This window comes from Arvicola amphibius, chromosome 3, assembly GCF_903992535.2.
Source record: "Arvicola amphibius chromosome 3, mArvAmp1.2, whole genome shotgun sequence".
NCBI lineage: Eukaryota > Metazoa > Chordata > Mammalia > Rodentia > Cricetidae > Arvicola > Arvicola amphibius.
In genome coordinates, this window is record NC_052049.1 from 62978201 (window position 1) to 63050289 (window position 72089).

At 41.9% G+C, this 72089-nt stretch overlaps 1 protein-coding gene across 8 annotated transcripts in view; it reads right to left on the reverse strand.

Moving 5' to 3' along the window:
- Positions 1–71493: 71493 nt before the first annotated feature.
- Positions 71494–72089, reverse strand: part of Mef2c (myocyte enhancer factor 2C) — a 144618-nt gene continuing 144022 nt past the window's right edge. For all 8 annotated transcript variants that reach the window (XM_038323782.1, XM_038323787.1, XM_038323784.1 and 5 more), the window contains one exon: positions 71494–72089. This exon is cut by the window's right edge. The gene's annotated coding sequence lies outside the window, so the exon portion shown is untranslated.

The following is a 72089-nucleotide window of genomic DNA, read 5'->3' on the forward strand; positions in this document are numbered from 1 at the left end:
TAATCCTAGCATTCGAGAGGCAGAGGCAGACAGAGCTCTGAGTTCGAGGCCAGCCAGGTCTACAGAGAAAATTCCAGAACAGACACCAAAGCTACATAGAGAAAGCCTGTCTCAAAAACAGCAACAACACCAACAAAAACTGTTTATTTTATTGATGTTTTGCTTGCATGTATATCTCTGTGAGAGTGTCAGATCTCCAGGAACTAGAGTTATAGCATATGAGTGCTGGGAATTGAACCCAAGTCTTCTAGGAAAGCAGTCAGTGCTCTTAACCACTAAGCCATCTTTCCAGTTCCCTGGGTGCTGCTTCTTAACACAATAACCAACTGCTTGTTTTCAAAGAGCCATAGAGCCACTAGGTAGAATATAAACCTAAATTAACATTTCAATGGATTGAGTTTCCCATTTTTTCTCTTGAATTTTTGTTTTAATTTTTAAAAATATTTTATTGTATTGGTGTTTTGCTTGCTAAATCTGTGTATCATGTATGTGCTTGGTTCTTTGGGAGACTAGAAGAGGTCTCCTGGAACATCTGTGAGATCCCATGGTTGTTAGTCACAATGTGGGCACTGGGAATTGAACCTCTAGAAGATCAGCCAGAGTTCTAAACTGCTGAGCCATCTCTCCAGTCGCTCTGCAGTTAATTTGAAGGCCTATTCTGTAAAAGTGTGAGAAGTCAGTCTTTGCTGTCTCTAAACGAAGTATTTTCTGCATGAAAATAGAATCAATGGCTTAAACTTTCCATGTAGTTGTTTGAGTACAGGTTAGGTACTCAGGAAGACAAGTTGTTAAATCATAGGAGTACCACTTAGCAGTATATCTTTATCATACTTTCTAGTGTCCTAAGGTAACCAACGAAGCTTTCAAAACTGGTCCTAGGGGCTTGGGATACAGTTCAGTGGACAAAGCATTTGTCACACAACTGTGGGGACAGGAGTTCACATCAGTCCTTCTGAGCCTGTATAAAGGCTGGTCGGGCATAAAGGCCTGCCTGTAATCTCAGAGCTTGGGAAAAAGACTCTCCAAGCAATCTGCTTAGCTAGACCAGCTGAATATGTGAGCTCTGTGTTGACCTACAGATGCTGCTCAATATGAGGTGAAAAGTGTCAGAGGAAGGAACCCAGTGTCAGACTCAGGCCTCACGTGCACCCTTACGCACCTGTACCCACACCTAAGAATGTGCACACTAGGCTCTGGAGCAATAGCTTTTTGGTAGGGCACTGTGCCGAGTGTGTGAAAAGGTCCCAAGTTTGTTTTCAGCGCTACTGAAGGAAAACACTAATTTAGTAAAGGAGGATAGATCTGAAGGATGATGCTGGCCTTCATTTATTTCTCTGGACAGAAGTTAAATTTGTAAGCATTTCAGTCACTTTTCATGAGCAGTGTCCTTCAGTGAATTTGATATTTTAATCAAAGTGAAATAAAGCAGAAAATTAAATCCAAAATATTTTGTTTTAAATGTGTTTATATAAGTGTTTTAGAATCTTATTTTATTTTTTTGTTTGTTTTGTTTATTTTTTTGGTTTTGAGACAGATTTCTTTGTGTATTCCTGGCAGTCCTAGAACTTGCTCTGTAGACCAGACTGGCCTAGAACTCAGATCCTCCTGTTTCTGCCTCCTGAGTGCCACCATCACCTGACTTGTTTGTAGATTTTTAGGATGCGGTTCCAAGTTGTCCAGTTAATTGAACTGTCCTCATCCTATAGCCACTGACTGTTCCTCATTTGTAGCAAGGGATCTCAGAACATGTTCTACAAATAGATTAGAAAGTTTGCTTAAGAGTTATTTCCAAGGAACTATTTTCGCTAGGAAATACAGTCTCAGCAGGTGGGCAGCTTCATGAGACTTCTCTGTTGGAGGATCACTTCTCTCCAAGTCAACCCTTAGCCAATATGGCAAGAGCTATTTCAGGAAGAGCAGGCTTTTTATTAAAATTAAATTCATTTATCAACAGAAACATGCACTGTTCGTCATTGCTGTTCCAGATACAAAATATTTGCCACTCTGCATGACAAGTAGGTTCCACACCCTTAAAAGTTTATGTTTATTCTGCACACTGTTTTAGGAAGGACCGTTGGAAGAACAGTCAGGAAATAAAAGACAATGCTGATTTTAGCTGGGTGTGCTGGTCCACAGCTGGGGCACCAGCACCGAGACTCAGCCCCAGGACAACTGCAAGCTTAGGTCCTTCCTGAATGAATCCCAAACTAACCTGGGGGACTTTGTTTCAAAAACAGCAGTGGCTGCTGGTTTGAGAAGAATATCATAGGTAACTGAAGTGAAATAAAATTAAGCAGCATGCTATTACCCGGGTGTTGGTGGCATACGCCTTTAATCACAGCAATCAGGAGGCAGAGGCAGATCCCTAAATTCAGAGCCAGCCTTGTCTACACAGTAAGTTTCAGAACAGCCAGTACTACACAGATAAACCCTATAGTGAGAACTTGGATTGGTATTTTTTAAAAAATTGAAAAAAAGAAACCAGACAGATAGAGAGAGAGAGAGAGAGAGAGAGAGAGAGAGAGAGAGAGAGAAAGAAAGAGATAAACAGCATGCTATATAAAAAGCACATAAGGAACACACTTTTCACAATGGAATACACACACACACACACACACACACACACACACACATATATATTCCAGCTAGCTCGCAATAGCTAGATAAATTCATATCCATATATTTAATATAAACAAACTTTCTTTAAGTTCATACATCCTATGTTATTCACTGGCTCATGAGTGAGCAGAAAAAATAGTGTCACATCTGCAAAACAACAAATTACCCATAAAAGTAAAATTTTGCATGCATAATAAATAGGTGATTTTTAAATTATAGATGTGCTTACAAGTTAATCATGAAAGATAATTAACAAACAGGATCAGTGAAACATACTTTCAAAGTTCACTTAAGAATGTGTGTATACGGACAGCCATGATGGCATAAGCCCTGAACTCCAGCACTCAGATGGCAGAGGCAGGTGGATTTCTCTAAGTTCAAGGCCATCCTGGTACACACAGTAAATTCAGGTTAGGCTACATAGTGAGACACTATCTTTAAAAAAAAAGAAAAAGAAAAAAAACAAAAAAATCTACAAATATACCATTCACTCATCATCCCTAAATTGTATACAATTTTGTATGCATTTCTCATACAAAAAAATACATAAAGCTAAGTAGTCCAATAAGTATAAATATAAATCCTTAGAATAAAACAAAATTTATATAAATGTGCATTCCTAGTTTATACATGGTTTATTTAGAATCATTTCTTTTTTTCTGTCTGACAAAAATGTGGTAAATAATACAAAACCCTAAAGCAATTTATTATGGTAATAGTAAATATCAATTTGCATTCAAAAGAGAATGCCATCTTCCAAAAACGGCTGAAGAAAGCCCATCTTGTTATTAATGCGTCTTTGCACATTTGTATATGTGCCTTCATAAATACCCCACTGTATTAGAAAGTCATGCCCTCTTGAAGGTATCTAAGTCAGCAGAAATGATTTTTAAAAGGCATACAATTAGTTTGTAATAATGACAGGTACATGTAGACTCAAGAATTAATGAAAAGCATCTTAAACACACAGGCTGTTAGTGTTATCGGTTTGATTTTGCAGGAAATGTATGTTGTTTTCTTTCAAATGGAATAATAAAAAATACTTTCTAGAGTATATCAGTAATACTTAAAATAAGATATTCATAACTTTCAAATCCTGCTTTTACTAGTCATTATTTGTCATTAAACATAACTGTATATTTGAGAGCTTTCCAATAATAGCCTTTAATTAAACCAAGGACTGACTCTTAAAGGCTTTCTGTTGCCCTTTGAAGTTCTTAATTATTACTTGTATCGAGCCTTTTATGGTACACTTAAGGTTAAGTAATTTAAATATATCTTGAAAAGAAATATGAAGACTTTTGCCTTTTTTAATTAAATATCTGAATTTCAGGATTTGAAAATAATAACATATGTTTCGATTTTTTTTCATGGCCGAATGGTAAAATGCTTGCAATATTAAACAACAACAAAAAAAAAATGGTGGCTTTTTATGGTACTAATCGCTAAGCAGATGCATGTAAATGAGCTATTTTCTATGCATGGCTTCCAAAAGTGCTAATTAAATAGTTGGTATTCAAGGCTATGCTCGCTCATTGTTTAGTGACACACAAATCCAGCGATGTGTGCCAGCAGACATTTTAAGTTGAATGTTTTCTCCTCTACGGCCTTTGTCATGAAATGGAGGCACCATGATGAGAACACTAGCGTAAGCAAAACATTGAAATATGCTTTAATAATGTTTTAACCATGTAGTGACACTAGTCTAGTTTTCTAATGAATTTTTAATTTCTTTTTTCTTATAAGGGTGGTATGAGTTATCGCTGATGCATATTAAATCATATACATGAGTCATTTTCTCTAAATTTGCATAAAATGGCTAAATGCTAATGCCCCAAATGGAGCTTACTATATGTGGTACAGCAAATATTCCCTTGAAGATTTTTCTGCAATCAATCTCCTGTATTTCATTAGCAACCAGATAAGGTGTGGTCTGCAGAATAAAAAGGGAAACTGTGTAGCTCATGAACTTAAGGCTTCAAGTGATTTCTACATAGTGATTAGAGTAGACTCTGCAATTAGGATTTATGTAGGTAAAACACACACACGCTTTATTTAAAGGCACAGTGCAACCAGACTTCTGAAAACAGCCTAGCAGTGTTGAACAATGAGAAGACATCGTTCATTTAATGCTATTTTCTGTATTCAAAATTAAATGAAAGAAAGCCATACTTAAAATTTAGTTCCATTTGATTGATAGAACTCTTACTCAAATTTTACAATTTCCTCATTGTGATTATAAAAGAACGTTCAAAAATAACCATGGGTAAAATTCTTTTATTTCCTAATTTCCCCCTTTTTTTTTTTTTTTTTTTTTTTTTTTTTTTTTTTTTTTTGATGAGAAATTTTCTGGCATCCTCATTTAAAAATGTTTTCTCTTCTTACTTACAAAATACTCTTATGAAAATGGCATTAAGGTCACATACTATAAAAATAGTATCAAGGTAAGAGTATTACTGGGCAAGCCAAACATGTCTTCTTGAAGAATAAGCCTACTCCACCTTTCCTCGTCCCCATGCTTTCACCATCTGGTATACTTTTTAATCTGAAAAAATTGGGGAAGGGGATGGCTTTTTAAAAATAAATGTATGCTTTGCCCTACAGTTATTTTGAATTAGTCTTGATAAATAATTAAGGAATGCATAATATATTATTTAGAATCTATGGTCTTAAGAATCTGAGTGGTATTTCAAGTACAATTATAGTCATTTATTTATCAGTAGAAAATTTACATAATCACACTTCAAAATCCAGTGGACTGGAGAGATATCAGAAAGACACCCATGAATGTGGTAATGACTCCAAGCATTACATTAAGTTAATAATGTAGTGGCACACGGAATAGTCTAATATCTAGCACTGCAGCATTTCATCACTTATAACAATAAAAGCATAAATATTTCCCCATTTCAAGTTGCACTTTCTGCAGAAGAGTTTTTTATTATATAAAATGCAATTGGAAAAACCAAAATTAAATTAGACAATCTGTAATGAAATAGAGCTAGTTGAGTATTAACTTTTAACAAACAAAGTCAAATTTCAATTTCCAGTGGTGAGAAAATAATTTACTCAATAGTAATCAGTACACAAATATTTTTCATTTCATATATTCCAGCATGGTAGCATAGACCATCAGACTAAAATCTTGAAGGGCAGAAATTCAAGTCCTCTTTCCTGCCCATAAGTATAACATACTGATGGAGACAGTATTACTTATTGGAGAGGAAGCACACTTCCAGTTATCTCAGTCCTGACATGGATTCTTCCTTAGCAGCTAGTTCATCTGAGACAAATTGGTAGAAATAGATACAGTATTTGTACCCTGCTGTTTGAGTCACTGGAATCCCTTGTCATATCTGCAGGCTGAGACTTCAGGCTATAATTGAACATAAGTCTTCAGCAGGAAAACATCAGCTACACAGCAATTTCTAATATGATTCTAGAGTAACTGAGCTATTTATTTCTGGTATTAACATAAATGAGCACAAATTGTGAAGTCATTTTATAAGTCAACATATAAAAAATATTAATTTGTTAATTCCTATTTCTTTGCTGTCTAGACATTTTCACTATTAATATCATTCAAGGGGCATCTACCACAAACTTTAAGGAAAAAGACCTTGTTTTTTGCTTATTTGTTTGGCTTTTTATTTTGGGATGGTGACTTACACATGTAATCTTGTCACATCGGAGGCTGAGTCAGGAGGATTCTTGTTTCAAGCAAACTAGACTACACATTGAATTCTAAGCCATAGTAGGCTACAAAAGCAAGATCTTGATTAAAAAAAAAAACATTTTTTCTTATTCTTTCCAAACCAACTTGCCATTAACTAGTAATGGCCATAGCTTCATAGTTCCAGCTCCTAAGCAGCTTTCCAGCTATCTCACACATTGTTCTACATTGTCAACTTCAGATGCCTGGTACCAGCCAGTGATAATTTAAAACTGCATGTACATCATGTATTTTAAGGATAATGTAATAAGTTAAAATAATTTTAAACAACTAATGTGTATAAAATATCTGCTTTTGAGACTATAAGGCCTAAATGTATCATGTGACTCTTCCTCAATACTGTTATATTCATGCAACTGTTTCAGGTTCCTTCATAATACTCACTGAATTAAAAATGAGAAGTAAGTACACTTTTATTATTACTAGACAAGGAATTTAGCCTTCACAGGAAGCTACTTGGTAGAATCTGAATTTTAATGATATTAAATCTGTTATTGTCTTCATGGAGGCATTAATTTCAAATAGATTATAGATGAGTTTTTTTCATTAGAATGGGCTTGATAAATATATAAACTGAGATATTTATTCAGTGAAAATATTTCTTATCATATATGTCAGTAATTCATATATTCTAATAAATTTTATTCGCATACTTGTTGGTGGAAATTTTTTCTTTAAAAGACAAAGATTTAAGAAATATTTTGATTCATATTCTGCAATTTGTTTCTTGTAACTCAATGAATAGAAAGTATTGTTAGTTTGCTGTTTTGATATTTTCCACACAACCTTCATCTCAAGTGATTCCTTAGCAATCAATTTGCAGGTTTTCACCAGTTTTTACACTGATCAGTAACTAAAGTTATTTTCAATCTCACACTAGCTATTAATGATAAAAGACATAAACATTTAACCTTGTCATGTATAGGTTTAAATTTTTTTTAAAAAAAGGCTCAGATCTAAGCTCAAGTTAACATTGTCATGATAACTTGCTTTCCCAAGAAAACGACTATTAAACGCATAAACACAAGAAATCTGCCAGAAAGCTACTTAGTAATAGAGCAAGAATGGATATTGTTAGGGGTTTTAATAATGCAGCATTTTTGAAACATTTTCCCAGGGTTATTGGCCCTGTCATAAAATAGTCACAAACTCCTTTAAAACAGCGATCAGTTTGAAACTTATGACAAGAGGTTGTTAGAAGTACTTTTTTTTTTCAAAGTAGACCAGAAAGTAACCGGCCTTAGCAATACAAATAGACCAGAAAAATTAGAAAGCCACCAACTTTGGAAAGTGAAAGACTCCTGATCATCCAACACCCTTCCCGTCTTAATAAATAAATAAATATATAAAGTAAATAAATAAATAAAATAAGAAAGCCCAACATGTTGGCCAATACCCTTCAGAGAGTGTCGTTATCGTCACTTGTCTGTGCACATTATGATGGCAAGGCCTTCCTCCTGGTGATCATGCCCAGCAAGACCCATCATAGCCTCCCAGGATAATGGCTAAAGTAAAAGCTAAAGATGCTACTGAAGTTTCTGCCCAGCTCACTCATCCAAGGCTCCCCTCTTTACTAAGACCCGGACATGAGCCAGAGGAGGTGGATTTAGGCCAGTTAGAGTTAAGATGGTATCATTAGCTGTGCACAGCGTGACTTCCTGTTAATCCCGTCTGCAACTTACAACAAGTTTAAATGTCCATGCATGATGTTATTAACTGGCTTTAGTAAGTGCTTAAGACCCAGATCTTTCTTTCTTTTTATTTAAACTAATCTCTGAACAAGTTCTACTGTATCCACCCAACAAGGATTTTAATAGTTCCTGCAAATCTGACGGAGTGAAGATGTACGAACTCCAGTGGACCATAGGAGTAGAAGTGGGTGCTACTCCTGGAGACCAAGTGGGTGGGCCCAAGTTCAAGAACGCCCCCCACCAGGATGCTGGGGGGTGGGGGATTCTTTTCTGTTAGCAGCAACTCACTATCTTAAAGAGGAGGAAGAGGAGGGGGGGAGAGGGGGAGGGGACATCATCACTAAACCTGAACTATTTCAGGAAAAAGGGGGGGGGGGGGCAGGGCTAGAAAAACTCAGAAGAGAACCCCTAACCCGCCTGCCAGAAACAGTTGTCCAAACGAGACTAACCCTCAAGGCCACCCCGTTCTCAAGCTCGGGGATTCCTGAGCAAAGCTGACCGCAGAGGCACCAGCAGGCCAGGTCACTGGTACCCGGCCGAGTGATAGGCAAAGCACTTTCAACAGTACTTCTGGATGCACTCAGCGCGCTGGGCAGAGGAGGGGCGGCCTGGGCTACGCGCGGCCTTGAGGGGCCCTCAACCTCCCGGCGGCCGAGCGCGAGCACGTGAGCTCCACCAACCCGGGAGGCCCCCAACCCTGCACCCGCGCCGCCGCGCGTCCCTAGCCTCTCCAGCGCGCGCCAGCCGGGAGCGCGCGCGCCGGCGCACCAGCTCCCCCAGCTCCGGCAGTCGGTCTCCCGGGAAACACCAATCAGACGCCCGCTTTCTGTCGCCCGCCGAGAGCCGCGGCAACTGAGGGAGGACTCAGGCTGTTGGCCGGCGCTGGCGGGCCTTGTGATGCCCAGCGGCAGACCCGCAGCCTCAGCCACTGCCACAGCCTGGCCCAGCCACTTCTGCAGCCTGTCACAGCCTGCCGTCTGCTCTGCACACCACCCACACCAAGCACCTTGCGAGGCGAAGCCTGGCTATTTTTAGATCTCTGGACTGCGTTGTGCAGACGCCTCGCTAGAAGCAAGTCAAACCAGCAAGCACAGGGATGTGCTTCTCTTTGAACTGATATGGCTCTCAGAACTCCCTATTTCTCTGAATAAAGTCGATTATCTGCACTTTTTAAACTCTACCCCCCCGTGGCCTGGCAGTTGGCTGCAAAGCAGAAAGCCACATGTTTCTACCTCAAAAGATGGCCATCACCTTTCTGAGGAAGCACACTAACTCCTGCCCTGCCGAGACTCTGAGAGCAGGCAGATATTCCTTAGCAGCAAGCATAACTGTGTTCTTGCATTTTCATTCACCATTTTAGGATTAATTCAGCAGGAAAGTAGAATAATTCCCAGAAGGGATGAAATAGGATGAAATAGACAAATAGGAATGAATTTCTGCAATAGTTTGTTTAACTTGGGTTGGGGGAGGGGTGCAGAATAACAGGATAACAAAGCCATCCATTAATCCAGAGACACTAAAGGACTGCCTTAGATGCTTCATTGCTGTAAGATCTATTTAAGAGTCTCAAAGTACTGGTAAGACAATGGACCCAGTATTACAAATATCTTTTACTCGACAACTGGAATTCTGATCCTTCATCACAAGGGACACTTGTTCTTTGTTGTCCATCCTACCATCACCAGAAACCATCTACCCTAATGCAACATAGCGAGGTATTTACTTTAGCAAATTTAGGAAAAATATAAGCCACAAAAGATACAAAATGACCTCCACGTGTGGTAGTACATGCCTTTAATGCCAGGAGGCAGAGGCAGGGGGATGTCTGAGTTACAGGACAGCTAGAGCCACACAGAGAAACCTTGTGTCAAAATTATATATATAATATACATATATTATATATATAATTGTGTGTATGTGTGTATCATGGGTATCAATATTCTTAAGCCACAATGGCATCTCCACGGGTTACCCATAGGAAAATACCTAGGTAGAGACATCTCTTTCATTTAGTATCTAGTGACTTTATTCGTCTTTACTTTATGTTGTGTGTATGATTGTTCTGCTTGTGTGCTTGTTTGCATGCTTGTCTGAGAACCATGTCTGTGCCTGGTGCCCAAGGAAGCCAGAAGAAAGCATCAGGTTTGGTGAAACTGGAATCACAAACGGTTGTGAACTGCCCATGCGGGTGCTGGGAATTGAACCCAGGTCCTCTGAAAAAGCAACAAGTGCTCTTAACCAGTGAGTCATCTCTCCATTACTTTATCTAGACACTGCAAGAATAAATAAATAAATAAAAATAAATCCTTTTTAAAAATCAAAATCCTTAAAATGATAACCTGCCCTAAAATGTCTGTGCAGTTGGTGAATAGAGTGGTTTTGAACCTGAAATTTATTCAGCTTCATCTCATTATTTAAATCACTTTTAAATTTCATCAAACAAAACAAAATCGAATTAGAATTTTACATTTTTTCCAAGTAAGAAAAATATTTTAATTTTTAAAATAAGCATAAAGAGCGCTACTAATACAAAATCTAATTCTTTAAGATGACTTGAAGAGCTATTTTGAAAAAATATTGCATTTTGAATGTAAATTATGCAGTTACCTCATTATTATTCATATTCATAGTAACTTGAGTGAAAGACACTAACATTATATCCATGCATATTTTGTCAAGATATTTTAGAAGTCTTCCTATATATCTGTGTTTTAACTTCTAATCAATTTCCATTTTTGCTGCTGTGTTGGATTTTTATATGTGTTTAATGTATATCCTTTATAAGTTGATTATTCACTTTTTATTACTAATTTCTAGTATCACAATTAAGACAAGAAAAATAAGTTGCTTATAGCTTTATATTTACTTTTAAAGGTATCATTGTATCATCCTCTTGCTAAGAATTTCATGAAAAGATTCCAAATGTCAAAAATGGCAGTTAATGTTCCTATTTAAGAATACACAAAATGATACCTTTGACATTGGCAACTCAGATGTGTTATCAGCAAAACAGCAATTACTCATTGTTTTGCACTTACACATTAAGAACTATGTGACACTTAGTGACACAATAACAAAATGGCAAAGTCAATTATATTTAAAATAGACATCTTAATAAAATATACACAATTGACTTCTTTTCCTCTTTCTGAATTATTTTGTTACCCTTTTCGAACTGTTTACAATCAAATAGAACACGCAAACCTTAACCCTGAAGGTAAGTGATGGATATGCGTGTGTAAAAACAAGCTGGCAAGTACAATGAGGAAACCTATTTTGAGGGCACTAGAATCCAGCAGTCTACTCCTGTGCATTTTGGGACATATACTTCTATGGTGTTCCTTTACAGTGTCAGTCATAGTGGCAAACTCTGACAGAGCAAGCTGCTAAAACTCAAAGCAAAATTTAAGTTATAGTTACACTGACAATTCTAAGCAGAACTATGGCAATAAAATCCAAGTGGAGACCATTTATGCATAATTAGAGTTTCAGGTACAGGTGGATATTTGTTTTTAATCTATTTTAATTGCACAGGAAGCATTTTCGTAACTTCTGCATCCAAGTAATGAATTCCACTCTACGACTAGGCCTGTATCCTAAATTTCGCAACCGAAAATTAAAATGTTCATCTCAATAAAATAACTTCGTAATGAACTCTTTGATTTCCTCTCATTTCTTTTTGTATTTTCTGCAATGCAGCCCCCTTGCAATGATATTAGTTCTAGTGTGGGAAAATATTATAATTGAGATCTGGTAAGTTATTTGCAGACTTCAAGTTTTTCTTTACACTGTGCTGACATTTAGTACAGCCCTGGTGAGGAAAACAATACAAGCATTCATAGCTCTAGACGTAGATTTCAATCGACTTAGACGGGCACAATGAAACTTGGTCATTCACTGGTTACCCATATTGTGTTCTCAAATTTTCTCTCAGCAAAAGTATAATGACTCAGTATTGTATGGTTGCATAGACAAGGGCTCGGAACAAGAGACACTAGTTTTGTCTGACGGTGTGAGAAAGTCGTGAAGGGATCTTTTCTTCCAGATGGTGTTAAATTCAGCTGCCTTTTTAACATTGGCCTTGCACAGCAATCTGCTGCTCGTCTTTCACAAAGGCTGCCTTGGTTCCCACTAGTTAACTTGCATACTCACGCAGCCCGCAACTTCACTCCAACTGGTTTACAATGCAGTGGTATGCTAAATAAACCTGATCAGGTTCCTGCCAATGGCAAAACTAGCTTTCAAAGAACTACTTAACTGATATTTACACTTCTTTTGACTTAAATGTGCAGGCCTGCAGAATATTTCAGATTTCAAAGAAATATCACCTTATGATAAGGCCATTGTAGAGAGTATCTTGGACACCCTTTAGACTCATGCTCAGATATGGAACGTCCTTCAACACACAAAAATAAAACAAAATGTCAGAAGTTTGAGGTGTAATAGAAAAAAGAAAACTTGGAACATGTTGCAGCCAGAGCAGTGGAACAGCAAAAAATAAAATGAAAATAACATTGAAATGTATTTTTATTGATCGATAAGTTATGTAACATTAGTATGATACAAAGCAAGTTTGATATGACAATGGCAAACACATAATTTTAATATTGTTTATTTTCCTTAGATGTTATAGTTAACATATTTACATCAACGACCAAGATGTAGGCAAAAACTTCAGTAATTTGACTCCATTGAGTGCTTTGAGTAAACAATAGGTTTCCCCAGCAAACATCTTATTGCCTTAATTGAACCTCCTTGAGAAAGAAAACCACACACTTTGTAATGTAAATGTTAATTGTAGTAGACAATGGTTCTAGGTAAATAGCACCCCTGGACACGGGGCAAATGAAAGGAGCACAGGCCCTTTACAATGAAAGCTTGTTTGCACAAACACTGCTTCAAAGGTAAATAAACACGAGTCTTCTCAACAGTCACTACCACAGTAAAACTTTGGCACGTGTTCAGCAGCCAAATTGAGAAATTGCGTTATTAAAGTCTCAGCTTTTCTAAGTGAAGCTAACAGGGGTTTTTACAGACTTTTCCAATCTCAGTCTAATAAGAAGTTGAAGCAATAAAGAAAAAATGCACTGTCCCTGAAGAAAAATGACGTATTTGGAAGTATCACTAATTTAGGCCATATGGAAGATAACGGGCAATTTTAGACATTTTCATTGCAATGATTGTATTTATGTGCAAATGCCTATAAAAATGTTTGCCTGATAACATGTAGCAAAATATAAGGAATTTCAGAAAAGGATTATAGTGGATTTCTCCAAAACCTCAAAGTTTAGGGTAGGAGTAGTTACTTTTAGATAAAGTCAGAAAGAAAAGAAAATACTGTGTAGAACATGTCGTGCTAGGACTGTCCTAAAACTAGTTTTAAACACATTGTGATTGTGATCAACTTTCTACAAGCTGCTGGCTTCACAGCTTTATTTCCAGGATGTAGATTAGCATAAGTAGGCCAAGTTCCTGTGTGTCAAGAAAGAAGTAAACAACTTGACGAAGTCATAATGAGTGTTATGAGACTGACTTTAAAATATAACACAGCCCAAACAAAAGTCAAAAGGTAACCACCAGGCCCCAGCCACAGGCTGAGGATTTCTCTGACGACGCTCTGGGCATCGCTTTCCACTTGCTTTCCTTAGATAATGAAAATTTCAACCCAAGGAGAAAGCCAAATTTAATCATGGCCAGATTAAACAGTGGTTTAAAAATTCACAGAAACAGTACGTAGCAACACTCAGCCAGTTGGTGTTGCCATTTGGGAGGCTGCAGATGGCTGTGGGTGGGAAATGCCTTTACTTTCTTAAGCGATGGAGATGAGTATGGTGTGTGTGCTTGATGTTTTTTTTTTCATACCCCTGCCCCCCAACAGGGCTGTCTGTCATAGGCTGCCGACTAGGCTTTACCACTTGCCCCCGAGCGTGGGAATCGGAGCGTCCTGCCGTTCACATCTCCTGCTTTCCGTTTAGCGGAATCAATTAGGCAAGACAGACCCTCAGATTCCCCACCCCCTTTCCATTTTTGTCAGGTCTATATACGTCCTAATTATTTCAGTTTGGGATGCCAGAGCTGTTTCCCGGATAGACCTGATCATCCTTAAACAAAAAGAGAGGAGGCGCACACGTGGGTTGTGGCGTAAATGTCACTTTCATTTCCAATGCTAGGCGCAGAGTAAGACAGAACATTTTTTTAACACTTTGACAAGAGGGGAGGCGATCTCGTCTCCATCATGTCTTTCTGCTTCAGTAGCTTCCTCAAGGAAACCCTCTCGGAACAGAGAAGCATCTGTCCTTGTATTTTGAATAGAAGAATAAAAATCAGACCCCCCCCCCACTCCGTTTTCCCTGCTAGCTCTAAGGGCTCAGGAGATATAAATTATTAACCTTCCAGTATAAGCTTTACTGCAAGTCTAACTTCATAGAATTTAATGTACAGCCCCAAATACATAAAAAGTTTCCAAGCACAAACTTCAAACTTGAGGGAGGGGCCTCAGAAGGGAACTGCCCAACTCAACATAATTATGGAATCATTTTTAAACGAGGTATCAGGCATCACTATAACAGCTTTCTAAGAAAAACATTCTCATATGTAAATGTTTGTTTCAAAATAGAACAATATAGAGAAGTACATGCATCTTCACTCATAAAAACACAACACAATTCTCCTCTAAGTGTACGGCCCCTCTCAAAACCTGGCCCCTTTCAATTTCAGAATGTGTGTCCCTTAATTTCCTTGCATCCCACTTTTAATCATAAGAACAAAAAAGTTAGATTCAATAAGCATTCCTGACCTTTCTCGTTTTTACTGTCTCTTGGTTGTAGTCTTTCATTCTTGGCAGCTCTCGGTGATCTTGAAGGAGTTTTTACTTTCGGTTATCTAGCTTTATGAAGACCAATACACTCATACAGCTAGATAACCAAAGATAACAACTCGCTTCCCTCACAAGGCTGTCTTCCTCTGCTTGGACTCCAGATCCCGATCCACTCTGGATTTACACAAGCGTACTCCTCAAGGATATTTGCCGCATTTAAGATTCCTCCTTTCATGCAAACATGACCTGGTTTCTGTCTGAGTGTCTGCGGCTAAAACATCCAAATAAGATCTGCTGCATTCAGAGTTTATTCCAAACTTTTTCCCCTTCCAGCAAGTAATATCTCCAGCCGAGTTAGCCAACAATTCATCTATTAATATCAGAAAGTGAGAACCAGCGACTAAGGTGCTGCAGCAAGCTGTTCCACTGAGCAGCAGCGTCCAGCCTTTCACCGGCCTCTATTTGCATTGTAAATTGCTTCATTCTCACGGAAGATTCTTTAGCCTTCCTCTACTGAGATGTATAAAGCCATCGGCAGTTTCCAGCGCTGGTTAAAGAGGAAGAGGGGGGAAATCCCATTCTATAGAAGTGACAGCTGATTCAAAGATCTGCTCCGGATCATTGGGTTAGGCATCATGAGCTTTTACCAAGTGCTGGCAGCTTGATTACACATATCTTGTGTGTGAATGTTTTAGGGGGAGATCCTCGATTTCTCAGGACTTCTAGGCTGGGGAGAAGATGCTGTCTTGCTGGCGTACTGCTGCCCCCGGTCTGAAAGAAGGAGAAAAGGGCCATCATTGGAAGGGCTTTCACTGCCGAATTGTGGACCAGCCCGGCAAGGTCAAAGGTTTGAGACCGCGGGAGACCAAGGTAATGATGATGTCATGAGAAATCTCAAGTACATGGTTATTGATATGCATCAGTGATCAGCCTACTACCCCAGCCTGATGCCAGGAGTAGCAGAGGCTGCAGCGGCGGCTGCAGCAGCGGTGGTGACGACGCAGCAGCAGTTTTGCAACAAGCCCTATTTTCTCAATAATCATTTCATCCACTAGCTCTACTGACTGCTCCTGGAAAAGCAACCCACGGCCTTTTACCTCTTTGGCGTTAGTGTAGATCGCTCTAATATCCAAAGACTGGAGGAAATCTCTCTCTAAGGACAGATAAAAGCATTTCAGGTCTGGGGAACGTCTTTGCCTGCATTTCTCTTATGGCAGATTGCATAGGCAGGAGAATGGAAGGCACTTTACTATTGCTTAAAGCAGGGCCTCGTTTCTGGGGCTGGGAATCAGCACTGTAACACACAAGGAGTGGTGTGTGATTACATTGACAATTTGAGTTGGTGTTGTGTTTTTTAATGGCTTCACAGCTCTGTCATGTTTCTATCTGCATACCATGACGATAGGGCAACGTATTCTGCAAGTTCAAACGGAACGATGTAAGCAGACAAGCGTCATATTTTTTGTAATGACTGCGTGTAAAGGGTGTGCACGTTAGAATGCAGCACAGGTAAACATTGCAGCAATAGTTTTTAATGTACACAACTCTGTTGTAGTAAAAATGCTGAGCCTTTGTCTACTGTTTAAAATATCAGATTTCATACCGGAAAAATATATGCGCTAGACTTACTTACGAAATTACAAAATTATTGTCTCCTGAAAATGCAGATAAAACACTGGATGTGGAGAGCATAGTGCCAGTTCACCTTCCCTTGCCCCACCCACTCATATTGCTCCCTATTTAGAAGCAGAATTTATTCAATTAATTGGCTTCATTCATTGCCTTAGAAGTTTTAAAGTGTGACTTTAAAATCACTTCAAAGGGGCCTTTTCTTTTCTATCCTTTATAATAGATGATCTGTCTAGCATCTCTGTAATACCTAACATTCAGATGCCTCTTTACAAAACATCCGTGGTAATCTATGTAAGAGGCATTTACTAAGTAGATAACATTATAAAGTGTGATTCAAAATTACTAATTATTTTTGGTGGTGTTGCTTTTCTTTCAGTTACATAATAAAAGAGAATTAATAATTCTTAATATCCATTGCACAAATCAACAGGGTGTCACTATACTCTCAAGTCCATGATGTGTCTATTTTTCACAAAGACTAAACACTTTTAGGTTTACATTTTTTGGAACATACATTTTTCTCAGTAATTCACTAATTTATTCATTTAAGACGTGAACATGCTTATTCGACCACATACAGAGCACACAAATATAAACCCTTTAAAAGAGACTGACAAGTTTTTTTATGAAAGAAAAATCTCCAATGAAGAGTTTTAAACATAATATCACACAAATTAAGATATAGATGAGTATCAGATGTTCCAATTTATCCTTAGATTAATTTGTTTAATTTTATCTTAAGTATTCTTTTACTGGTTATTTAGAAAAGATTAAGATGTGTAAAGAACTTATCTATATTTCTTATCAAATCATTAACAAAAAGTCAGATATAAAACGCACATCTCAACTACAATCCAATTTTTAAAACACGTTCATGGAATTTTTGTTCCTTCTTAAACCATATGGTCTCAACATAAACAGAAGCACATGCCACTTCTGACATTGTGTAAAGTCCTAATGAGCTTGGAAGCTTGGAAGATTAAGGAGCACTATGGCCTTGCTTTCCAAGAACTAGCAGCAGGGCAATTAGTGATCTGGCAGGTATTACATAAAGCAAGCAAATGATCAAATCTACTCAACTCTGTAAGTCAAAGCCCAAGAAATCAAGAATGTTTTTAGGATCCCCTTTGCTTCAGATGTGTCTAGGTCAAGCTATATATTGATCTGTGGGTGGGTGTGTATTATCCTCAAATTTTTTTTAGTTTGAAAATTATTATGACCATATTCCCATACTTAACAATAAAATGTGATTTTAGAAACAGCATCAACAATGAGAGTTAACACACTGAGTGTTTGGATGCTTCTGCCATTAGAAACTGCAGAGGATGCTGTCTTCAAATAGCATCTTCTCAGGAAAGGCTATGCAGTCGTGCCAACTTACTCTAAGCCTGGTCTCCATGCTTGGTATCCAAAACAGATTCATCATGGGAACCCCAATAAGTGAAATGAGCCAAGATGAGGATTATGGGCCGTCTATTTATTAGGCATGTTGCCAATTAAATATTTTATTTTTCTGTCAACCTCGACTCTCAGAAGAAAATTAAATACACTAAGATTAAACCTGAGTGCCTGATTATTTATAATTGTTGCAAAGGTTTACAACATGGTTTCTTATATGTATTATCATATATACCTCACAATATGTTACAATCACACAGCTCCAAGGAATCCTAGCAATGTCACATGTGAAGAGAAGCTCTCAACAACACGCTTTTAAGTCAGGTAGTTTTGCTTTTAAAAAGCTATCTTCTGAGATACAGAATATTCGCTTGAAAATCAGTGTGCTGAAGGATATTTGAATTCAAAGGGCCTTCCTGCCCATTCTCTAATGAATTTACATTAGTAGCTAATAGATTAAGATGTGACTATCATGCTTGTTCTAGTCATTTTATAGGTCTCCAAATTTCTGAAACATGACTCAAAGCATCCTGGTTTGGTTGGGAATAAACAATCTATGCTGGTTAAAAATAAAAAGTTATTATTTCCCCATATTTGGGTCAGAATTAGTCTATGTAATTAATTCAAATACACTTGGTTTATGATCAATATTTAGAACATCTCTAAATCCCATTTACATTAATGCAGAATACATAAAGAACTAGTCTAACACCAACCCTTTTTAAATATTTGGTTTGTAAGAATTATAGGTGTGCAAACTGTGGTCTATTAGTACAGTCAATACTACTATTGTCTTTATAAAAAGCCATTTTATTTACAGCAATGTCCATGGTTCAAATAATGTACTTACATTACTTGCATTGCAATAAAAGTATCTCACTCTTTCTTCTGAATATGAGCTTCTTTCTTATAGGTTGTTGCAGGCTATATGTGTATTATGCTTTATGCATATACATATATGTATATGTTAATACATATTCACAAAGGCTCCTGCAGGAGAAACAACTGAACACACTGAAACTTAGATGTTTCTGGAATTCTATCTGTTGCCAGGGGAATATGTAATACACTGCAAACCTCTCAGCCAGTAAACAATACACTATTTTGGCTTTGTACATCAGTCATATTTTATCAAGTAAAAAATCTTAAATTACCTTTGTTTGATTGAATAGTCTATTCATTCTATGCTTCTTTGAAGTCTCATCTGAAAAATAGGCAATAAAACTAATGATCACAGTCTATATACATATATATGTCATATATAGATTATCTTAAAGTATTACAATTACTATGATTCCTTAAAATGCCAAAAGATTATATAAAACACCAGTACTGTGTATCTTGGACCTTAGCACCTACAGGGTTAAATATGCTAATTTGCATTTAAATGGAGACATGCATGATAATGGGAATGCAAAATGTGCAGAATCTAGAGGGGTTTGGGAAATTAATTTTTTCTTTCTCCTTTTATTTTTAGCTTGGAAAGAAGAGAGACTTAAGAAACATTAGGGATTTGAACCTTGTAACCTGCCATACAAAAGAGAAGAGAGAGTCCCACCATGCAAGGATTTTAAGTCTGGAACAAAGTCTTATTTTCTAAATGTTTAAGGGACTGAATTTCCTGGCCTTCCAGACAATGGGAATCCCAGGATAAATGTCTAATCCATTAAAAAGATGCAAATAGTTTACTGTAAGGCCACACAGCACAGTGAGATGTGCATTCATATCTATGGCTCCTGATTGGCTCTTTCCTTCAGTAAATCAATGAATAATGTAAAACCTGATTGCTGTAAAGTGGTGGATTTTATACCCTTCCCCCACTCCTACCCCCACAATCCAATATTAGAAAGTCTTACATACTCCCGAAAATAGGTTGGGTTTTTTAAACTTATTTTTTTGATGCTTACTGTTATTTTGGACTGTAGGGGTGGAGCTGTTGTTTTTGCGAAATGAAAGTACAGCATCGCTTCAATTATGCTGACTACAGTGGCTCTTTCCTGCCATCGCCCTAGTTACTGGTGCCAAGGTGAAGAGAGAGGTGGTGGGCAGGTATGGGCACCAAGAGAGGGAGAAAACGGTCTGACTGCATCCTTGTGGACCCAAGGCAGTCACAGCTCTAAACCCCCACCCCCACCCCACGGCCGTGGCCGTGACTTGACAGGCCTAAGGTCTAACTTCTGATCGATTCTACTGAATTGCCCTGACCCCTTCAGACAGTACTCCATTCAATCACCGTCGGCACATTTGCAAGAGGAAAACGCCGCAGATCCTAATGCAAAAATGCATTGCTATGGTTCTCCTCGCTCAGGATGTTCTGCATAGACTCCCTAACCACCGAAAGAAGGTCTTGCCTTCACTTGATTTTGGGCTCTAAGCAAAGGAAGGTCAGTCTTCGCTCGGATTCCAGAGGTGTCTGAAGCAGAGGAGATCCAAGTCCCAGTAACTAACCATAAAGGTTGCATTTCGGGTAAAGCTAGACTCGGGATAGCCCTGTAAAGTCGTCTTTCCCCTCCAAAATCCAGAAAACAGCAAAAAAGGAGAAAATTCCCCATATATAGTTAGCTATTATACAAGTTTACACAGGATCTAATCAAACAGTGGCTTCTGTGCCAGGTAACAGAAACTTTGGGCCGATTCAAAATAGGCAAATTATTCAAAATGAGATCTCAGAATTCAAGAACGCAAAACACAATTGTATTTAGCACTACATCTAAGAGAAGACCGGCTACCGACACCACAAATTTACATACAAAATTTCTTTTCTCTGTGCGAATTTTTCCTGGCATCTCTCTGCGATTAGGGGCCAGCCCGAAGGATAATTAACAGTCCTGGCTCGGACAACTCACAAGATCAACAGGTTTGGCAAGGGAGACATACAATCAATTAGCTAAAGCAAAGCCCCGGACTGGCCATCGGAGCGGCCCTTGGCCGACTCTTGGTGTGGGTACCGGACAACTACCGGCAAGCGGGCCTAGCGCAGCCGGGGCTTGCAGCCTTCACGCAGCCAAGATACTCACTTGATGTCCTTGCGCCAGGCAGTGTTGTTCCCCAAATCCAGTCGGACCGAAATTGAGGCTCCAGACAGAAGACAAGATCCAGTCACAGCAGAACATGGCCACAGCACACAAGCAGGCTCCTTTAGGCGTCTCCAAAAAAGAAGGGAAAAAATTTTTTTTTTCAGATCAGTACATTTAAAACTGCCGCTCAGTTCCACATGGTGGACGATTCTTCCTTGATTGCGTCTAAAATAGTTTACGCGGCTCTTCTCTTCTGAGGGAGAGAGAAGGGCGCAAAAGACCAAGGAGGGGCAAAGAGCTAACTTCCCCCCCCCCACACTCCAAGGACTTGCTCCCTGAGCCTCGGAGTGCAGAGTGAAGTGGTGTGTGCGAGGCTCGGCAAGTTTTTGGGGGGGCTGTCCAAGGTCTAGTCCAGCCCCCTCTGCCGAGGAGGACGTGCTCTGAAACTCAACCAATTTCCCCACTGCTTTTGTTACTGATGAACTGAAGCCCTATTGTTCATCCATGGCCACGGTCTTTTTCAGTCCCCACACTACGTTCTGCGTTGCCAGAGATAATGAATTTGCACCCAAACCTCTCATAGTCCCCTCCTGACAGACGGAACAAATTAGAAATGTCTCGTCTCAAGGAGGGGCAATGGTTACATTTTCCTATTGTAGGATGCAAAGCATTTCTTTGGAAACTTATTTTGCCTTTTCTATCTTTCATTTTCTTTTTTTTTCTTTTTACCCCAGCTTTTCTCCTCTTGGTTTCTTAGACACATTTTTAAAAAGAATCCCTGACTTGTTTTCCCAGTGGACCATTTTATTAACTTGTGGGCCTTTCTGCCTCCCTTCCTCCTTTCTCCTTTTTCTCTTTCCTTTCTTTCGGGGTCCCCTTTGCAATTTTATTTACAAACTTGGAAAATGACCTTTTGACTTGCAGAGTTTCTTTTTTTTTCTTATGAAAAGTCTATTGGTTCAAGGCCTCCTCCCCCCATTCTGATTGTTAGTGTGTTTCGCTAAAGACAAGGAATACATTATAAGGATTTCTCTTTTCTAAATTCCAGTTTTATTGAAAAGGTACCAGGCATGCATGATAGAGGTTGTGAGGGAAGAAAATCTTGTGTGTGTGTGTGTGTGTGTGTGTGTGTGTGTGTGTGTGTGTGTGTGTGTGTAGAGAGGCTAGGGTGCAGAGGTGCAGGAGGAGGGGCTGGAAGTGTGTAAAGAGAAAGGTGAGGGCTTTCAGGATAGGTGGGTATCCTGCAACACCAGCAGGAGGCTGTCAGGGGTGCGGGCGCGTGGGAGGAGGGGGAGGCGGTGCAGGAATCTGTCCCGATGAGGGCCGTGTGCTCCCTTGAGCCTATTTGCGCGCCAGGAGCTGGAGGCAGCCTTGGCGCGGGTACCTAAGAGCCCGGGGCCGTAGTTAGAGCCTGCGCGACCCCGGGCGAGGATGGGGTGGTGATCTGTAAAAATTCGACGGCCGCGGGTCTGTCTAAGTGGCCTGGGGAGGAGAAGGGAGGCTGTCCTGAGAGTGGCGGACGCCCTGTCCCGCCGCCGGCCCCCAGGTTTCCCGCCTAGCGCAGCCGGAGGACGGCCAGCCAAGCGTGTCCTTGGCGGGAGGGTCCCCGCCCGCCGCGCGCGCACGCGGCCTTCGCGCACACGCACGCCCCCGCGCACACGCACACGCACACACTCCCCTCGCAGGCACGCGGCCCAGTGGCGGCGAGCAGGTCAGGAAAACAAAGCTGGGCTGCGAGGTGGAATCTGAAACGGCAGCCCTGGGAGGCTGAGACCGCGGCCTCTAGCGCCTCTTCCTAGCCTGCTGGCAGGTTTGTGCCCTTAGCTCTGCTGCGCCCGAGGACCCAACCCTCGCGGCCCCGAACGAGTGGCGGTCGCAGGCGGGTGCCAGTGTGCCCTGGGAGGTGCCAGCGGCCCCCGCCCGGCGCGCGGGCACACGCGAGCCCAGCCCGCAGGCCTCCCGGTCTCCCAGCACCGCCGCCTCCAAGCAGAAGCTGCTGAGCTCTTAGAAGAAGACACCAGGCCTAATCCAAGCCCGCAGCTCCCACCTCAAGTCCCCGTCTTCAAACAATGCCACAGGAAGGGCCTGGCTGTCCAGGGGAAGCCTTCTAGGCTTATCTCTTCAGAGGGGGAACCTCGAGCCCCAGCCCCGCAGCCTTGGCCGGATAACTCCCCAGATAAGTCACCAAACCTGGCCATACAAAGAGTGGTCTTTGCCCCACGTCGCTTCCCTCTGTGCTCACCAGCCTAAGCTCCTTCCAATACACAACACACACACACACACACACACACACACACACACACACGTCATTCCCACTACAGTAAAATACTCGCTCCTGGCACTGCTTACTATTAATGAAGCTGACACGCATAATTTGTTCACAGGTAAACAGGTACCAAAAAAAGAAGCCCTCACCATTTGGCTGGGCAATTTACCTTTCCCTACTGGGAACATGTGTAGCAAGCACAGCGTGTTTTAGGAGTGCTTTGCTGGTGTCTGTAGTCTCCCTTTCCTCTTCTTGTGGAGAGAAGAAGAAGGGGAAAAAAAACAAAAACAAAAAAAAAAAAACCAGACCGTTCCATTGTCAATCTTCTTTCTGACAAGCGACCCGAGCGAGCGTTGTTCTAAAACACTTAGGATTCGTTTTGTTTGTTATCTGTTGCTTTTGGTTTGTTGTTTTAGGTGTGTGTGTCTGTGAGTCTGTTTGTTTCTCTTTTTTTTTTCCTGAGGAAAGAAAAGAACTTGTATTTGGTGGGGCTGAAGGCGCAGAACTAGAGTCTGTGTCTATGGAGGGAAGGCTGGCGAGGTGGGCAACTGCCGCGGGCAGAAACGAGGCAGCGGCTTGTCCTCCCCTGGGACAGGCAAGGGCGCCCGTGGCACCTCCGCTCTGACTCGGCCACCGATAGATACAGCCACACAGGCTTTCGGGCTCCACCGGTTGCCGCTCCGTGTTTTCCCCCAGCCCGGCTTCACGTTCAAGGTTTAGCTGCGAGGTCACGTCCATTGACGTCAGCTCCCTGTCTCCTTCTACGTCCGGCTACATTTACATACATCAAGGAAATTAGGGCATTAAAAAAATATGCAAATCCTGCGCGAAGAGGAGCGGGTGCTTTCCTGGAGCGATCGCCTTTTATTGAAGCTTTTAATTAAAGGGGCCAGTTGGCTAGCCCCTGAAACAACCGCCAAAATCCCCCAAAAGAGAAAAATAAACGCTGTAGCCTTCGGGAACGGTTGTTTCGGCTCCTGTTCTGTGGGCGGCTGAGGACCGCCGGCTGCCCAGCACCGAGAACAGGTTAGAGGAGGCAGCTCCGGCCCATGCATAATCAGGGCTCCGCGGCGCCTCCATTCTTTCCTCCTCCTCCTCCTTCTCCTCCTCCTTCTCCTCCTCCTCCACTCCTCCACCTTTCCTCCTCCTCCTGCTCCTCTTGGGTCCAGCCTGTATTATTTTTAATACTGATGCATATGTAAAGATATATTTGCATTTTCAAAAAATTCCTTGAAAATTTCTGGTTCTGCAGTTTTGTTGATTCCCCTCCCCCTCCCTTTTTCTTCCTATTTTATATGTCTATCTGCTTCTGTTGTCCTTTCTGTCTTTTTTTTTTTTTTTTTTGGCTAGTGTCTGCTGCTATCTCTAGCTAGGTTATATCCATAGTTGCCTCCCTTCTTTTGTTTACGTAAGATTACAAGTATGCATATGTGTTATGTATGCAATGCCACCTGGAGAACAGCCTAGTTCCATCATAAAAGAAACACATTTCTGTTTTCTTTCTTTCCATACCCATCCATTGACTATAGTGCCTACCGTTTAGAGGCTCAAAGTTTGATTGTCTGATTAACTTCATATTAGTAGAAACACAGGTTGGAGCCAATACATTTGAGAAAAGTCCGTGCGAGTGAAGGGATTCCAGATTTCTAAGGGATTGTGCTGATTAACTGGGGGAATGCGGTATTCACCACCTATTGGTTTCTAGCATTTCTTGTAAAAAAAATCTATTTTAAAATGTGTAGACACAGCAATGGACAGCCTTCTGCAAGGAAGACATTTTCAACCATGTTATGTGTTGTGCCCTGTCTGCAGCATTTAAAATGTACTGAGTTTTAGTTTATCTCAATATGGATGGAAACACATTATCTTGATCGCAAAGCATCTTTAATCCCAGACTTTAAAGTAAGAACACACAAACAAAACAGTTAACTATATTAATCCAGTTGCTGTGCCTTATCATATACAGGCCTTGAGTTGGATTTTAAGCATTAGCAATCTTGTTTATAGGATAGGATTTTTTCCTTCCTGGCAGTATAACTCTACAGCGCAATGACTATTGAATATATGTATATTTAAATCATATATTAACATTCCCTAAAGCTATCATGTAAAAAAAAGACCCAATCCATAATTGTATAACCACAAAGAACAGAAAATGTGCACACATGCAGCTTTTTCAATTAAACAAGTCCGAGTACATGCAGAGGTAATTAGTTTTCCTATGAATGACTTACCTGTACTGATACTCAAGGCGAGACTCAGATCTCCCCAGTGGTTTTTGTGTATAAATATTCACAAGTAATTCCTCCCATTTCAAACCTACACTGTATGCCATCTTTCATGCTGGACCTTCTAGCTTCCATTTTCAGCACCCTAATTCTAATGGCATTTTCCAGCTTACCTCTGGCTACAGTTTTTCCAAGCTCATATGATATGTCACCCAATAAAAAGTGGTCAGATGGCTATGCGTAAAACATTAAAAAATGGAAACACATCCATCCTCCAGGTTCACCCTTACCTTGCCATATATAGCAAGATTACGTTTCCTGAGGTAAAATTCCAGCACGTTTTATGTATAATTGCAGAATTCCGTAACTAGTTACAGAATTCTGGCTGGGGTGGGAGGCACCAGGCCGAATGAATCAATTCAGCAAGCTGAATGTCTGAGTTTGGCTGCAATTCAATTGTGTGTGGCTGTTTGTTCTTGCCTGGGCTTCTGGGCACATACCTGCCCGCTTTTATGCAGGATCAGGACAAACACACTGGCCACGTTGCAGGGCATAGGGTGTCGGTGCATGTATTTAGATGGAAGTAGCAAGGAATGTGGAATGTATTGCTGTCTGAGCATGCATGTGTGTACAGATGCATGTGCACGCGCGCGCTGTGTGACAAGGGACAGAGAGAGGTACACCTCTTATCTCTGATCTCTCTGTAATCTTTTCTGTTTCTAATCTCCCTCTTTGGCTTCACCAACACTGCGGTGTGCGCGCTGTGGCTTACCCCGAGGGCCCACGGCTTGGTGGCTTCCTGGCTCGGTGGGTGTTGCAGTTGAGGGTGGGTAGCGCCGCTGTCGCTGCTGCCGCCGGTCCGGGTGCTCTGTCCCAGCACGGCAGCAGAGCGCGCGGTGTCGGAGCCCCCTCCCTCCCGCCCTCACCCCCATCTTCTCCTCCCCTCCCTTCTGCGCCTCCCTCCACCACCACCACCCCCCCGCCCTGCATTACCATATGGAGGCCGAGTCCCCGCGAATCACAGCAGCAGCGGGCGGTATTTGAATAAGCCCCGCAACCCCAGGTGGACCCCAACTCCTCCACAAGCGGAGTCCTCTGCACCTAGGGCACCGCGCTGGTCCACAACCTGGCAGCTACTGACACCTAAAGTCTCTTATGCGCCTCAGGGAGAGGGCCAGATAAGAGTGATGGGCCTCCTTTTGCTAGTTTCATATTAACTTGACTGATAGAATCAGACAATAAATTATACAAGAAAGGGAGCGGGAAAGAGAAAGAAAAGAGGCGAGAAATAGAAGTGAAAGGAAGGGGCGAGAGGCGCTGTAGAGGGGAGCAAGAAGACAGAGGCAAGAAGGAGCGGAAAATGTGAGAAAGGGTTGAGTGAAACAGAGGGGAAAACGGAAAGGATGAGACCGGAAGAAATATCCAAATATATAAATTCGAGCATTTCAAGCTAAAAACACCACCTCACTGAACTTCACAACCTACAATTAGACACGTGTCCGTCCTACCCCACCTCCAGAGATAAATCTGCTGTCTCGATAAAAAATGATTATTTAAAATTGTATAACAGACGTAAGACTTTAAAGGAAGGAGCCAATTTTATGAAACATAGCAAAGGTTGTGACATTTAATGAAGATATTTGCCAACTCTGGCTAAAAATTTAACCTCTCTTTGAATACGCAGCCTCTTGCGCTGCCATCCTGAGAGGCGATGCCTCAGCTTAGACAGCACAACAAAATTATCCCAATGTTCTTGGGACTTTAAGTGAGAATTTTTTTCCTGTTTTTTACTTTTCTGTTTGTTATTGCATTCCTCCTTACGAATGTTTTACTTTTACACGAACCACAGCAGTATGGGTCCTTTAAAAAAATTACTGCTAACTCTTGACTGAAGATATTCTTCTTAGACTCAGATTAAATACAGAGCGAGTACCATTTTCACCGTACCCCTTGCGACTGCACAAGACTGAATTTAGGGTGTTTCATGCCATCTCCCCCTGCCACCTTCTAATCAGAGAAGTGAGGTCCTTATGCAAAGAAACCCGGATTGTAATAAAAACCTCCAGCCATCTATAGGATATAACCATTGTTAAGTGTCTCTCTTGGAATCTGCAAGCCAAATGCTACCCCCTTTTGAAAGACACAAAAAGAACGCCTCTGATTAATAATCGCTTACGCTGCATATTGAGCCAAAGCCAGGGGCCCACAGGACGCCAGAGAAAGGAGCAGAATTCTCAATACCTAGAATCTTAACACAGATTCCAAAGATGAGCTAACCCTATCCAGAGGAGATTAACACTTAGTAAGCAATGCTTTGGGGAGGGAAGCAAAGGACACAAGTGTATTTCAGATTTTCCTTTCTGGGCCAGAACAAGGGGTGGCCTATGCGTTCACCCGACATTCTGCTTACAGGCATGTAGTCAAAAATCATAGGTAGCTCAGGGTCCAGGCTGCCCCTCCCCCATCTCCTTCCTTCCTTGTCTTTTGAGACAAAGATATAAAAACTCTTTCTGTGACTAGTTCCCGTGAAGCTGGTTTTGAACCTCTTGTTTATTTTCAAAGTCAAGATAGAACCATGTCTGAATTCTTCAATTTTTGGTTTTACCAGGGTGCTCCCGAAAGCCCCCGCCCTCCGCCACCCTCGGCTTGTGAAGAGAAAGAAGGGGGCGTGGGTGGCGGATGAAGAAGGCTTTCAGCCTATTCCGTAGGGGCGGCCTTTTGACTCCACCAAATTCATCTCTCCTTTCTCTCTCCATAGTTATTTTCTTAGGTCGACTACTGCGGCCATGGCCAGGTGAGCCAGGGCAGAGTTTAGGGGCAAACAAATGAGGGACCATCACAGCCCTGAATCTCAGAGGAGGCTGGGAGAGCATCTTGGGCCGAAAGCTGAGTGGTGCTAGGGGCCAACGTCGGGCTCCAGGATCCTGCCAGCAGGGAAACAGCGACATCTACTGGCCCCTTGAGCACCGCGCTTGGGCCGTCGGGGCGGCCCTGACCTGGAGAACCTGCATTCTCTGGTCTTGGGGAGCTTCAAGAGCTTTGTTCAAGGCTTTTGGGACCTCTCTAGCCATTGATGCTCCAGGAAAGGCAAAACTATAGTTTCTAGAGGACTTTAAGGGCCTCCAGAAGGGGCTTGATCACACAGGCAACACACATACCCACGAGCCGAAAGTCCTTTCTTCTGGGAACCCTAGGGTCCTGCAAATGCAGCTGACCAGAGTCCTTCGGTTTTATAAGGCCTAAGCAAATGTCGAAATCTTAATTGTCTTGGGCTTGGGCTTATAATATAGTCTTTTTCACCACCACACCTATTTCGGCGCCAGTTGAAGAGTGTATCTGTAAAAATGCCTGGTGCCATAGGCCTGTAAAATGGTTAAGTCCTTCTGGGTACTGGATGGCTTTGTCACCTTTACCCGGGACACTGCATTCAGAAAACATTTACTCTCTCTTTTTTTCTTGAAGAATTATAATCTTATTAATTCCTCAAGTTAAGGAAAAATTGGAATGATGGTGATGCTTTTGAGACCTAAGGCTAGACACACACTCACATACACATACACACACAGAGAGAGAGACAGAGAGACAGAGACCGAGAGACAGAGACAGAGTATTTCAAAGTAGATATGTTAAAGTATGTCTATTATATAAAAAGTATGTCTGAGCACAATTTGCATATTCTATATTTCGTCTCATGAGTCTTTTCTGTAAAACCAAATAGCCATTTCATATGAAAACATGTGATGTAGGTGGTCCAAGCAGCGAGTAGAGGAGGGAGGGGACCCAGCATCCCCTCTTTTCTACATGTTTCCTCTACACGTGCCAGGCTCTGGGTCTGCAGGGGCCTCTGAAACCTTACTGTGATTCAGGACTAACCTGTTCAAGTATTAAGGCAGATTCCTCCCCCTTAAAACACTGAAGCATTTGAACTAGTTGGAGTCTTTGAGGTTTTGGTTTAAAATGTCACCTATTAACAAATCCCAGATGTTTTTAAAAAAAACAGTACATTCACCTGTTAATTCAAAGGTCAAAAGTTCATATTGAAAATTCTCATTCTTAGCTTTAGAACACTGGTTAGAACCAGGGTCTACCTGCTTAAATCAGGACACGGACAGGGTGGGGAAAAAGCTTTGGTTGGGCTAAGTTACTGTCTATTCTGCAGAACTGAAAAAGTTTGCTAATTCCTTTCTTCTTTAAATGAAACAGGATGTTCCTAGTGTCCCTAAAAGCAGGTTTTAAAATAGCTGTCTTTCAATTTCCATTTTTATTAAATAAAAAAATCTCTGAGAAGTTTAAGAAGCCTTACCTCATTTTTATAATTGCAACTTTCTTGTTCTAAATTTCCTGCAAGTGGATAAGAGTTAGTTTGGTAATATATGGACTCGCCTTAGCAATTTGTATGTTTTGTGCATAAACTCATATTACTAACACTGCACAAAAGACAGCGCTATTCTTACACTCTTCTCATTGAGCATTATAGCTTGCTGTATGTTGGAGTTTCTCCTTGTAAAATGAAAACCTCATAGGGAAGGGAAATGATTGCAGAACAATTAAATTATGTGATGCACATAAGCATGCAGCCAACACAACCCACTTCACAGGGCTTCAGGTATTGGAAGCACCTTGGAAAATGGCAGTGGGTTTTGTTTTTTGTTTGTTTTTGCCCCTTTCTGTGTGGGGGTTTTAGATTGTATCTTATTTGTGACCCCCCAAATCATAACTAGAGAGAATTTTTGTTTAATTGTCTTTGGTACAACTCTAAATATTATTTGGCCTTAATGTGAAAAATACAGAAAAACAGAATGTGTGCTTCAAAATGGTGGAATTTCTCTGTAGCTACATAACAGCCAGCCCTATGAAGCTAGCATAGTATATCCTAGGCAAAGGAAATTAACTTGATTTAGGACAGAAAATTAGATCACCATAATCATTTATTTCATAAGGACCATGAAAATATTTGCTAGGAAAACATAGATGTGTATGGGTATAGCGATGTGTGGGGAGCAAGGGTGGAAGCAAGTCTCTTGTGTGCTTTGGTGTCCCCTGGTACAGTTCTCTCTTCGCTCTCGGGTTGAGTGTAGAATTAAACAATTGAGAACAGGCTGAGCTTAATAGACTGGGTCTGTTTTCTTTGTCACATCTGTCTGTGCTCTACAGTCACCAGGCCCGGTGTGCTTGCTTCTTTCCCCGCTTGTTGAGTAGCATGGAAGAGAAGGATGCAGGGATGAGAACATTGATCAGAAAGGAACATTACTCTATGTGAGAATGAGACAGAAAGATTTGAAGCCTTCTGATCCCAGTTAGCTGACTGTCTGCGGAGGGAGCCTTTCTGTGGAAGTTGGAGGTCTGAGTGAACGAAGATCTTGGGAAGAGAAGGTGTTTTCTGGATTTTGAGTGGTGTTTCCTTCAGCTTCTTGGAAAGGAGCTTCAAGGACACCTGTGTCTACTTGGAGAGGTGTGTGTGTGTGTGTGTGTGTGTGTGAGAGAGAGAGAGAGAGAGAGAGAGAGAGAGAGAGAGAGAGAGAGAGAGAGAGAGAGACTGTGTGTGTGTGTGTGTGTGTGTGTGTGTGTGAAGAGCAAACATTTCATCAAAAATACGTTCGTAAAATTCTGCCGTGTTATCTGTTGGGAGCAGGCATCAAGGTCACTAACTACCCGGGATAACTCAGGGGACGGGGCAACATCGTTGCTTTTGATGGTATGGACGTGGCTTCTTTCATTTCTCTGGCTCTTTACGGCACTTCTTTTGAGTGGGGCAAGGCTGAATTTCCTCCCCCTCCCCCTCCCTTCTTGATCCTGGCAAACAAAACCATTCTACCACTTGAGCCATCTGCCGCAGGTGTATTAGATGGCAGGGGGCCGACCTAACTACACTCCAGCCTCTTCCAGGTCCTCACCGCTCTGCACCAAACAAATGAGTCCTGTTCTGCCACTAGGGTGCCGAGGTGGATGGTGGATGCTGGCCCCAGCCTTTGGCAACACTCAGTGCTTAGAAACCAGAGCCAGCTGACAACACACGCAACACACAGGCACAGAGAAAATGCCCGGCCAACGAGTGCTCCTTCAGCACCACCCCACCCCCCCAGCTGCACACAAATGGAGCATACAGACAGAACATTTAAAAGCCCTTATTTAGATTCCCTCTTAATTCTTGCTAACTTAGAGCTCTCTTACTCATTACTCAGAGCCCCCCAAGTGTGTTTGCGTGTAGGGGGGCACGCATGAATGTACGTGTGTATTTAAAAACGCTTATTGGTAGGTCAGCAGCAGCTGATCAGTCATGGTGTCCAATAATCTTTTTCGTTAAAAGGAATTTTCGTTAAAGTCATTCTTTTTAAAAGGGAAAATAATATTCTGCACCATCTAGGAATCTTAGGTTAGGTTCGAGGGAACTGTAGAACCAGAGAGTGCCCTCCTTGCCAAACTTTCCCCTTTCAAGGTTTGAGAGACGCACACTTCCTTACTTCCTGATGCCAGAGCGTCCCTTGAACGCTGTGTAAGGAGGGCAGCTGCGGGAAGGTCGGCGTCGGGAGAAGACGCTGGAAGGCGCAGCCGTCGCGGATTCCCCACGCTGGCTGGGAAACAGCCTCGGGCAAGAGCCTGAGCTTGGAGCTACGAAGCAGGCGTACAGCACCCATTTGGCCTGGGACCTTTATGGGGTAGCCCTTCCCGACCCTCACCCCATCCCAGTTTTAACCGCTGTTTGACTACCGCGGGTCTTTCAGGTTTGGGTGGGGTTTGGACCCTTCCAAGTGAAAACTCCTGGCCCCCCAGAGTACTCACCTTAGGCGAGGCCCTGACAAATCTTGGCCCAGAGGCATCAAGTTTCCACTCCCAGATGTACCAGATTCTCTCCTGTCTTCCAGTCACCGCAGGCCTCTCTCTCTCTCTCTCTCTCTCTCTCTCTCTCTCTCTCTCTCTCTCTCTCTCTCTCTCTCTCTCTCTCTCTCTCTCTCTCTCTCTCTCTCTTCTTGTGACTTTTAGAGGCAAAAGCTTGGTTTTTCAGAGGAGGGGGAGGGACGTAGAAGAGTGGGGGGATGGGGGAGGGAGAGAGGAAAAGAAAGCGAGAGAGGGAGAATGGAGGGTGAAGACCAGGGGAATCAGAAGATAGTGCGGGCGTTGGTAGAAAAGGAGGAGGAAGAGGTGGAGGGATGGGAGGGGTAGGGTGGAGTAACAGAAGATGGGGTGGGATGTGACCGCCAGGAATAAATTGCTCCCCACCCAGCTGCAGTGCGACGCCCCCAGCGTCTCTGGGGAGCCGGTACGTCAGCTCCCAACTGGCCTAGGAGGGGCAGTACAAAAGCTAGTGCCGCAGGACCCCCTGCGAGGGCTTCCACCCAGTCCAGCCAGCCCCGGAGGCGGCTCCACCAGCCAGCGCCTCGCTTGGGCAAGGTGGCGGTGCAGGGCCTTCAAGCGATCCGGAACTTTTACTTCATTCTGGGAGCCTAGTCATCCTGTTTTGTGTCAGACAAGTGCAGGGGCCCGCTGGGCATCCTCGCGTCCTCACTCTGGCTGTCGGCCCCCTGGCCAGAGAGACAGCTGTAGGTGGGCTCGTGCACCCGCCCGCACCCCAATCCTCGATTCCCCGTGCAGGGGTTAAGACTGAGCCCCAAGTCTCCGTTATTCACCAGGGCATTCCTGCTTCTTTTTTCTTGCTGAGTTCTCTCTCTCTCTCTCTCTCTCTCTCTCTCTCTCTCTCTCTCTCTCTCTCTCTCTCTCTCTCTCTCTCTCTCTCCCCCCCGTGTGTGTGTGTGTGTGTGTGTGTTTGTGTGTGTGTGTGTGTGTGCGCGCGGGGGGGGGGCAGGCGCGCGCGTGTGTGTTCGTGCTCACGCACGAGCGCATATGTATATACATACGCTCACAACGCACATCCTGGGCAAAAAGGAACCTAAAATTCCGCACAAAAGTAGCTTTGGTCTCCTCCAGCTTAGAGAGCTGAGCAAGTTAAACATACTGAGTTATTTGAGATCACAGTTCAAAGCAAGAAACAAGGCAAAAGCTCACCAGATCATTTCAGCTGAGGTTTTAAACTGCTAGGATCATTTATTATTGTGAAGTGTGACGAAAATGGGCCGAAAATGAGGAGGGCAGAAAGCGGGACATTTTGGTAGCGGTCAGAGAAGCTGGAAGCGTTTGGAAAGGTTTTCCTGAGTATCCATCCCTGAGTCCGGGATGGATAAAGGTGGAAGCCACAGATTCGCACAAAACCCGCTTCAGTACGTGACGGGATTAGAAATGGGAGCATGCTTTCTGACACAGACAACCCATTAGTTCTCTGTTAAACGCATTAAACCAGACCCATGCAATGATTTCATGGCCGCCTTTAACGCAAAAACACGGCGGTACCCTAGAGGGTGAGCGCGGTTGGTTTGAAAAATTGTGACGCATACATAAAGAGGAAAAGTTTAAACATCGATATCAAAACACGTGAATGTGTTTTCTCAGACAACAATTCCCTAAATATAGTGAGGTCACCCCCCCTCTTCATTGCCTTGCTGGCCTGTAGATGCGACCTTGTACAGTAGACCACTAAGTACCACGTAATTCTACTTACATATATCTGAATAACATGTCATAGAATGTCGGGGGGTGGGAATCACGAGGGGCGTGGAGAAGAAGCCTTTTATTAGCAATTTTATTCTCCCAAAGCTGTTTAATTTCAATAATAGCAATGGTGTCGCGGTAACCATCTCCCTTCTTCCATTGCAGCAAGAATACCAAACGGTTCCCCGCACTGTGGATTTTGCTTACTTAGTTGAGAGTCTACTATTGTTCTGTTGTTATATACCTACCCGGTGACAGGAAGAATTTCCTGGACATTAGCTTGTTTAACATCTGGCATAAGAACTCATTTATCTGCTAGATCTTATTTTAGAATAACAATGATAAAATGTTGCCAATTTATGACTGCCATGGGTTTGAAGTAAAATGGAAAATGACAGTGTTCTTTGAAAAACTATATTAGTTAAAAGCAAATGAAAACACTTCCTTTGAGCAGAACAGACTGCCCATGAACTTTATTATAGAATTTCACCAGCCTGATTGGGATTTTCAAGATTTTCCAGGAGAGCAGCAACAGGAAACCAAATGAAAAGCCCAAAGATCAGAGGCCAACCTGCACCATTGGATCACTGTGCCAAGAACCAATGTCTTGGCCACAAAGCTGCTCCCAAACTTACAAAGCTGCACTGGTAGAGACTGTCTCAGGAAGAAAGGTCTAGATCTCACTGCATCACCCACACATTCTGAAGACAGTGTTTGTATCAGGGAAGCACTCAGTGATGGCAGGGACAGGACCTGTATCATTTTTTCAGCATTTAACAGCTGCAGAGTGATTAAGCAGCCTTGCTTGTTGGATACTATTTTTAGATGTTTGGCTATCTTTGTCTGAAATTATGAGGCACTGTCAGAGGAGGTAGAAGGGTGTGCCAATCACAGCTTTAGATTTCAGATGGCTGATACTTAGAGAAAGCACAGCGCTGGGTGGAAGAAAATCTCAGCAGCCTATAAAAACTTCCCTTTATACTCGAGACAGATAACGTCATAAATTGCACTCTGGTTTTCCTTTTAAAATTCATCTCTATTGTCAGAATTGCTCAAACGAACTTATAAAATGAGCCCAGGGATCTTTAAGTAGATGACAGATAGCCATTGACACCCAAAGACACACAGCCCGCCTTTCTGCAAGGTGTGGAACTTTTCATGAAAAAAAATCAGTGAGGCTCCAAGCTACAACTTGGTTTGTGCTGCTGGCACTGTGAGTGTGGCTTTAATGAGGAACTTGGAAATCTGACCTGATTCTGGGGAGAAGAGAAGGATTTCTCTCTCCAAGTTCTGTCAGGGAGGAGGCAGCTTTATGCTGGACTATTCTCTCAAGGTATGGCTGGCCTGGAAGATCTACAAGAGAAATTCCTGTAAAAAACTCACACGTGTCCCCCCAGACAAGGGTAGCAGCATGATTCTTTTTCAGTGAGGGTTCCTGTAAAATAACAACAGCTTTGACAATAACCAGGAAGGCAAGAAAATGCACCACCATACAACATTGATTATGACATATTAATGGGTCCATTTGCACCCCCCAATTATGTTTGTATTTTTCCTGTCTATCTCTCACTGACTGTAAAAATGTTGTTTACAGGTAGTCATTGCTGCTAGTTCTTCCTATAATTATCACAGACGCTCAAGGGCGTTCTGGGGTTGTATAAATAACAATATAGAGGGGATGCCAGATTTCAAGGAACTCTGTAAATGGGCAATAGTCTACAGAGATGGAGCTTCATTTGTGTAACTTGGACTCAGTATTTCTAGCCTGTAAGTTCTTGTCTAAATTCACCAGTCTGAATTAAGGAGCCAGGATCCACAGCTTGCCTCTGGCCTGATCACTACAGAGCTTCTGCTATAGTTTTGCGTGTGGTGTGTGTGTGTGTGTGTGTATATGTGTGTGTGTGTGTGTGTGTACATTTTTAAACTTTCTTTTTGGTCACCTTGAATGAATACGCCTTTCAGGAATCAAGAGGGAAATTCAAATTTAGACTTCATATTAGTCTCTTAAAAGCTATTCTGTTTTATCATTAAAACATTAAGACCACTCCCCAAATTCAGCACGTGACTTTTTAAAGGCTCAAATGGTTCCTTTAGTTAAGGCTTTAGATATCTGTAGCTGTCAAATTTCAGGATGGCAACAATGCGGCGTCGGAAAGGACATTGACAATTGTTGAGCCGAGGTCATTTATTCTTAAAGTCTCTTTCCTTTCTGCCTAATGAAATGCAGGTTGGCACTGTTTGAAATTCCCCTTCTACAGTTACCAAAACTGGCGAAATGAATTCCACGTAGGGAGTGCTCCTGTGGCCTTGGCTCTGAGAAAAGGTCTTGAATGGGCTCTTGGGTTTAAATTTAGATACCTGTCCTCTGCGCGACTTGTCAAAAGTTTTATTACTCTTAAAGAAGGGGGGCTCTCTGTCACTTCCCATATATATGTATATATAAGCATATATACGTATTGTGATTTTCATATGTGTGTGTGTGAGTGAATGAGTGTGTATATGATTTTGCATTTATATTCACATTCAGCCACGCTGAGGGGATCAAAAGGTTAACAAAAGGCATCAGGATAGAACCCTCCCGGCTTCTACAATAGGGAGGGCAGCCCGGTTTTTGCCTTCCTGCTTGGAATCCAGGCCTCCGGAGCTGTGAGCCGTCCTCAGGTGAGCGGCTGAGGAGATGCCGGGCTCGTTGCCAGCTTTCCGAGGCACTTTGACCTTGGCCGCCATTTCGCTTGTTCTTTTCCTTCAAATCACACCTGCTGCCACAGATCCGGTACACCTGATACCAGATGTAGTCAAAAGGAAAAGAAAAGAGAAAGCCTCGCGCTCTCTAATTCCCTTTGGTAGGAGCCTAGGCCGCCAAATCCATTACATAATTCCAGCTCAAGCAGACACCTGTGCTCGCCCGGAGCAGGGTCGGGTTGCAGAGCCTGTGCAGGGACACTAGCACAGTCGCCAAGAGCAGGCGGTGGCTGAAGAAAGTTTGGACTGTAGGTGGGTTCTCTTTCGTGATTAAGGTTGAACTGAATCTTGAAGGGGCATGTTTCAAGGGCCCTCCTCCCCCAAATTTAGGGTTGTGAAACATAAAATGTTGTTTCAAAATCCCGGGATTCACTCAGGGGGTGTTCGAAGTCCCTGGTTGTTCCAGCTTCGGCAAACATCGGGAGCGCCCCCCTCCCATTTTCAAGAAAAGTAGACTTTACATCAGCTGTGGGACATCTCCCGAGATCTCTAATCTGCCTCCTCCCCCCCCCCCCCCCCATACTGTTGATGTGCACTTTGTTGGTGCTCACGGCCTAGCACGTAGATGTAGTCAGTAGCCCGACTGGAGCTCCCCTTTCCCCTGAAGGCGGCACAATGCTTCATTAACGTACTGACCATTACTAACGAGTCCAACAGAGGCCCCCTTCCCACCACAAACGCGCCCGTCGCTTCCTGACCGCCCATGCCTCAGTAGTTTGCAGAAAGGTTTGCAGTGAGTGACCACTCGCAAACCCACTCTCTCACAGGTCGAATGGCCAGGTCTTTGGGGAACCAGATAAAGAAAGTCCAGTCTCCCCAGCTACAAGGGCGTTCACAGGCCGCCTCCCCACACCTTCTCGCCAGCACCGCAAAAGACGTCAAGTGAGATAACAGATGTGAATTAAGATTTCCAATATTTTAAGCCGAAGGAATTAAGAACACTAGAGGTGACCCAGCTACTAGAACAACATGGCAAAGAAGCATGTCGTGGCGATTTACAAATATGACTAATTTGGAGAGATATGCTGGAGTACACCCGAGCTTTGTTTCAAGCTGTTCTTAAGAATTTCGTTGAGGCCTGGAGCTATGACTTAGTCCTCCCCACCCCACCCTGGCCGTAGAAGGAAATCTTTCTGGTTAGAAAATACTTTAAAGCTATCCCTAAGATTTCCTGAGGATCTCAAAAAGCAAAAAATGCGCAGGCAGCAAGAGCCAGAAAATTTCCCAGGACACTTCAGACCCTCTCGCTCACACACTGAAACCAGGGTAGATTTGTGGTATGCATCCCAATCATTACCCGCCTCTTCTCGTTCTCTGTCAAAAGACACGAGAAACGCCGCCGCGTATATTTCTTTCTTCTACCAATTTCAAAGACCTTTAGGAATGTCTTTATACACTACGCCCTAAATAAATCTCCTCTCTGTACATTCGTGTGCTCCTAGAACAGTGTACACCCGCCACCATCTTCTGCATTGCGACGAGCGCTGAAAGAAGTCTCCCTAAGGACCAGAATGCTGGCGGGGCCAGAAAACACGCTGCCCAGCCTGCGACAGCGGAGTAAAGTTGGCCCCACAGAACCTGCGTTCTTGAAGAACGACTTCTTCAACACAGCAACTTAGCAAGCCCCACCCAACAAAAGTTAAAGTAGGATGACACTATACCTTGCCCCGGGTTACTCTGGCTCCTGTCTCCCAGTTTAGACATGCTGGAAGTGTTGGGTTTGGGGAAGTTTGCTTTGGCTGGGTGTGAGTTGTCTATATAAGCCCTGCTCCAAGTACTCTACGAAGGAACCCGCCTTGATGGACTCGGGTGTTAATTAACGCGAGGCTAATTTGAGCTCTAGGAGTCAGAGACTGCTGGTCGAGAGGCGAGCCACGAGGGGCCAGTGACCTCTAGTGGACAATAGGGGATATGCAACGCGAGTGAGCCTCCGCGCCAGCCTGGATAGAAGAGAAAACCGAGTTGCTGCTCCGAATTCCTCCCAATCTAACGTCAGCGGACAACACAAGTGCACGATTTAAGGGCAAAGAAATGTCACCAAGGGATGTAGAATATGGATATAAGCTCTTCTGAAGCATCTAAAATTTAAGTGAATACAGTTCACACACACACACACACACACACGCGCGCGCGCGCGCGCGCGCGCCTTCACCGTTTTTTTTAAGGCAAACGATAGAATGTATGCACAAGGGGTTTAGAAAGCGAATATTAAAAACTTTGATTTCCGAACCTAGAGAAAAACAGAGCCGATTTCAGAGCTCCTGTTAGAGAAAGTTCACTACATCTGTTCTTGCTTTCAGAGACTGCTCCGGAGAGCTTAACTGGCTCAGCAAGAGAAAGTACAAGAAGGAACGACGTGGTTTTTTTTTCTTCTCTAAGTTTGTATCCCTCAGTCAAGCAGGGTTGGACAAGATGGGAGAGACTGAAACACCAAACTGACTTAAAAATACTTTTCACAGTGATCTGTTTCTCTCTCTTTCTCGGCGTATTTCATCAGTTAGTCAACTACTGCCGAAGTTATTTTGAAAAAGATTGTCCTGGCACTACACAAGTTAAAAACAAACTATGAACCTCGGTAATTCAGATTGAACTCTGTTTAAAAAAAAACCTAAATAAACGAACTTTCCATTTTGGCTTTCCTATTCCTCAGACTGCAACAGAAGGCAGAAGGTGGCTTGCTCCCCACCCCCATCCCGGAAAATCAAGCCGGAGTCTCCCAGCCGCAGAGCTCAAAGCCCCCAAGCCAGACTGGTGCTCTGACCCCACTTGAGGTTTTCCAGTGGAGCTCATTTCTCTTTCTGGCTTACGGAGTTTTTGAGAATGCCCCAGGTTTTCTTCCTTGGGCATCCTTTCTCCCCAGGCTGAAGTGTGGATTAGTGGTCTTTCCAAGGCGCTAGGAACCTGGAAAGTTCCGTGGGTAAGAAAGTCAAGTTCAATAGGATCAAGACCAGGGTGTGAAGAGGTTACTCTTCCTAGGCGGTGACTCTTGCTTCTTGGGAACATTTTCACACCCCAGGCACTACGTACTGCTGCCCTTGAATCGACCGCCGGCGGAATCTTATTTAGGGCCCTATTTGGGAACAATCACGAGCCAGCCAGGGGACATCTCTAGCGGAGAGTTTACAGTCTGGCCGCTGGAGAGGGAAGAGAATAGCCGAGGATTAGGTGAGGCTGGACAGCACTGCTTTTCTCTAAACTTCTCTCTGCTTTGACCGAGTTGCACCGACCAGAGGAGCGGAACTTCAGACCCTCCAGATTGTAGGTGTTCGGAACACCAGCTTCGGAAACGGTGGAGGAGGGGCTGAACTCCGGCGATCAGGCACTTCCTCACCCTGAAGGATGGGAGCGAAAGGACAGAGTAAATGTAGCTTTTCCTAGCGACTGGCAGATCTGCACCCCGACAAGACAAGAAAGGCGGGATAAAGATGAACCCACAGACACCGAACCTTTTCAAAGAGCTGTATTTCTTTGCGGACCAACGAAGGATTGAGAGCTGCTGAACATCGCGGGAAAGTCCCACGGTTAAATCTATGTTACAACAAACCACAAATGCCAACAGATAAAAGTGAATTGTAAAAAGAAATCATCAGTAAATTAATCAAAATTCAACTCGATTTTAAAACATATAGACGGACCTTTCTGTCAATAGTACCAACAGTACCCAGAAATCCTGCAGCCCCATAGTAGACAAACCTATATGACTACAGAATCAAACAACGACCACAAAAATCCTGAGGCTCCCAAGCAGAGATAATTTGAAATTCTTGCCGCCTGTTTCAACCTCTGTGCCCAAAGAAGGAAGGGGACTGGAATCGCTGTAGGCACCACTTGGGGCACATAAGTTGGGTCTCACTGTATTGGTAACAGCACACATAAGGCTGGCTAACTAAAAATTAAGAACCAACGATGCCCAGGTCCTATTTGCTAGCCTACAAAATTGAGTCCCCTGGGCCTTCGGCTCTAAGGACCTTGGGGATTTCTAGTGTCTGCTAGGCTGCCCTTTCTATGCCCTCGACCCGAGGCTTAGTGAGTACGCCTTTCTCTGTAAGTTAGAACTTGGCAAGGGCGGCCCTGAGTCAGCTGGCCCCAAAGAGTCCTTCTCAGACTGGAACAGACCACTCATGCTGACGCCACTACCAGCCTTTCTCGAGACAGTCGGGTGGCCCCGACCAAATAATTGTCCAAAGCAGTCAGTTATGAGCGTTCGTTCGCAGTGATCCTCTGCTCCAGGCTGCTATACCCTGGCACTAAAGAGCTGTGCCAGAAATGAGGTCATAGGGTTGATCTCTCAATTTGCAACACGTAGCAAAACGTGGCACTGATGTTTAAGGGACTGCCTTTCTGAACGATCGTACTGAGAATCCCTCCAGTCTAGAGAGATTTAGAAAGATCTAGATATTTAACTTCCAACGCCAAAAGTCAGGGGACCCATCCATCCTACCTATTCTTTGAAGGTTCCAAACAGGTTAGTTGGAAAATGTGCCGAGGTGGGGGTGGGGGATCCCGATGTCCAGGGCAGTAAATGATGAATTTCCCTGGAGATCTGTGGCAGTCGCAGTCTCACCAAACCTTGGGAAAGTGTAGGCGACTCCAAGCCAGATGCTGACACCTGCGCCTGGCTCTGAACGCTGGCACTGCCTTATTCTGACTCTCAGCTATTGATTTCTTTCTTTCCTATTTTGGACTTGAGTTACAGATTTTATGTGCGGGAAGATTTAGAAAAAAAACACATTTGGACTATTTAAGTTAATACATATGTACATATATAAGCATATATATCCTGAAAAGCCCCTTGTTCTATTTTCACAAGTCTTTTACTCTCCCCGCCTCCCGCCCTGCTTTCCCGAAATGACTCTAAGTGCAGACGGAGGGAGCGGCGGGTCCTCCCCCAAACCTGGGGAGAATAAAAATTGCAGCCAGTTTTATACTTTACACTTATTCTACCTGAAATGACGACGAAGATCTGAGCAAAACAGTTTCTTTGGTCGCTTCCTAGTGCGACTTGGAAGTCAAATCCTCATTGGCTTAGATTCTGGATCTTAAACTTTTGATTGAGGGAGAAAATGTCAAGGACTTCATACAGTCATTGGGACTTTAATAACCAGAAGACAAGGGGAGAGAAAGGAATGGAGGGAGGGGAGGAGAGAGAGAGAGAGAGAGAGAGAGAGAGAGAGAGAGAGAGAGAGAGAGAGAGAGACAGAGAGAGAGACAGAGAGAGGGGGGGGAGGGAGAGAGGGAAGGAGAGAGACTGTTTCAGAGAAGTGGCCAGTGTAGAACCCTCTCTTTGGCGCTGCCAGCCACATCAACCTTCCCCCTTTTTCCTGCAGCATTCCCTCTCTTTGGCAGACAGCCCATCTCTGGGGTACCTCTGAGGGAAACTTGAAGAAAGCTTGCTCCACTGTGAGGTTCCAAGGCATATTAAGATGTTCTGCCCTCCTCTCCATGGGTAGGGACTTGAGGTTTGGGTCCAGACTCCAAAAGAGCTCAGGAGCTAGGACGCCTGGACCAATGGCCCCAGGCCAAAAAGCGGTCTCCAGGGAAGGTGAGGCTCTGAGACCACTGGCCATCACCCCTGTGAGCCTAAGGGAGTGGTTGTGTCCTGCTGACCATCTACTCTAGGTGATTTCCCCTCACTTATATCTTGTTCCCAATCTCTAAAACACTATTTTTTTCATTTAGGTCTTAATTTTAAAGAACCACAAAACAGTGCATAATATAGAGTTCACCTGTCTGTATACTCCTGCTGTTAGGAAAAACTGCTTTGACTATTTTTATTTCAGTTAGTAAAATGAAGTCATCAGAAAGGTATCTGGTTCATGAATTAAGCAAAGCATTTGTCTTTTATTTAATAACTTTTAAGCACTAGGCATCAGACTAAATGTGTGTTGTTTTTTTTTCTCAGTAAGTTTCACACTAATTTAGGAGCATCTCCTTTTCTGCCATGCAGTCCAGGCTATTCTCAGTTCTTTATGTAGCAGCTAGTCTTGAAGTCCTCCTGATCCTCCTGCCTCGGATTCCTGAGTGGCAGGATGGTAGGAGGCACAGTAGAGAACTAGCAGTGAACACATCTATGACACTTCTGAGTGGAAGCTCAAGTGAGGACAACTCTGTGTAGTAAGCCGGGAATTCACGGTTGTCCATTAAAAAAGAAAACCTCAGTTAATAAACGAGACCAGATGCTATGAGTATACTGGATAGAGCTAACCACCAGTGTTGGAAGCCTTGGCACAGATTTTTATTTGCGTCGAAGCCAAAGATCTTGACAGTTGATCTTGCCAACTGATTCCCCTAGATACTGTTAATGTCTGTCTCATGCTTTCATGCCTTTAGAATAAATTCAAGCTGGGCATGGTGGTGCACACCTTTAATCCTAGCACTCAGAAGGGAAAAGCAGAATTGGAACTAAAGGCCAACCTTGTCTACATAGGGAGTTCCAAGTTAGCCAGAGCTATGCGGTGCAACTAATAAAAGAAAAAAAATTCAAACTGTTTTTCATGCTCATTGACTTTTTTTTTAAAAAAAAAAAATCAAACTTTAGGATTATGGAAAACATTAGAATGGTGTTGAAAGTGAAGTCGAATACAGGAACTAAAGAATATAGGGAAATTTTTTCAAAATTATTGATTATGCCAAGCACACATTTAAAACAACACACCAATTATGTTGACAAACACACACACATTTAAGAAAAAGGCAAAAAAGAAGAAAGAAGAGGAGGAGGAGCAGCAGCAACAGCAACCCTGGGTTTTATGGTTTATGCTTATAACCCTGAGTCAGGAAGCTGCAGAGGCAAACACAGCAGAACAGCTCTAAGTCGAAGGACAGCCTGGGCAGCACAGTCAAATTCCAAGTCAGTTTGGGCTAAGAGTGAGTCTTAAAATAGTTTAGTAAGATTTTATTTTGAAGATGAATCTGGTTAGTTTTTATATGGAGATTTTAAAATTTAAGACAAAGGAGATAGCATTAAAAAGTATCCATCCTCTAGTATACATCCATGACATGATAATAAAGTAAAAATTTAAATTTTAAGTAAATGTGTTGAAATATGCAAAGTATTCATCTGGTCGACTACATACTTAATTTGAATAAAATCGTTTCCAACAATATATTTGGATTCTTTCTCCATGCCTTCTTCCTTTTTCCCTCTCATGCTTCTTATTTTCCTTCTTTCCTTTTTCTTTCTTTCTCTCTCTCTCTCTCTCTCTCTCTCTCTCTCTCTTTCTTTCTTTCTTCTTTTGGTCTTTTGAGACAGGGTTTCTCTGTGTGTAACAGTTCTGACTACCCTCGAACTAGTTCTGTGGATTAGGCTGGCCGTGGACTCACAGAGATCTGCCTGCCTCTGCCTGGGATTCTGGGCTCCTGCTTCACTTTTGTTCCCCCCTTTTCTTCTTCCCATTCATTTTGTCCTTATGAGCATGGGAGAATTAACTTCAATTGTTTACTTATTCTCACATAATTGTATTTTTGAACCTTAAGAGATATGTTCATATTTTCTTTCTTTCTTTTCTTCTAATTTTCTTTTTCTTTTCAAGACAAGATTGTTGAGGAGGTCCTTGAAGGTGTCATACAGGGAAGTGAATCCCACAAAGAGATAAGAATGAAAACCCAATGCAGCTTGACTTCTTCTATTAGAAAGACTTTGGGGAGTCTAATACAAGGCAGTTTATTCCCAATGTTTTTAAGCCCAGCACAATTTGAAAAAAAGCTTCCCAGTGTAATACAACCCCACTGCACAAGGAAGCATAATTACATTGAAACTGAACTCAGGGTAGATGTCACTTCCTCCAAGAAGATGGCTTCTAGAGATAGCTACTTGTATAGCTTAAGGGCATAAAGGTAAGGCCTAGTCTTAGTCATACAGAAAGCATGGAGTTCATTTGGGCTATGACCACTCTGGTCCTGGTTGTGGGAGTTTTGGGGAGCCTCTGGCTATCAGAGGTCATTTGGATTACAAGCCACCTTCTGTCTTGATTGTAAACTCTTGATATGGCCTGGCCCAACAGATAACACAGATCACCAGGCAGTCAGTCATTTCTATTTCTCAGTTTTCTGGATGGAAGAACAGAATTTTCATCTTTTCTATTGGAAGACAATCCTGTATGCTTAACATTTCTACTTTCTCTGAAGATCTGAGGGCACAAAGATCTTCATGATATATTCTCAGCAGGTTTCTCTGTGTAGCTCTGGCTGTCCTGGAACTCACTGGTAGACCAGTCTGGCCTTGAATTCGCAGAGATCTGTTTCTCCCTCCCAGGTGCTGGGATTAAAGGTGTAAACCACCACCACCCATCAAGAGATATTTTCTTTTTCTTTTTTTGTACAGGTTTTGAATTTTATTTGCTTTCACTAATGAGATTTCCCTTGAAGAGTCTCAAAGGACATTCAGAGATTATATCAAATGTTTGAAAATGACTTAGAACATTCTCCTTCACAGGAAGATTCTATGCTCAGAATCTGTTTCCTGAGCATTTGACACTTGAGTTTCACTTCAGATATTTTTTTTTTCTGGTTCTTTTTCTAAAATATAACTAGTGAGATTTAGGAAGTGGGAATTTTGATTGGTATTGTTTTTTTTTTCTCATGGTTTATTTTTTTTATATTTAAAAATTTCCATCTCCTTCCCTCCTCCCCCCCCCTCCCTCCCCTCCTTCTCCCCCTTCCCTCCCCTCCCCTCCACCCATTCCTCCCCTCCCTCCCTCTCAAGGCCAAGGAGCCATCAGGGTTCCCCACTCTATGCTAAGACCAAGGTCCTCCCAACTCCCCCCAGGTCCAGGAAGGTGATCGACCAAGCTGAGAAGGCTCCCACAGAGCCCATCCATGAAGAACAATCAGAGCCCAGAGCCATTGTCCTTTGCTTCTCAGTCAGCCCCCGCTGTTGGCCACACTCAGAGAGACGGGTTTGGTCGCATGATCCATCAGTCCCATTCCAACTGGAGTTGGTGATCTCCCATTAGTTCTGTCCCACCGTTTCCATGAGTGAACGCACCCCTCTCGTTCCTGACTTTCTCCCTCATGTTCTCGCTCCTTCTGCTCCTCATCGGGACCTTGGGAGCTCAGTCCAGTGCTCCAATGTGGGGCTCAGTCACCTTCCCCATCTGTCGCCAGCTGGAGGTTCCCTCACGGTCCTGACTTTCTTTCTCATGTTCTCTCTCCTTCTGCTCCTCATCAGGACCTTGGGAGCTCAGTCCGGTGCTCCAAGGTGGGGCTCTGTCATTTTCTTCATCTATCGTCAGGTGGAGGTTCTATGGTGATATGCAAGAAATTCATCAGTATGGCTATAGGAACTGGCCTTTTCAGGCTCCCTCTCCTCAGCTGCCCAAGGAACTAACTGGGGGCGTCTCCCTGGAAACCTGGGAACCCCTCTAGGGTCAAGTCTCTTGACAACCCTCAGGTAGCTCCTTAAATTAAGATATATGCTTCCCTGCTCTCATATCCACCCTTCCTATATCCCAAGCACCCCATTCCTCCGAGCTCCCCCCGCTCTCCCCTTCACACTTTTCTCTCCCCATCTTCCCTTGGCCCAGTCTTGCCCAACCCTCAAGTTCCCAATTTTGCCTGGCGATCGTGTCTACTTCCAATATCCAGGAGGATTACTATATCTTTTTTGGGAGTTCACCTTCTTATTATCTTCTCAAGGACCCCAAACTTATAGGCTCGATGTCCTTTAATTATGGCTAGAAACCGAATATGAGTGAGTACATCCCATGTTCATCTTTATGGGTCTGGGTTACCTCACTCAGAATAGTGTTTTCTATTTCCATCCATTTGCCTGCAAAATTCAAGATGTCATTGTTTTTTACCGCTGAGTAGTATTCTAGCATGTATATATTCCACAGTTTCTTCATCCATTCTTCCACTGAAGGGCATCTAGGCTGTCTCCAGGATCTGGCTATTACAAATAATGCTGCTATGAACATAGATGAGCATATGCTTTTGTTGTATGATTGGGCATCTCTTGGGTAGATTCCCAATAGTGGAATTGCTGGGTCCTGGGGTAGGTTGATCCCGAATTTCCTGAGAAACCGCCACACTGCTTTCCAAAGTGGTTGCACAAGTTTGCATTCCCACCAGCAATGGATGAGTGTGCCCCTTACCCCACAACCTCTCCAGCAAAGGTTATTATTGGTGTTTTGGATTTTAGCCAATCTGACAGGTGTAAGATGATATCTCAAAGTTGTTTTGATTTGCATTTCCCTGATAGCTAGGGAGGTTGAGCATGACCTTAAGTGTCTTTTGGCCATTCGAACTTCTTCTGTTGAGAATTCTCTGTTCAGTTCAGCGCCCCATTTTTTAATTGGGTTAATTGGCATTTTACCGTCTAGTCTCTTGAGTTCCTTATATATTTTAGAGATCAGACCTTTGTCAGTTGCAGGGTTGGTGAAGATCTTTTCCCAGTCAGTAGGCTGCCTTTGTGTCTTAGTGACAATGTCCTTTGCTTTACAGAAGCTGCTCAACTTCAGGAGGTCCCATTTATTCAATGTTGCCCTTAAAGTCTGTGCAGCTGGGGTTATTCATAGGAAACGGTTCCCTGTGCCCATTTGTTGTAGAGTACTTCCCACTTTCTCCTCTATCAAGCTCAATGTGTTCAAATTAATATTGAGGTCTTTAATCCATTTGGACTTGAGTTTTGTGCATGGTGATAGATATGGATCTACTTTCATTCTTCTACAGGTTGACATCCAGTTATGCCAGCACCATTTGTTGAAGATGCCCTCTTTCTTCCATTGTGTACTTTTGGCTCCTTTATCAAAAATCAGGTGTTCATAGGTTTGTGGTTTAAGATCCGGGTCTTCTATACGATTCCATTGGTCAACTTCTCTGTTTTTATGCCAATACCAAGCCGTTTTCAATACTGTAGCTTTGTAATAGAGTTTGAAGTCAGGGATGGTAATGCCTCCAGAAGTACCTTTATTGTATAAGATTTTTTTTGGCTATCCTGGGTTTCTTGTTTTTCCATATAAAGTTGATTATTGTCCTCTCAATCTCTGTGAAGAATTTTAATGGGACCTTGATTGGGATTGCATTGAATCTATAGATTGCTTTTGGTAGAATTGCCATTTTTACTATGTTGATCCTCCCAATCCACGAGCAGGGGAGATCCTTCCATTTTCTGGTATCCTCTTCAATTTCTTTCTTCAAAGACTTAAAGTTCTTGTCAAATAAATCCTTCACTTCCTTGGTTAGAGATACTCCCAGATATCTTATGCTATTTGTGGCTATTGTGAAAGGTGATACTTCTCTGATTTCCCTCTCTGCTTCCTTATCCTTTGTGTATAGGAGGGCGACTGATTTTTTGGAGTTGATCTTGTAACCTGCCACGTTACTGAAGGAGTTTATCAGCTGTAGGAGTTCTTTGGTGGAGTTTTTGGGGTCGCTTATGTATACTATCATATCATCTGCAAATAATGAAAGTTTAACTTCTTCCTTTCCAAATTGAATCCCCTCGATTCCCTTATGTTGTCTTATTGCTATTGCTAGAACTTCAAGCACTATATTGAAGAGATAAGGAGAGAGTGGACAGCCTTGTCGCGTTCCTGAATTTAGTGGGATAGCCTTGAGTTTCTCTCTGTTTAATTTGATGTTAGCTGTCGGCTTGCTGTAAATAGCTTTTATTATATTTAGGAATGACCCTTGTATCCCTAATCTCTCCAAAACTTTTATCATAAAAGGGTGCTGAATTTTGTCAAATGCTTTTTCAGCATCTAATGAGATGACCATATGTTTTTTTTCCTTCAGTTTATTTATATGATGGATTACATTGATAGATTTTCATATGTTGAACCAGCCCTGCATCTCTGGGATGAAGCCTACTTGATCGTAGTGGATAATTTTTCTAATGTGTTCTTGGATTCGGTTTGCCAGTATTTTATTGAGAATTTTTGCGTCAATGTTCATGAGTGAGATTGGCCTGTAATTCTCTTTCTTGGTTGAGTCTTTGTGTGGTTTAGGTATCAGGGTAACTGTAGCTTCATAGAAGGAATTTGGCAGTGACTCTTGTGTTTCTATATTATGAAATACCTTAAGGAGTATAGGTATTAGGTCTTCTTGGAAGTTCTGGTAGAATTCCGCACTGAAACCATCTGCTCCTGGGCTCTTTTTGGTAGGGAGGTTTCTGATAACAGTTTCTAATTCTTCGCGACTGACAGGACGATTTAGAGCATTTACCTGGTCCTGGTTTAACTTTGGTATATGGTATTTATCTAAAAAACTGTCCATTTCTTTTACATTTTCCAATTTTGTGGCATACAGGCTTTTGTAGTAAGATCTAATGATTCTCTTAATTTCCTCTGTATCTGTGGTTATGTCCCCCTTTTCATTTCTGATCTTATTAATTTGCGTGTTCTCCCTCTGCCGTTTGATTAGTTTGGCTAAGGGTTTGTCAATCTTGTTGATTTTCTCCAAGAACCAGCTTCTTGTTTCATTGATTCTTTGGATTGTTTTCTGTGTTTCTATTTTGTTGATTTCTGCCCTCAGTTTGATTATTTCCAGTCTTCTCCTTCTCCTAGGTGAGTCTGCTTCTTTTTTTTTCCAGAGCTTTCAGGTGTGCTGTTAAGTCACCAATGAGTGCTTTCTCCATTTTCTTTAAGTGGGCACTTAGTGCTATGAACTTTCCTCTTAGCACTGCTTTCATTGTGTCCCATAGGTTTGAGTATGTTGTGTCTTTGTTTTCATTAAATTCAAGAAAGACTTTAATTTCTTTCTTTATTTCTTCCTTGACCCAGGTGTGGGTCAGTAGTTGACTGTTCAGTTTCCATGAGTTTGTGGGTTTTCTGGGGGTAGCATTGTTGTTGAATTCTAATTTTAATCCATGGTGATCCGATAAGACACAGGTGGTTACTAATATTTTTTTGTAACTGTGGAAGTTTGCTTTGTTACCAAGTATATGGTCAATTTTCGAAAAGGTTCCATGAGCCGCAGAGAAGAAGGTATATTCTTTCCTATTTGGGTGGAATGTTCTATAGATGTCTGTTAAGTCCATTTGGTTCATTACCTCCATTAAGTCTTTCAATTCTCTGTTAGGTTTCTGTCTGATTGACCTGTCCATTGGTGAGAGAGGAGTGTTGAAGTCTCCAACTATTAGTGTGTGTGGTTTGATGGCTGCCTTGAGTTCTAGAAGTGTTTCTTTTACATAAGTGGGAGCTTTTATATTAGGGGCATAGATATTCAGGATTGAGACTTCATTCTGATGGATTTTTCCTGTTATGAGTATAAAGTGTCCCTTTCCATCTCTTCTGATTGATTTTAGTTTGAAGTCAACTTTGTTGGAAATTAGTATGGCCACACCCGCTTGTTTCTTAGGGCCATTTGCTTGATAAACCTTTTCCCAACCCTTTACTCTGAGTAGGTGTCTGTCTTTGTGGTTGAGGTGTGTTTCTTGTAAACAGCAAAATGTTGGATTCTGTTTTCGTATCCAGTCTCTTAGCCTGTGCCTTTTTATAGGTGAATTGAGTCCATTGATATTAAGTGATATTAATGACCAGTGGTTGTTAACTTCAGTCATTTTTTGTAGTAGAGTTTGTGTGTTTCCCTTCTTCTAGTTGTGCTGGTGAAGGGTCGCTAGATGCCTGAGTTATTGTGGGCGTTGTTGGACTCCTTGGTTTGTGATTTTCCTTCTATTACTTTCTGCAAGGCTGGATTTGTGGCTGCGTATTGTTTAAATCTGTTTTTGTCCTGGAATATCTTGTTTTCTCCATCAATGGTGAATGCAAGCTTTGCTGGGTATAGTAGTCTAGGCTTGCATCCATGTTCCCTTAGTGTCTGTAGCACATCTATCCAAGCTCTTCTGGCTTTCATGGTTTCCATTGAGAAATCAGGTGTAATTCTGATAGGTTTCCCTTTATATGTTATTTCCCCGTTTTCCTTTGCAGCTCTTAATATCTGTTCTTTATTCTGTATGTTTTGTGTTTTGATTATTATATGGCGTGGGGATGCTTTCTTCTGATCCAGTCTATTTGGTGTTCTGTAGGCTTCTTGTACCATCATAGGAACCTTCTTCTTTAGGTTGGGGAAGTTTTCTTCTATAATTTTGTTGAATATGTTTTCTGGGCCTTTGAGTTGTAATTCTTCTCCTTCTTCTACCCCAATTATTCTTAGGTTTGGTCTTTTCATGGTGTCCCAGATTTCCTGAATGTTTTGTGTTAAGAATTTGTTAGATTTGTTTAGTTCTTTATTCTGTGAGTTTATTTCCTCTATAGTATCTTCAGAGTCCGAGATTCTTTCTTCCATCTCTTGTATTCTGTTGGAAATACTTGTCTCTGAAGTTTCTGTTCGTTTACTCAGAGTTTCCATTTCCAGTCGTCCCTCAGATTGTGTTTTCTTCAATACCTCCATTTCATTTTTCAGGTCTTGTACTGTTTCCCTTACCTGTTTGATTGCTTTTTCTTGTTTTTCTTGGGTATCTTTGAGAGATTTATTTATTTCGCCTACCTTTTTGTTTGTCAACTCCATTTCTTTATGGCAGTTTTTTACCTCCTGTTTAAGGTCCTCTATTATTTTCATAAAGTACTGTTTAAGGTCGGATTCTTCTATATCTTCTGGGATAGGGTGTTCAATTCTTGTTGTTTCGGGATGTCTGGATTGTGGTGATGTCATGTTGCCTTTCATGTTGTTGGAGGAGCTCCTGCATTGGCGCCTGCCCATCTCTTCCTTCAAAAGGAGCCCGGAGGCGTTTGGTGTCCTAGACCAATCTTTGCTGTGACTGAAACTGGTTGGATCTCCCCTGTGTCAGAGGAGGACCTATTCCTTGCGTCACAATCTGAAGAAGCCCGCACTCCCTTGCAGGAATCCCCAGACCTGCCTGGAGGCCAGAGTCTGATTCCTCTGGGTGGATGGCCTTAGAACAGGAGCAGGACACCTGAGAACACTAGGGAAAGCTTGGGAGACACACAGGGAAGGGAGAAACCGACACAAGCCTGCAGAGGGAAGTGGGGGTAGGGGGTCTGTGCTCTCTTCCAGGGCAGGTTGCCCCAGGGTCCGCATTCACTCACCAGTTCAGATGGAATGTCAGGGCACAGGATCAGGGATTCCAGGCAGCCCAGGGTCGCAGCCCAGACAAAAGGGCCAAGGTGGGGGCAGGGCGGGATGGAATACCACACAGCGAACCTGGCAGCACAATCTGAAGGAGCCTGCACCCCTCCACAGGAATCCTCAGACCTGCCTGGAGGCCAGAGTCTGACCCCTTTGGGTGGATGGCCTTAGAACTGGAGCAGGACACCCCAAAGAATGATGGATCCTCTGGCAGACTGTCAGGTCCCCTTGCAGGCCAAGCAGCTGTCAGACAAAGGCCTACCTTGCCCCGGGCAGTCAAATGAAGGATGGGACCTCCCACCGGCCTGGGTGCACTCAATTCCAGGTCCCCAGAGCCCAAACAGGCTGAGCTGTGGGATTTTGTGGCCCCAAAGACGGGAGGATGAGGCAGGGGGAGGGGGGGGAGGATTCTGGGTGCAAGCTGGGAAGGGACAGGGAGAGAGAGGCGGTATCCGGGGAGAATAACCCCTGCAGGAAGAGCAGGAAGTGTGCTGGTGGCAGGGGGAGTTGTGGAGAGTCGGTGGTCCCTCTCCGGGCAGCTGCCGCAGTTCGGGCACTCACTCCTCACTCACCCCAAAGAATGATGGATCCTCCTGCAGACTGTCAGGTCCCCTTGCAGGCCAAGCAGCTCTCAGACAAAGGCCTACCTTGCCCCAGGCAGTCAAATGAAGGAGGGGACCTCCCACAGGCCTGGGTGCACTCAATTCCGGGTCCCCAGAGCCCAAACAGGCTGCGCTGTGGGATTTTGTGGCCCCAAAGACGGGAGGATGAGGAAGGGGGAGGGGGGGAGGATTCTGGGTGCAAGCTGGGAAGGGACAGGGAGAGAGAGGCGGTTAGCAGGAAGTGTGCTGGTGGCAGGGGGAGTTGTGGAGAGTCGGTGGTCCCTCTCCGGGCAGCTGCCGCGGTTCGGGCACTCACTCCTCACTCACCCCAAAGAATGATGGATCCTCCTGCAGACTGTCAGGTCCCCTTGCAGGCCAAGCAGCTCTCAGACAAAGGCCTACCTTGCCCCAGGCAGTCAAATGAAGGAGGGGACCTCCCACAGGCCTGGGTGCACTCAATTCCGGGTCCTCAGAGCCCAAACAGGCTGAGCTGTGGGATTTTGTGGCCCCAAAGACGGGAGGATGAGGAAGGGGGAGGGGGGGAGGATTCTGGGTGCAAGCTGGGAAGGGACAGGGAGAGAGAGGCAGTATCCGGGGAGAATAACCCCTGCAGGAAGAGCAGGAAGTGTCTGGTATTGTTTTTAAAGTAATAAAAACAAAATAAAATAAATTTCTGTACATATAGAAACCTAAAAACAAAAGTCAAGAGATATTTTCAATTGAGAACAGTTTGTCAACTTGAACACCATTCTCCCTGGCTGTCAAACATTCAGAGCAATGTGTACTACTACAGTGAAGGTCTTCCTTGAAAACTATGGTTTTGTTAGTTTTGTTTTGTTTTAAAGATCTTTCTTATAGTAAGAGTAGAATTATAAAGTTATGAAGTTAAAGTAGATTGTAGTATGAGGAACGGGCTGCATCCTGCCACCCGGCTAGCTTAACCCCTGAAATAATCACACAGAAATTGTATTAATTAAATTACTGCTTGGCCCATAAGCTCTAGCCTCTTATTGGCTAACGCTCACATCTTGATTCAACCCATTTCTAATAATCTGTATGTCACCACGAGGGTGTGGATTGCCGGGAAAGAGTCAGCAAGTCTGACCTGGCAGCTTCATGGCAGCTCCGATCGATCTGCTGCTTTCTTCCTCCCAGAATACAGTTCTGTCTTCTCTGCTTATCTAAGTTTTGCCCTATCAGGCCAAGCAGTTTCTTTATTGATTAACCAATGAAAGCAACACAAATACAGAAGGACCTCCTACACCATTAGATAATATCATAATATTCAAAATAATCATTCTAAAAACACCACTATGATGTATTTGTCATGGTGATTACTTGTGTGTGTGAGAGAGTGTGTGTGTGCTCATGCACATGTTCACTTGAGTGTGAGAGGTGCACTGAGTCTCTGGAGGCCAGAGGTAACTTGGGTATTTTCATTTTTCTCTCTCAACTTTATTTTTTGAAGACAAGATCTATCACTGAGTGTGGAGCTCACTTATTCAGTAACTGGCTGACTGGCCATTAAGCCTCAGGTTCCTGCCTGTCTCAAAACTACAAGAGGTGATATTACAGGTGTTGCATGTTGCATTGCTACCTGACATTTATGTGGATGCTTGCGGATCTGAGTTCAAGTCCTTATTGTGTACATGAAGCACTTTACTCACCGAGCCATCTCTCTGCAATCATGCCATTTATTTTTATTTTTTTTTGTTTTGCCTGTGTGTTTGTCTGGGCGTCAATCCATGCCTGGTGGCTACTAAGACCAGAAAGAAAGGGGTCAGAAGCCTGGAGTTGGAGTTATAGACAGTTGTGGACCCTTTGTGTTTACTGGGAATTGAACCTAGGTCCTTTGGAAGAGCAGCCAGTGCTTACTGCTGAGGTAGCTCTCCATCCCCTCTGGCAATCACTTTTAATCCAAGTAAAACACAATCTAATAAAACGCAATCGACAATGACATACAATTACAAAGTACACACACAAAAAATGTAATGTAATTTTAAACAGGAACACACAATTGTTTTGTTGTCTCATATTCTATTGTAGTATGGCAACATCTATTTCTATGTGAAAATACACCAGAAAGACTATTTAAGATGGTCACACTTAGGCTGGGCATGGTGGTACATGCCTTTAATCTCAGCGCTTAGGAGACAAAGGCAGGTAGATCTACCAGTTTGAGGCCAGCCTGGTCTACAAAGTGAGTTCCAGGACAGTCAGGTTATGTATAGAGACTACATTTCAAACAAACAAACAGTGAAAGGTGGACAGACACTTACGAATAAAAGTAAAATTAGCTTATAAATTAGTGGGGTTTCAAAAAGCTTCCTTACGCACCTTTAGTTATGGTTAACAAAGTCCTACCTCTCCTTTCCCACTTTCCACTGATTTCCATTTCTGCTTAAAACTTTAGTTCCGAGCATCCCTATCCCTTCTTTCATATCAATGTGTTCTACTGTCTCCTCTTCTTTCACCTTTTTACTTAGATTGCAAGATCGTAGGTCACTACAGCTTCTTCATACACACTTCATTTTGGTTAACCCTTCCTTTGCCCATTTGTATACCCATCCCTACCACTCCATTACCTATTTGAATCTTTCTGCCCCTAATATTCTCCCTCTCTACTTTTCCCTGTATTCTTGTCATCCCTTCTCCTTAGTGCATCCTTACAATGACCTCTTTCTAGTTTCCTGGCTTCCACACTGCATATTAAACACACAAAAGTTTCATGTGGCATGTGTATCTATAAACTTGTGCTGCTTCACTAATAGTCAGGGGAGCTTCTTATTTTGTGGGTAGAGGTCAATAGAGAGACTCTTAACTGTTCAAATTGCTGAAAATAAACAACTGTGAACTCTCTGCCCTACATGGGACATTTATATCAAACATACCTCTCAAGGCTCAGAGATTGTCAAAGAATAATTTAAAATCTTCTGCATCTAGGGAAAGTTAACTAGAGAGCATTTAGTCCTTTCTATGTTTCTCTCCATCCATCCATCCATCCATCCATCTATCCATCCATCCATCCATCCATCTCTCTATTTCTATCTCTTTTTTTCTTTTCTCTCTTTTTTTTAGTACATGGTTTCTTTGTAGCTTTGGAGCGTCTCCTGAAACTCACTCTGTAGATCAGGCAGAACTTACAGAACTTACTGTTCCCTAAGTGGGATTAAAGGTATGTGCCACCACCACCCAGCTTCTCTATTTCTTTTAACTGTCTTCTCATTTCTTAAACCTTCTTGTATCTGGGTTTTCTTGATACTTCAGTAATGTGAAGAAAAGTATGTGACCTGGCTGAGACTATGGCTCAGTGGTGAGGTACGTGTTTAGCATGGAAAAACCCTTGTATTCAACCTTCAATACTCAGTGTTTATTGGACATAGCATCAAACTAAAGATAAAGGATTTATTTTGTTTGTTTTCTAGAGAAATTTGCCAAATTGTAAAGTGAAGGCAAGGTTTCCTATTGTATTGCCAGACAAAATAGAGAAGATGAAATTACTTTGGAAGTCGGCCAGAGAGACGGCTCAGGGGTGAAGAGCACTTCATGTCCTTGCAGAGGACCCAGGCTCAGGTCCAGCGTGGCAGTCCACAACCATCTGTAACTCCAGTTCTAGTAATCTGACCTCTATACACACATACATACTCAGGCAAAAACATATACATTAAATTTAAACTTAAAAAACCATTATTATTTCTGAAGTCAATGTTCCTTTAATCACATTGTCTAAGTACTGCTTAATTTGCTCATTTATTTCACAAACTTTAAGGTATTAACAATAAGCAACTAAAAGGATTTTCTTTTTTTTCTTTTTTAAAAATTTTTATTGCTTTATAAATAATACCATTCAAAATTTACACTTCCTCCCTTCCTCCCAGTTCCCTCCCACTCCCCCACTCACCCCCTCCCCTCCCCCTCCAGTCCTAAGGGAGGGCAGGATACCCTGCCCTGTGGGAAGTACAAGGCCCTTCGCCCTCCATCCAGGTTTAGGAAGGTGAGCATCCAAACAGACTAGGATCTCAAAAAAGCCAGTACATGTATTAGAGACAAATCCCAGTGCCATTATCATTGGCTTCTCAGTCTGCCCCAATTGTCAGCCACATTCAGAAAGTCCAGTTTGATCACATGCTCATTCAGTCCCAGTCCAGCTAGGTTTGGTGAGCTTCCATATTAGATCAGGCACACTGTCTCAGTGTGTGGAACAACCCTTCAGGGTCCTGATTTCCTTGCTCATCTTCTCCCCCCTTCTGCTCTTCAACTGGACTTTGGGAGCTCAGTCCAGTGCTCCAGTGTGGGTCTCTGCCTCTATCTCCATCCATCGCTGGACTAAGGTTCTATGGTGATATGCAAGATATTCATTAGTGTGACTATGGGACAAGGCCAGTTCAGGCGCCCTGTCCTCCACTGCCCAAGGACCTAGCTGGGGACATCGCCGTGGACATCTGGGAACGCCTCTACTATAAAATAGTAGCCAATAAAAGTATTTTCTTTATGTTCTAATTAGTGAGACTCCTTAGCCACTTCTAAAATTGAGTAAAAATTTCTTTAGGACATTCACCATCTGGAGAGGGTCCACTTTCTCACATGTTGATCTCTCTTATTCTTTTTCCTCTTTCGCATCCCTTTCTCCTTATCTTGATCCTCCTCCTTTTACTTGTTCATTCTTGCAGTTTCTTGTGTTGCTGGAAATCAAGGAGCTATCAAGAAGTGCAAGCAAGAGGAAGAGAAGAAAAGCTGGTTTCAGGTCTCAGTATGACACTGAAGACATAGCTTGTAGGGGGCAGGTCAGTCTGGAGTCTGTTCAGTTGCTAATCTGTCTCTTTATTCCGACTTGAGAAATACTGACAACGAGGTTGGCCCAAAGGCTGTGAATTTGAATTATTCATTAGTCACTGGAACTAAATGATCATTCATAGGCAAGTGACACACGTGTTTTCTTGAACAATTATTACCACTAATCATCATTTTCTGCAGTAATTTGTGTGCTTTCATTATTAACCCTTGATTTCCATGTAGATTCTTTTCATAAAACTGCCACAAGGTGGGAGTTTTTAAAATTGAATCTCTTTACCTCTTGCTGTGTTTCTTGGCATTTTGGGGCTCTCCATCTGGCACTTGATGGTTAGGTTTTCAGATTAGACTGACTGTGGCATGCTGACACGGAACATCCTCTCACCAAGCACATTGCATTTGCAGGGGAGGTTGCCACTTTCTCCCACCTTCTGCCATATTGAATCCATATTTTTTATATCAATTGTCCAAACATTGACTCTCACACTTTCCTCTCTTTAATTTTTGTCAGAATACTATTGAATTATGACACTTTGGTCAGGAACTGTAATGGTAGTTGTCCCAAGTCTTCAATAAGCAGGAAAAGCATGTTCAAGATTAATCTTTATCAAGACAATAACAAAACGGCTCATCTGTTTCTGTGTCATCATTTGTGCCAATGTGCACATACAATAACTTCAGAAACAATAGTAGAGAAAAAATACAGGACATCATGCTACATTGTTATGAACTCCAGAAACCGGAAGCAAAGGGATTTGCTATTGGGTCATTGGAGAGCAAGTGCCAGTAGACACCTCCCTCTCTTCCTTTTGACATTTTCCCTTGAAAGAAGGAAACCCTTGTATTTACTTTGAGCAGAAAGGATACAGCAGGTAACCCTAATGGTTTCAGACTGCAAGTTGCATTTTAAATAACTTGTAGGTCTCCAGTTGGTAAATTCCTGTTGTCAGGTTAAGTGTGATAGTGTAGGCCCTAAATCCCAGCACTGGGAGGCAGAGACAGAGGCAGAGGCAGAGGCAGAGGCAGAGGCAGAGGCAGAGGCAGAGGCAGAGGCAGAGGCAGAGGCAGAGGCAGAGGAAGAGGAAGAGGAAGGCAGGTCTCTGAGTTCAAAGCCAATCTGGTCTACACAGCAAGGTCCAGGACAACCAGGGCGACATGGAGAGACCCTGTCTCAAAGAAACAACAACAAAAAATTTTCCAGGGTAAACACAGCATTCCATTTCAGAAATATATTGCTTTATTAATGTCTAAGTCAATACTGCTGAAATATAAAATGCATTTATTAATACTCAATTAAAAAGAAACCAATTAAATGAGAATCTAAACATAAAATCTAAAATGTAAAAAACCAACAATCACATAGCCATTAGCAAATAGTAGGTAATATTTCCTTGGACTTATATATTTTTCTCAAAAAACCACTTCACATTTAATTAGGATAAGCAACATAGTCTTTAGAAGTTTGTATAAAAATCCCTCAATTCTTGTGGCTTTGATCTTTCTTTTTTTGTTTTTGGTAGTATATTTCCTTTTTACTAAGCATAGCACTTTTATGGTATTATTTATGGCAATATTGCTAATATTGTCACCACACTGATTGCTGGGTTCAGATAGCAGAAGATTAGAGTGGGCCAGCAGCAGTGTCTGGTTGAATATGTACTGTGGGAACTGGCAGCTTGGTTATTTACCACAACAGATGGTATTTGTATGTCTTCATGACATTTTAATTTGAAAATTCCTTGACAACAATGGCTACATTTTAGAAAAATTATTTTATTTTCTAAAGCACATAAAATACTGTTGTTCTGCTTTCAGGGCTTAGGAAGTATCTGCTTAGTTCAGAGACTCAGGCTGTGCAGCTAGCCTTCAGTCATGGCTTTTGGTCCCAGTGACTGAAAGCACCATTTTCTACAGTTCAGTTATCATCTTCTTTAGTGAAGAAAAATATACAATCGAAGTCTAAAGACATTTACATACCCAGTTACTTGAGAAAGTTGCAAAAGCTTCCTCAACATTTTGCATTAGTTTGGCCTTCTATCTTGAATAAATATATTTTGTGGTGAAAAAATAAGAAATTTATTAGACCCTTATTTAAAATCCTTGAAATTCTCCATTGGAGGATATTGATCTAGAAATAGAAATGAAAACTACAAATGAACACACAAGGATATACATTTACAGTTTCCTGCTCTTGGTTAGTCCTTAGATGTACATGCAGCAACAATTACAAATGCGCAAAATAGCCAGCTAGTACCTGGCCTTCTATTTCAGACGCTTGAACATGTTTGCTATATTTTAAAAGCCAACTTAAGAACTCTGGCTGCATTTCACTTGTATATTTGAGTTCTTACGGCCATGGTAGACAAGCATTATTAGAACAGCAGAGACTCCCTCAGAGAAGTCACAGAGGGAACTAGATGAAATAAGATGTAACATACAAGAACTTGGATTGGCAAATAAATTAGAACCCCTGATACCTAAATCATTTGAGTTATGTGCAAAGCATTAGAGGAGGATCATGGCTGTGGAAGACTTAATTTATGGTGCCAAGAGTAAGAGATAGAGGCTTGGGGAGATGCTTCAGTAGCTCGGAACACTTGTTCCTGCAGAGGACCTAGGTTTACTTCCCAGCACCCACATAGTGTCTCACAACCATCGATAGCTACAGTTTCTGGATCGTCATTCTCTTCTGAGCAGCAATCATATACTCCGTGCATGTACGTGCTACCCAAACACTCATACACATAAAATAAGATAGATAAATATAAACATAAATAAAAAAAATCCCTGAGCTATGAAATCCTTGTGTAGGTTAACCATATTTGTATATACAAGCCTATTTAGAAATATTATACAAATTAATAGAGGTGGACCATTACTACCCTCTCAAAGAATAGAGATGAGAAATTCTAACCATATAACCTGGTGCTTGCAGTACAACCAGAAGAATAGCAAAATTTGATCATCTCAATTTTATTTTATTTCAGCACATATAAACATGAATACTATAATATTTGAAATTACTGAACTTGAATATAAATGAAAGCATAATACTAGTTTGTTAATTAGGCTGATCTGAAGTTTTAGTTTCCAGTAGAATCAAGGAGCTTGTTCAAATCCAGATAATATTACCATAATTTAAAATTGGTTTTCAGTTTTGAATATAAAACTTTAAATTATGTAAGGAAGTAAAGAAAATAACAGAAATCCTTACAACCACCATTCATATTCAAAATATATTACTTGCTTCTCTTTTAGAAATGAAATTGTTGAAAATTATCTGTGTTTTCAGAAGTTATAAACTTTCAAAGTTATAGAGCTGTTTATTTTGGAACTATTTTACTATATTGTGGTGGCCCAAAAATGTGAGCCTATTTTCACCTTGTCTGAAGGTCAGAGAGTTTGAGGTTGCTCAAAATGGTTGACAACAACCAAGGCTACACATCCTGCTGCAGGATGTGACTACTTGACTTTTTTGATATTAAGATGGCCCATAGAGGCAGATCCACTCCACCCAGACTGATGAGCAGGATATGCCAGCTTACTTCTGCTCATTCTTTTGTGATTGGAGGTTTAATCTGGGTAATGGCTACCTACAGAAGACTTGGTCTAAGGTGGCTTCACTGCTCAAACAACAGAATGCTAATGACTTGATGTCTCAAAGTGTTGAAGCAATTAACTGTTCCAGTTGTTCTTTGTATCATGTTAAACAAGTCTTTTGTTGCCTTCTTCTCCCCTTTGTACTGGGGTGTAAAAATGTATGGAAAATTAAATGTGGAATTTTCAGTATTCACTGAAACTCCCTCCCGATACTATCCTATGTTTCTATTTTATTATTTTTTTACTTGTGTCTTCATATTCTTTATTAACATTTCTGATCCCCATGCCCCTGCCCTGGTAATTGGTATTTTTGTCGAAACTAATCTCCGACACTATATATTTATGAATTTATAACATATATATTTATCTAGGTATTTCCACTTTATATATTTGTTTACTATTTATAATTAAAATTTATTGGTTTGTGTGAGGGGGACGGAGAGAGGGGTGAGAGGCAGGCAGAGGGGAGAGTGAGGGAATGAGTTGGGCTTGTGCAGATCCTTGTGTCTGTGCAGAGGTCAACTCCAGGCATTGTTTCTTGTCTTCCCTTGTTTCTGGGCTGTGCTGCCTCTAGGATACTTGAACTATGTATGTGCTTTTAGGGGACTTGCCTGGCTTTTCCTTCCACCTTATTGTGGATGTGCTCTCCATGAAGGTTCTTGTTCCTTTGTTTGTTTTTCAAGATAGGGTTTCTCTGTGTAGCCTGGCTATCCTGGAGTTCATTCTGTTTCTCTGTAGCTTTGGAGCCTGTCCTTTAACTAGCTCTTGTAGCCCAGGCTGGCCTTGAACTCACAGATATCAGCCTGCCTGTGCCTCTGGAGTGCTGGGATTAAAGGTGTGCACCACCACTATCCAGCTTCATATCCCCTTTTAAAGAACTTTTTATTAATAACACCAAGTCCAGTTAATGATGTGGGCATGAGCGACCTGTTGCCATGTTCCAAAGGAGAGTGACCTCTTCCTTCTCCACGCTCTAGTGTCCCATAGCTCTTCCAATGTGGGTGGGACCTGTGGGGCTCCTTGTAGACTCATTCTGGAGTTTTGACAGGTTTTATCTTGTTCAGGTAAGAAGCATGCCATGTCCAGTTCTCTTCTCCTTTGCTGACTCTCATGTTCCTTCTGTTCCCCTTTTCACACGCGAGGCATGTATTCTCCTAACTGAGTAATATCTCCAGTACACAGATTTCAAATACTAATCTTTTGATGGTATTGTGTTTTTATTTTACTATTGTTCACATTTTGTAAATGACAGTATAAAAATTTAAGACATTTCTTTTAAAAATAATTTTATTTATTTATTTATTTATTATGTATACAATATTCTGTTTGTGTGTATGCCTGCAGGCCAGAAGAGGGCACCAGATCCCATTACAGATGGTTGTGAGCCACCATGTGGTTGCTGGGAATTGAACTCAGGACTTTTAGAAGAGCAGACAATGCTCTTAACCTCTGAGCCATCTCTCCAGCCCTAAAAATATTTTCTTATTCATTGAATCTGGTATTTGGCAACTTACCACATGTATGTAATGGTGACAGATCACTCTTTCTCCCTACTCTCCTAGCTCCCTACTACTTTTATCTAATGCCCCTCCTCCCTACAATTTCCTTTCCCTCACTCTTGTCTGTTTTGTTTGTGACTCACTGTGTTTAACTGGGGTTATCTAAGTAACCATTGGTTCAGAGTTATCTGTTGGTGTGTGGTGAGATGAGGAGAAGGTATATAACTGGATCAAGATTCTCCTGCTTGCAGAAATTATCAATAAGCAATAGTTATCAATAAGGAGTAATGCTCTGTGAGCCTCTGTCCCTTCCAAAGCTAGTTGTTGCCGGTGATCTGCCCAGGGCAGATAACCACAATAGTTGTAGTTCATCGTTGCAATGATGGTTATCCAGTTAAGTTATTTTTCTTTTCTTTTTTTCCCTTCTCTCTTTTTGAGACAGGGTCTCTTTATATAATCCTGGCTGTCCAGGAGCTTGCTATGTAGACCAGGCTGGTCTCACACTCAGATTTTGCTTTCCTCTGCCTACTGAGTGCTGGGATTAAAGTCTTGCACCACTATGCCTGGCAAGTTAAGATCTTCTTAATGAACAATTAAGAATTCTTACTTACTAAGGATTTGAGACCTTGCTACACAATACAAGCAGAAGCACAAGACTAGAGACTAGTGTAATCTATATAACACTTTGGAATAAAGTGAATAGGCTCTCTTTCTGTGTGTGCTAGAAATAGAGCAGGAGAGAGAGAGTGAGAAAGATTGAGAAGAAGAAGAAGGAGAGAGAGAGAGAGAGAGAGAGAGAGAGAGAGAGAGAGAGAGAGAGGGATTCTAGGGGTAAAAGTGGGCTAGTGAGCTGTGAGAAGGTAGCTGAACGAAGGCCTGAATAAAAAGATCTTTATGAGACCCGCTGCATGCCTTTCCTATACACACACCCTTTCCCTTTCTTTTAAACATGAAAAAGCACTGGGCCCAAATAAGTCATTTTTTTGATGCTGCTAAAAAAATAGAATATTAATCTTAGGATCTTATAATTTAGGCTCCAATACTTACTTGCAGAAGGTTTCTTCACATCTTCTACCTGGCATCACACACTACTTGCTTGCTTGGGTGTACAGAGCCATGAGGTGGTGATAGACTACAGAGAAGCAAAATTCAAGGTAGGAAATCTTTTGCTCATAGTTTGCTTTCCAAGACAGGGAAATCCATTAACTTAAGCCAATGGATCTTTCCTACTGTTCCCATATCATTCTGACTCATGAACATGAGATACGTATATTATGTGTGTGTGATCACTTAGTACTAGTTAGCACGCACTATGCATGCACTTATTTAAATGCTTAAGAATAGAGATGTTGATAGTATCTAAAAATACTGTCTGTCATAATTACCAAATTAATTAAAATATTTAAATGTTGACTTTCCTCTAACTCAAGAATATTATTCTCAATAGATCATGTGTACTTGTCCCTTAAGATTCATACCCATGAAACTCTACTGGAGTTCAGAGTTCTTAAGCAGAGAACTTTTGTACCTAATTTCACTAAGTGAAATTTTACTCACTATGCACCTGAGCCCTTTATTTTTATTCGTGCTGTCCCCCATTTAACCCTCATGGAGAGATGTGTAGATGGCCAATTTTGTAAGAAAGTGGTTTAATGTACCTGGCTGCAATAATTGTCACTTTTGGTATTGCATAATTTGAAGCTTTACTTAATTTCCCCAGGAAGAAAAATAAGCTGCTGCTTTCTTTCTTTTTCTTTCTTTCTTTCTTTCTTTCTTTCTTTCTTTCTTTCTTTCTTTCTTTCTTTCTTATTTATTTATTTGATAATCTATAGGCAAAAGACAAGGATTCTCATTTTATCATTCTCTTTTATACTTTGAAGTAAAACATAATGTTGCATAGAATTATAGGAATGTGGTCTAAGAGCTTCAATTGTACAATATTCAAAACTCATTGAGTGTCCTGGAGTAATAATCATTCTTGAAATAGCTGATTTATTTGATGAACATCATTATACGACACCATCAGTCTCAATGTAATTGTATTAATTTACCTGTACTATTTTAGTGTTTCTAATAATTTGACTGGGAATGAACTGAAGTACTTTTCACTTATGGTAAAAAATAAATAAAAAGAACACAATGTAGCATGGGAGTATTTCCAAAGCATTTAAGAGAACTCATGCTTTTACAAGAATCTTCTTTTTATTGATGCATAGGAATTGTGTAAAGAGTTTCATTACATTTCTATATATTTATATAATGTACTATGACCACAAGTACCATGTTTATTACTCTTTCTTATATTCCTCTTTCTATGCTCTTTATAATTTCTCCCTTTAATATTTCATCATTCTTCTTTCTTTCTGCTTAACTTAAAGACATGCTGGAGAACATGTGCTGCTTGGGGTGTGGAGGAGGCTTGGGTGGATTATTTTGGGGTGTGTGGAGGAGGCTTGGGTGGATTATTTAGGGGTGTGGAGGAGGCTTGGGTGGATTATTTGGGGTGTGGAGGAGGCTTGGGTGGATTATTTGGGGTGTGGAGGAGGCTTGGGTGGATTATTTGGGGGTGTGGAGGAGGCTTGGGTGGATTATTTGGGGGTGTGGAGGAGGCTTGGGTGGATTATTTGGGGAATGTGAGGAGGCTTGGGTGGATTATTTGGGGGTATGGAGGAGGTTGGGTGGATTATTTGAGGGTGTGGAGGAGGCCTGGGTGGATTACTTGGGGGGTATGGAGGAGGCTTGGGTGGATTATTTGTTGTGGAGTAGGCTTGGGTGGATTATTTGGGGGATGTGGAGGAGGCTTGGGTGGTTATTCTACTTTGCATGATAGTCTCCATTCATCCATTTGCTACCAACTTATATAATTCTTTATTTGAATTTTATGAGCTTTATTATTAAAAACTTGCAAATAAACAGAACCTCCACACATCCAAATTCACCAAACTCAAAGTTGATACAACTCAGTAAACTTCCATACAGTTCTAGAATTGGTGCTGGAAATGAATGCTGTGCAGTCTCACAGTAAGATTTATATCTTCAGTATTGAACATGTTTTATGCACGTATCCATTACATCTTCATATATAATTTAAAATTATTTTCTAAATTTTGTTATTTATGTGAATGGGTATTTTATCAGCATGTATACCTCTCACCACAGGCTTGGCCCACAAAGGCCAGAAGAAGCGAAGAGCCCTCTTTCAATCATAGAGTTACATGATTGCAAGTCATCATGTGGATGCTGGGACTCAAACCCAGGTCCTCTGAAAAAGCAGCCAGTGCTCTTAATTACCGAGTCATCTCTCCAGCCTCTGTGTGTGTGTGTGTGTGTGTGTGTGTGTGTGTGTGTGTGTATGTTTGGCTTTTTGAGACAGGGTTTCTGTGTAACCACCCTGGCTGTCCTGGAACTTGCTCTTGTAGACCAGGCTGCCTCAAACTCACAGAGATCCTCCTGTCTCTGTCTCCCAAGTGTTGAGATTAAAGGCTTGTGATACTACCACTTATTTCATATGTTATTGACTAAAAAAAAAATCATAGAGACAAATGTAGAGATCTTAATTGCTCAATTAAGTTAATGGGAAAGTTTCTCTGTGGCTCTTCTGCTAGATCCCCACTCCACAGGCATCCATGCTCTGATGTCTGTGAATATAGATTAGTTTTGTGTGTTCTGGAGTTCATACACATTGAACCATGAAGTAGATTCTAATAGTATCTGACTCCCATTCACTAACTCAACATAGCTCTTATGTGAACTAAGTGAGTGACTTAATAATTATAATCACAATTAACACTCTAGTAGTTACATTTTGACATATTCAACTAGTCACATATAGATTTTAAGTTCTAGATTCTATTTTTTGCATATGAAGTTATAATTTTGTGAAATGATAAAGCAGAAACACAACAAAACATGTCTCTCGTCTTTTAAATCTATGTTTCACAGTAACAAACTCTTTTACGTGTTCATAAAATGTGTTACTGAAGACAAGAAAAATCTGGGTTTTACTAAATGAGATGAAGTCTGAGGTTTGTTGCATATATTAAAGTAGACCCTGTAGAGGACATACTATTAGGAAGATGAAATCATTTTCATGAGTCATTTGTTAATGATCACACTCAAAACAAATGCCATCACCAGTTGATGATTTCAAGGAAGGGAAGGCAGATATATTGTTTATTTATTGTTTGCCGAATTCTGATGTAAATAAAGTATTTTTTGATTTGGTCAAGTGAGTTCTTTAATGTGTTTTGAAGGTCAAAATTTGTACACACAAAGCGCAGAATCCAGGATGGACCATGTGCAGGATGGGACAGTGAGTAAGAACGAAACACAACTTTGAGCCTTCTAAACTTTGGAAACGTTAGGGTGAAGTGTCAGATAGGAACATTATCTCCCTATTATTTTAGCTGATGATAGAGATACAGAAGTTGGAGAAGATGACATGTTTTTAATATTCAATTAGTAAAGCTGAATTCGTTGCCGACGGGAACAGGTTGCAGTGGTAATGAAAATGGTAGCTGTAAGTTCTAAGAAACTTAACTAAGGCCTTATGTTTTAAATTCTTAATATTATGTATCTAGATAGGATGAATAGATTCTTGAGTAGTCAGAGTAATTAAACCTCACAGGATACATTCTGAATCCATGTTTTAAAATTGCAGATAGGTAATTGGGAAATGTCAGAGAAAACATTTGTGAGTTAATCAGGAGACAGATTAGCAGAGGTTCTTGAGCCAGCTAGTATAGTTAGTAAAGAACCAAACTCCCAGTCTTGAGGGTGGGATGCCATCAATCTCAGACGACAGCTGAAGACTTCTGAGACTTCAGGAGGCAAACAAGCTATCACTCTAGAGCTTTGCTCCAAGCATGGCAATTAATAAAAACCTTTTCTGGTGTGAGGGCTTTTACTGGATTGGGTAGTTTGTAGATTTGGGGATGTTTTTTTCTTCTCCCTCAAATTGGAATCCTTTCCTCAAAATAAGTAGTTAAAAAAATATAAAAACTATACTTAACAGTATACATCATCAATCTTACTCCCCATTCATTCTTTCCCCACCCCGCCCTTCCACTTTGGTAAATACTGTGTGTGTGTGTGTGTGTGTGTGTGTGTGTGTGTGTGTGTGTGTAGCTTCCTTTCTTTATTCGGTAGCTTCCTCTTCCCCTTCTTGTCTAAAATACAGCATACGCTATATGCTGTTTCATTGTTGAAAAAAAAAATAAAACCTGCCAGGTATGGAGGCATACTATTTTAACTCTACCACTCGAGAAGCAGAAGAGAGAGGACCTCTGAGTTTGAGGTCAGTCTGATCCACAAGGCAAACTCCAGGACAAAAAGAAAAACAAAAGAAAAAAAAGATTTAGTAAGATGTTTTTGCAATTTTGCATATCAACACATAGAATTTTTTATCTCCCTGCCCCAAACTGCAGATTATTCAATCATATAGCTATATCACAATTTACCTCAACAATCCTTTACAGACGGGCCCCTTCCCTATACTCTAAACAAAATTAGTACACATTCAAACTTTAAGAAACAAAGTAGTTTGTATATGGAAGCATAAATTTTATTCATAAACAGAGAAACTCAGAATACTTCAAGGAATGATTGTGTGTGTAATGCATTTAGAACCATCCGCAGGGAGCTTTGACACCTATACAACATGACTTTCTCTGTGTGCAGAAGAATTAGGTTTTGAACATCAATATAGCAAGGGCATACCGAATGATCTTTGAAGAATAAATGCAGTCTCCCCAAGGAAATAAAAAAGAGCAGACTGTAGTCATTGTAGGAAAAGTCAGGCTACTTTCACCAGTGTTCTGTGGGGTGGGATTGAGCGATGTATGAGAAGAGTAGAGCTCCTGATCATTTTTAGTGATTAGCTCCCTAAATGCTATTACATGAGCTTCAGAGTTAGCCATGGGAGTCAATCACAGACCCCGTGAGTCACAGAAAACCACTGTAAAGAGAATAAGTAACTTAAGTATTACTACCCACTAGCATCTCTTCTGTTTTTCCAGGGTGCCCCTGCCACTGCAACTCTAGGGATGAACTTGATTTCCTTTTGTGGAAGGAAGGGCCGGACATGGGATCTGATGATGGCCTTGTGCCACTCACTGGCATTGTAGTGCCTGAGCAAGGGCTCTCCTGGTCACCCTCTGTTTAGCTTGGGATTGTCCCACTGCTCCTCAATGTTACCCAACTTTCAGTCTGGTATTTGCAATAATGGTTAGCATCATTTCCATTTGGCCAAGAACAAAAGTCATCTACCAGGAATGGGCATATCAGGGCTGTGGATTCTTCTCTAGTCTGCTAGTCAAAGGTGGGGTGATGCTGACCTGGCATCAAGGCTGCATCAAAACCCAGAAACTGCACGTGACTGCCCCAAGTTACGAACCTCAAGCATTTTCTTATATGCTTTCTTAGCCCTTTCTTCTTAATCAAAAGTGCCTAAGAAGAACCTGGAATGGGAAGGTTAAAGAGTAGCCCCATTTTAGTGGAGGAAGATATTTACTTCAGGAAGTAGAGACAATTAGAAGTTTGTGGGAGATACAGAATGAGGAAGGGAAGTTGACATTCTCCTTGTATCACTGCACCTTGATCAGAAGTCAGTCTGTAGGGGTAACGATAAGAAAATGCCAGAGTAATATTCAAGTGAGATTGGAAAATGATGTTTTAGATTTAAAAACATAAAGATTCAGATATTCTGTGCCAGATAGGTTTCCACGGTTAATACACATAATAATATTTAACCAAGATACCCCAAAATCATCAGCATAGTTCCAGTATGGAACTCACATAGACTCACCTGCGTCTGTCTTGTGAGTGCTGTGATTAAATGTGTGTGTGATCATGTCTGGCATTCAAGCTAGCTTTTAGTTTGGTTACCAAACTTTTGAGTTGAGTTCATACTTGCTGCCTGAAATTTGGTAATACCTGCCAGCTAATCCCTTTTGGCCTCCATTGCCTCCCACAACAGCTTGTAGAAAAGGCTGTCTAAGTTATTCCTCATAGCAAGCAAGATGCTCTTTTCTGTCCTCTTGCTCGGTGACCCCAGTACAGTCCTTGACATCGCTGTGTGTGTATTATTTACTTGGATCCTCTCTGACCATGACAGCCTCGGTTTCCATTTTGCCTGATTGCTCATTCTTGACTTCTTCACTGTTGATTTTCATCTCTGCAGATCTCCTCTCTGATACTTCCTCTTCTAGGCTACTCCATTCTTCTCTTTTCTTCTCAACAAGCTTACTTACTGGTGTGGCTTCATTATTATCTCTGCTAGGAACAACCCAAACTCTCTTTTGCACTAACTGATACCCTGAGTTTAAGCTCATATTTATAATAGTCTCATGGATATAAGACTAAGTCAACCTTTTGAACACTACTATTCCACAGAGAGATGGCTTCTCTATTTGTGATTATCAGGATATTAATAATTTAAGTTCAATAAGTAAACTTTTATGATTCTTAGTACAATGTTAAACTAACCATTAATCTAACGTTTTCTGAATTCTGATAACTCTCTTTTATAAATTAAGCAACATTTGTTTTTCTTTTTAGAGACAGGGTCTTACTATGTATTCCTGACTGGTCTGGAAATAACCAAGTAGAACAGGCTAACCTCAAACTCATAGTGATGGTTCTGCCTCTGCCCCTTGAAGTGCTGGAATTTAGAGGCACAGGAATCTACATCCATAGTTAATTTTTTTTTGAGACAGGGTTTCTCTGTGTAGCCCTGGCTGTCTTGGAACTCACTATGTAGACCAGGCTGGTCTCAAGATTCACCTGCCTTTCTCTTCCTCCCAAGTGCCAGGATCAAAGGCATGTGCCACCATCACCCAGTGTTAATTGAATCTTTAAATCTACAGATATGATCTAATCAAGCCCTTAGCTAATTCTCCCACTCTTATTTCTCATCTCTGTTTATTTTTTCTTTAAACTCATGGCTTCCCTTAGTTGAAATAGAAAGGTCAACAATTCTAGTGCATCTGTATTCTGCTCTCTCAGCTGAGTGTTGTTGTATTCACTGCTCCTTTGTAGAACATCCTCACCTAGGGCTGGAATCAGGCTGCAGAGCCCAGAGGAAAGTGACAAAGTGGAGTTCCTTGTCACAGAAGCAGGAAACGCTATCTTCTGTTGAAGGGATCAGTGCGAAGCCTTTCCCCTTTTCCTGTGTGTGTCTTTGGTTTACACACACAGTCTACCGTCCCACTTCACTTTGCCCACAGAACACAAGCTCACAGGTAACGTTATTATGTTCCAAGATGGTGAGAAGAGAGCACTCCTGTCAACACAGGGCGGGATCATGGGCCATGAAGTCAGCCTGCTTGATCTTTCTGAGCCTTTGTTAATCCCATCCATCTTTCTAAAGGAAAGGAAAGGCTTCGCCAGCTAACCAGATTTTAAAGCTTCTACACTCTGAGCCTGTCTCTGCCTTCCTCTGAAGGTGGTCAAAGCATTCCTCTCCAAGGCTCCTCTGAAAACACTTTCTGTCTCCCATTAGTTTCTGAAAGCAGGGACTCCATCTTCCGGCATCCTGGAAGCTACCACAAGAGCCACAGACAATTATTGCTGAGTAAATGTTTGAGGAAAGCAATTAAAGAGAGCAATGCTCATTCTGAAGTTATGTGTAGAATGTCCAGGAGGCAACTTTCTTTCATTTTTCAGATCAAGAATCACTGTTAATGCAAAAGTCCAAAGTGTCTAATTACTTGGTAGCCAGCCCCTTTCCCCCTTTCAGTTGCTACATGGACTATACTGATCTTCTAAGAACACTCATATTAGAAGTATGATTGGATTATGGTAACGCATATACTTTGTAGTTTCAAGAATGTATGATTCCACTGGTTTACTCAAATACTTAGATATAAGCCTATATTTCCAACTTTTAGAAAAGTTCTTTTGATTAAAAGGGGAAGGAAGGCTTCTGAAAAATACTTTCTATACATTTTAGTTAAAATGATAATTTATTTCCTGGTAATGCCTTTTGTAAGGACCCTGGGAAATTCTGTCACCAGACAAATCAAGGTCTTTTTGGAGCCCCTTGGAGAAAGAAGTTGCCCCCGTCAGTCAGTAAAAAGCTTCAGCTTCCCACACTGATTGAATACTCCCTTATCTTAAGAACTGTTACCCAATTCACACCTTCCCACACATATCCATCTTTTCATAGATTTTGAGCTGAAAACTGAGAAAGCTCATTTGTGTTTGTGGATAAGTTGCTTTAAAAAAAAACCACAATAAAGTGGAACAAATTTGAATAGCAAAACATTAATTAAAAGAATGCACCACAGAGACTTCATCACTAAGAAAGCCAGTAACTTTACTGAATTGTCTGCAAAATACAAATTATACCTTATTTCCAGCAGGAGAAACTTTTGAAAATTCCCCACTTTAATTCACTACAGACAGCTGAATTTAAGTCCCTTGAGATACACAGATGTGGTTGAACTTCGGTATAACATCTTGTCATCTAGTGGCGACAAAGTCCAGCTTATGCCGCTGTGAGCCTCTATTTGGATACTTGTTGCAAATGCTTGTACGCCCTCACTTACAAGCCATTGTAATTACTCTCGTTGAATGGAAACAAGTCCTCAGAAAAGGAAAAAAAAAGAAACTGATACAGCAAACCATCTGAAGCAATCCAAGTCCTATGCCTACCGTGACCCGGGTCTGTCTGCTCCGAGTCTGCTGCTGCATCCAAACCACAGCAGGGTCCATCACTTAGCCAACCTCCTTGGATTAAACTGAGGTATGAATCAATTTGAGGTATGAACAGGGAAGGCAAAATGCAATACCCGATTATGAAAATAACCAAAATGGACAAATTTAATGGCGAAGATATGTGGCTTGGATTGCTCCACATCTTTGGTTAAAACATAGTGAGAAAAGC